A 72,089-nucleotide genomic window follows, 5' to 3' on the forward strand; every position below is an offset into this window, starting at 1 on the left:
TAGATTCTTAGTTTGTCCTTATATAAAAAAGAGTGGATGTTCTTTTTCCTCGTATCGCTCGCTCTCAAACAGTACACCCCGCTGTATCTCGGAGCGCCAACCTGATCCGACCCCTACCCGCTGGGTCCCGCAGACTGATATGATGATCTAAACCCAACAGATAGTTGAATGGGTGCATGCAAGCGAACCGCACGGCTCTCTTTATTTTCTCTCTTTCTCTTTCTTTCTATCTTTCTCTCATGCACACTCCCTTTCTCTCTTGGTTTGTGTACATGTATGCTCAAGTGCGCAATAACAGAAGGATCGGGAAAGATGATGAGCTTTGTGTAATGATCTACCCCCCTTCCCCCATGCTATAATTACACACGACAAGGAAAACCAGCATTCCATTATCTTTTCATTATACAGAAAATACTCCCTTGCAACAATTAATATAAAGCTGTAAATTAAAATATTTTTCGGGATAAGATTTACGAAAATGAAACGATTCATTGCTAATACGAAGATATAATACCAATTTTCCTGGCAAATTTAAAGAGTGTCGTCACACCTTGGTAAGAGGATAGATAATACTCTGGCTAATGTCACAGAAATAAAAGGAAGTATGTTAAGGGATAGGGTATCGGCTAAATACCTAACGGGAAGCAAAAAAAAACCAAAAACAAACAACAAAACAATGAGATGATTATTTATTTATGCTGTTTGCCATGTTAACCAAAAGTAGGATATAAGTCGATGAAATTATACATAGAAAAAAAACCTCTGTATGTGATCTTTTCTTTTGATATTTTGTTTTCGGATGTTCCAGTGCAAGGGTGGAGGATTTTGACCTTTCACTTCGTTATGCACAAGATGGGCGGTGTGAAAACCATCGAGTCAATGACGTCACAACTTACCTTTGTGCTTAACACTTACCGCTATTCCGTGAAATATTACATTTGTAAAATAAATATGCGTTTGTGATTTTTTTTCATCCACCGCGAGAAATTAAAACGATGGTTAAGATAGTTTGGGGCAACACCAAAACATCAACAACGAAGTTTTTTTTCTTCATATTTTGAAATTCAATATAATATAGTGTATACATTACAGTCATTACCCTACTTTTGTCTGAACCACTCTAACCAATGTGAACCTCCGGTCTGTTTATGTTTATTTTGTCTTTGTTCAATGAAGATGAATGCACATGTACATATATCTGTGACGACTCGCTCCATACCTACACACGCTTTTGGTTTTACTTCCCTGCTATATTCTTCGACAAAAAAGGACCAACAAAGGTTCATAACCACAAAAAATGGGTTAAATGAACAATAGGACAAAATGATTGCCAAGACCTTTGTCCTAAAGATCAAACATTCATTGTAAAGCATGGCCGAACCCCACCCTCTAGAAAAGCATGTGGATGCTTGCATTTCTATATCTTTCCAGGGGCATGTTGCAGAGAGCGTTGTAATTGATCGCAACTCGACGAATCGAATATAACTTGATTTTCAACGAATCAAAACAGCACATTAGGACTTGCGTTTGAATTTTCCGTATCGTTTTAAGTGCATTTCTTTTCTGCAAATCACCTTCACCCCTGATTAAGGAAGAATCTCAATATCCATGTCGACGCCACGAATAATGTGTGAAACTGTTTTATTTGCGTATTGTGTATTATATGATTTGTATATATATATATATATATATATATATATATTGGTTCGTTATAAGGAGATACATATATTTAAAGATACTTGGCATTGATAATCATCATCATTAACGAAACGTTCAGCTGTTGCATGCTTTATGATAAAAATGATGACGATGATGATGATCCAAAACATTCGCAGCGCGCAATATTTCTGTTTAAAAAAACTTTCATAGTCGCAAATAAATCAAATAGTTGCCTTCCCTAGCATCTTCTTATTTGACCAAATTATGTATGTAAAGACTTCTTATGCTAATTAGAATCCACTGTGATAATGATAAGCCATTTATGTTAATTGGAAATGAATGTTTTATTCTGATTGAAATGTTATATAATCATATTTCTTTTTTATGCTTTTTATGCCTATATGTCATCATGGACATGCTAATAAACGTGAACGGGAGGAAAATCTGCTCCTTGTCATTTTATGTTATGAAAAACAATAAACTTTTTTTTTTCAATTCAATTTTATTCATACTCCATTTCATTCCATCTGGAAATATACTTTCCCTTGTATTTATTTGCGTTCATAAACAACATTATTCATGGAGGAAATGCAAGAATTAACTTGTCGACAATGTTTTTTTTTACAAACGTCTATAACTTTTATCATGAAGATACACCAATGATTGACACTCGCCATGAAAAAAGTAAGAATCTCCAGAGGTAAAAAAATAATAACTAACGTCACAATAATAGTAATTCTTGTTATATTGTTGAGACGTATATCGATCATAATAACTTATCTAGTGCATCTCGCAAAATACAGGGTATTTACCAACGTCCCAGTACATGTAGTAGTTATTAGTGCTACATTGCTTAACCTTGCCCTCAAGATCGAAACGGGAGCAAGGAGGGCCAACAGCTTACTAACCCCAATCGACCTCCAAATCCCCCAACATCCACCCCTACTTCAACTTGGCCCCTATTCAGACCTCCAAATCAGACGATTGTTTTCTTCGTTTGTCAACGATCATGACAAACATTTACCCGGCGAGTTTAAACAAAACCACCTCTCTCATCACCCTAATCGTGAGGGATTTGCTTCCTGAGGTCATCGGCGATCGATGGGGATTTTTTTTTTCAACTTTCAATAACTGTTCTTTTTCTCGTTTTTTAAGGAGAGGGGGGAAGGCAGACCGGAAAATATGCAAAATAGGAGACGGAAAAATTGAGATATACATCAGCCCACATATCTTCAAAATATCACAATGGCTCATCTACTTGATGATTGTTGATGACACAGTGCAGGGTCTGTTCATTGACCTCTACCGAGAGGAGAGAGAGAGAAGAAGGGGGGAAAGAAAAGAAAAGAGAGAAGGGACAAAACAGATCGAAAGATCGAAAATAGAAGGTAATGAATGACGGGAAGAAAGAAAGAAAAGGAAAAGGCGACAGAAAGACAATATATTTTTAAAGAATAGAGGACATGAAAGAGGAAAAGACTGAAGACTTATGTAGAGACGGAAATAGAGGGGATAGAGGGGGTTGTCAGACTTTGACAAACTTTGATATAACTTCTAATTTACAACTTATCTTGTAGTTCAATCTATATTAACAACGATTACATAATGTTCTCATTCATACCAACAACCATGACAACAACATAAATATGTATTCCCGAGTCGAATTCTCTTAATATCAACATTATTGAAAAGAAATAAAAACGAATAGTGTGCCATTTTCCTTACAGAAAGGGATCACATTGCATTTCATACCAAGACGGGATATCATTTTCTCTGTCCCTAATCTCAAACTTATTCGAAATTAACATTGAGTGAAGGTTATGAGATAGCGGCCCTTTTAACAAAGTATAATTACGAATCTTTAAAATCCGTCAACATGAAGAAAACATTGCACACTACAAATTATTTTCCGTTTAACAACTTTCCATGCATTTCGACAGTGTCATTTACCACCATAGGTCCCATATTTTGACCCACAGCGGGTCGATCCAAGGCCTCACCTATTCCCAAATGGGCACTTCATAATCAGACCCAAAGTGATCAATTTGTTCTTGAACCCTTAACATCGTGGTAATGCCGAATACGTGATTTCATGTGACTATGATTTTGAAAACTTTTTAACGACATCGGCTTGTAATTGGACACTGATCACGATGATGATGTTCTTGATTGATGTTGCTGAATGCAAGATTCGTATGCATTTTCTTCTAGAAAGGTCTAAAGCGGTTACCTGATTCGATATCCATGGACGTACGCTGGAAGGTTTTTTTTTTTCATAGGGGCTGACAATATGATTTTTGGAAGAATATGCGTAAGCGAGGGAACGAAACGATCGGCCCGATCACAATAGCATTCGACATGTTTAAATTGAAATTGACATCGAAAGACCTCATCAACGCTGTATGAATAAGGTAAAGTGGTTACTCTGTCATGTTTGCTGTACCTCACCCAACAGTAACACCCACTGAATCCTTGATGTTGATAGGCTGTTGAATTTTGTCACCGTGGTGGTTATAAATACATGGCAAGTTATCATAATTCATAACTACAACATAATTTGTATTTCATACAACATGGTCCTGTGATTGGGGTCGGGTTTTGTCATGTTTGTGTAAATTTGCATTTAAAGAGGAACATGTAGGTTTGAAAACTTCGAGGAGGGGCAACTGTCCCCTCTGTCCCCTGTCCCATATATGAACAGGTGCAAAAAAACCTCTTATGTTTGCTGGGGTAGCAGATACAGGTGCGCACACACTCAAAGAAATCTAACCATGAGGTAAGAAGGTTCAAAGGCATCGACTTTCTACACGTCCCTTTCTTTGCTGGATATACCTATATATCATGTAAATTATATCTTATGACACATTATGGCATCGAAGGAAATGGATAAATGGGGCTTCGTATTTCAGGGATTAACAGCTTTGCCTTGCGCTAAATATCATTCATGAAGAAGTCACCCGTCTTTTATTATAACCCCAAGAAACGTCCCTCAAATAGATTCTGTCTACTCAACAGAAGCCCAACAAGTGGTCAAAGAAGATTCCTGGCTATCGTGTCTTTTCATTCTTCCGAACTTTCTCCCTCCAGTATTCATCCTTTTTACGACTGTCTGCTTATCCTAATATATCGATTGGTTTTTACTTTGATACGGTACATAGAGGTCAGTACGGGTTAGAAGCCTCCTGAAAACACGCCAAGTCGATGGACTTCTTATACATTGGTGAAATCCTTAAGTCTTTTATCCTCCTAACTTTCTTTTGTTGCGGTATTGGAGAGCCCGGTAGTGTGAGTAAATAATTCTCTTTAGCAAAGCGAGAGGGGAGCTATTACCCCGGCTATTCATACCCTATTCAGGAAAGTTTAAGAAGACTTAATTCTCCTTAGACTGTATTACGAAGTCAACTCTGGTGAGAGCTACACAATCAAACAAAGAAAGAGGAATTTAAGGTTGGAAGACTTTCAATTGGCTGTTAAACCCGGTACAATAAGGCGTATTGATTTGGCAGTGATCATGGCGGTAATGATTTCGCTGATCCTGCCTGTTGCCTCCATCACGTATGTGATTGTGTCGTCGTTAATTACAGGTTTTCTTCAGATGCGATGGTCATTTTGGTATACGAAAAATACTGAACGAAACAGAGGGCAATAATATATGCACTCAAATGCATGATGTACATTACATCTTATATCCCTGTGATTAATCCATAACATATATAAGTTTTGAATTCATGATTTGGACCAAAACGGATTCCTTTTATTAGAAAGTCGTATTTTTTAAACTATTAATGGTCTGATAATCACTGTCCCCTTCAGTTTGATCCACCTTTCATGATTTATCTTTCAAAATTTGGAGGATGAAGACACACTGAATTTCATTTTATTTAAATGAATGTTTAGTTAATAAAGAATGTGATAATCGCACGCAGATGATATTCAAGATGCATATTTCAAGGAATGTGTTAACATAGGTCAAAGACAGACATATCAGTTTCGCCCAGATTCCCATATACATTTAGAAATGCCAAACTTTATATAAAGTGTATGAAATGATACAAAATGTATATCTTAAGGGGACGTGACATTGAGACATGTCGTGCATTGTAAGGGAGGAATAGTCCTTACCCTAAATTAAATTGACATCACCTTTGCGGTCAATATGAACCCATAGGTCGGTGATTTTGAACAACCATTTCATTACAGGTCGGTTTTTATTTAATTTTTATATTCCCCCTTTACCTTTAAAGCACACTTCCATTCGGGCCGTAGTCCCTTTGAAAGGGGTTATCAACAATAACACTACCAAAGAAAGGCAAAATCGAAAATCATTGGCATCATTCCATGTTAGGGGTCAATTATTCATGGGTAAATGCTTTTCTTGGTAACTTAACCATGGTTACAAATTAGTTGGTTCTTTGAAAAGGAGTTGGCATCTTTTTGGCAGTTTCTACCGTTGGTTATTCCTACAGCCATTTATGGTTTAACAAAAGTTATCATTCTGTTTCAGATACATGTCATGTTCAGTCCCAAAGGCATATCAGACGTAAGTTAGTTTTCTGTTGAGTCCCAAGCATATATGACAGTGATGTGGCGCCTTCCATTTTCTGCCCACGACGTCAATAGGCCTTCCCATGTTCTTTGTTGGGATAATCTTTTCCTGTACCTTTCACCAACAAAGAGTGAAAAGCCAAGTACACGTTCAAAGACAGCTGCAGATAATGGTCACTGTTAGTATCACCTTTTTGTAATTGAATGATTGTTCTCCCTGATTTATAAAGGAACTTTGTTCAAACTGAAACCTGCGTCGTCAACACAGCCGGATTGTAAGAGAACAATTAGCGAGTTACAGAATAGGCTTGATACTAAATTCAAAGGTGCATGAAAGGTTTTATTAATAAGGGATTAGCTGGAGTGTTGATAGTTAACACCTATGTCTCCAGTAAATAAAGGGTATCTAGTGCCTCGGTGGACGTTAATTAGGTGATCGGAACATCGATCGTTGTGATAAGTCCTGTGAGCGCATTGTCAAAGGAAACCATAGACTACAGATTCGGCCTTATCCCATGGTCATCTGCTAGGATTAAAGTAGAAACCAGTTGAATTTCAAATCTGTTAAGTATATCCTGGAACGAATTAGAGTAAGATATTGCCAAGCTATCGTGGTATGGATGATTTGAAAAAAAAAGTATTTTAGTGAACATAATAGATTCTGATCGGGCACCATGCGAACAAAAAAAATAGGTACATTCCAAAGTGCAAAAAATAAATCAAGTGTTCTTGATTTTGTTTGATTTTATGAGGCTTTCATGATATTGATTCTATTATCATTGAAATAATTTTCACCTAACAGTATGAGCGTAAAAAATAGATATCCTTAAAGGAGAATGAAACCCTTGAAACCAGCTAAATCCATATCAAAGAGAAAAATCAAAGAAACATATTGTTGAAAGTTTGAGGAAGATTGAATGAATAATAAGAAAGTTATGAGCATTTGAATATTGAGATCACTAATGCCATGTAGATCCTCCCATTGGCAATGCGACCAAGATCTGTGATGTCACACACGTACAACTCCCTCATTACTTTAGTACTTATTTCACTTATATTCTCACTTTTTTAGAGTCTATCACAAGGTGATGTGTTCTCTTTATGAGAGGACAAGTACAGAGGTTTCACAACATTATATCATTGATGAATCGTTTGTCATATGATTAGAATGAGCAAAAAGAGATGTTTTGGGGTATATTTTCAGCGTCCAAAAGGGGAGAGTTGTTCATCTGTGACATCATAGATCTTGGTCGCATTGCCAATGGGAGGATCTCCATAGCATTAGTGATCTCGACATTCAAATGCACATAACTCTTCTATTGCTAGTCCTATTTTACTCAAACTTTTGTTGATCTTATTCTTTGATTTTTCTGCTTTCACAAAAGCTAACTTGCTCCAAGAGTTTCATTCTCCTTTAAACAGAAGTAAACAGTGAGCTTTATTGCCAGAGCTTGGATAGTAAATAGCGCCATCATTGTTCATCTCTTACATGCTTAATCTCATTCTCCAGAATCTACTTCATACTCTTCCATTCCTTTAGATTTTTTTAATTTCTGTCTTTTTTCCTTGCTTGCTTCCTTTCTTTCCCTCTTAATTCTTTCTTTCTACCTTTCTTTCTTCTTTCGTATTTCTTTCTTTCTTTCTTTCGTTTTTACTTTCATTATTTCTTTATTTCTTTCCTTTTTCCTGTTTTTCTTACCTCTTTTTTTCCCTACTTTTTTTTCTTCTTAATTTCCGTCTTAATTTCTTGTTTTTATTTTTATTTTTTATCTTTCTGGGTTTTTTTTCTTCATTTTATCCCACGGTGAAGTAAGAACTTAAAAACGAATGATGTTTATATTCATTGAACCTCAATACAAGCTTCAATTCACCTGCAATAAAGGGACTCCTCACTCCCTCCCCTGACCCTACCCGAATAATTCATCAAGGTATACATAGATCAGAAGATACCGATTCTCGGTTAGGATGACACTCAATATCATCTTCTGTGTCATCACGGATTAGAACTTGTTTGTCACATCACCTGCCGGGCTTACTAATCCCTGGTCCGGGTCAAGACCTGTAAGATAGCCCTTCCAGACTTTTCTTTGGTCCCAGCTCATGGGAGGGGAAGAAGGAGGGGGGGGGGGGGGCATGTTCTTCCTGAAGGGTAATGATTTTGTATAAAAATTGCAATAATGATTAACGTGGTGGTGATCATCATTTTAATGTCGGATAATCATGGTGATGGTTTTAGGTCAAGACATGTCCTACTATGATTCGAGATGGCAAAAGGATTGAGTGAGGGATTCTTCATGAAAGATATAATAAAACTACCTAAATTAAACAGGAATGACGGTTACTGAGGGAATATGGTATTGACTGTAATGGCCTTTTGTCTACCCCCCCCCCCAGCATGTCATTTATTCAAAAGAAATACAAGATTCATTTATGGTATGGCAAAATACATAATACATCTGGAAAAAGTGTACATTCTATGAAAATATTTATTACGCCACAGAACACATTTTTCAAAATCATGAATAGGGTCTTTTTTCTTACAATGAAGTAAACGCACTCTTGGTGTAAAAAAATAAAAAAAAAGTATAAGATTTCACTTCCCTGATTTAATATTTACCTTAATTAAAATTATGACGATTGCCACATTGGTCTAACAGGCATGCAGACTGATCTCAAATTCCCACATTTTTAGCGATTTATGTTTATTTCATTGCATTTAAAGATATTCCATAACCATAAAATACACAGGATTCTCAAGCACTTCTGTAGATGTAGTTACTGTCTAAGCCTCACTTTAGAAGCTAACCTTTGTCACTTTTTAAAAAAATTCGAAGGGGAATGCAAGAAAAAAAGCCAGAGCATGTATGGGGTCAATGATAATTTTGCACCAAAGTGTTCCCCTGCCATTCAATCGGTGTGTCAAGGATAGTCACACTGGGGTTCAACTATTAAGGGATCAACTTGGATCTTCATTAAGTTTGGTCTACAATTTAAAGAGAGGGGTTCTTGAATGCCCCCTTTCGGTGATCACATTAAGATAACTGAATGGTAGTTTTGTATAGTGGCGTAATATTTGAGGGGCACAACATGGCGCCTGTGTAAAAAAAATATATAGGTCTCTTTGGATCTAAAGTCTAGTTTTGAGTTATATATTTCATATTATATTATAATTATGTCATATTTTACATCCTTTCCTTTACTATTCTTTCGTTTCCTCTTTCCTCTTGATTGATAGGCTCACCTATGCCCCGCCCCCAATAAACACACACACACATTCAATTGAGATGTTTTGGGGCGTTTAGCACTAATCATTGTTTAATGATGAGCTAAATACACTTACACACAAAGTACATTTGCAAGGAATACATGTACATTCATTATTATTATCGAAATCCTTTCCATTTTGTACTTTTAGGCTTATCGGGGTTCGATTAGATAAGATGTCTATCCTTATCTGAGCAATAAAAGAAACGTGCAGTTTCTTATGAAAAATCACACCTCTTATCAAACTGATCTGTCCCTTTAGGAAGGGGCCTGTTTTTAATAAAATATAGGCATACCAAAATAGATCTGCATGTATTGACTAAAACGTCTTCTTTAATCAATTGTATTTTCGATAAGAAACAGAGAGTAATAAAAATGAAGAAAGTATTGCATCAAGCCTCCAGTCTGGTAAGAAATCCATACTGGTGGTCCACCAAGGCTGTCCTCATTATAACGTCACTCGATGCTCGTTATCGGATTAGCTGATGGTAAGTCAAATGAAACAAATTTCAAATCTCTCCCTTTTTCATGTTTTTGGACGTGGGGGTAATGGTTTCTTTATGCCCCTCCTCAATCCAGGCCCATTATAGGTCATTACATGCCACTTATTTCGGGAGAGTGCGATGTTTATCTCGCTCGTTACCGTATTAGTGGCGAAGTGGGGGTTCTTTGCAAGTTCAGAAAGAATAGCCCCCCTTGCGGATGGTGAGAGAAAATAAATTGTTGTTACACCTTGCTTTTGATAAAGTGTCGGGAACCCTTACTCATTCGCATCTCTTTACAATGTCATTTTGGAAATAGCTTTGGGTCCGGGAGCCAGTTTATTCTATCGTTGGATTGAACGGCTTTTCGTTTTTTTGTTGCTGTTGGGGGGGGGGGGTGAGTGGACTGGGGTAATTTTCATGCCAAGTGGCTCTTGTGCAAATAATTTTCATGAAATTACAAGCATCGCGTGGAGCGTTGTGGCCCAGTGGATTAGTCTTCTGACTTTGAAACAGAGGGTAGTGGGTTCGAATCCCAGCCATGGCGTAATTTCCTTCAGCAAGAAGCAAGAAATTCATCCACATTGTGCTGCACTCAACCCAGGTGAGGTGAATGGGTACCTGGAAGGAATTTATTCCTTGAAATGCCACCGCGCTGTAAAAGGCTGCGGGGCTAAAGCCAGGGTAATAATATCCAAGTCCTTTGGAAGCGCATATAGGGACGTTATGACATAATGTGATATGCGCTATACAAGAACTGCGTTATTATTATTATTATCGCAGCCTCTAACATTATTATGGTTGATATTCTTTAGTAATGCTAATGCGTAGTCCAATGCTGGGGCTTCTCCGGGATGTTCTGATAGGGGGGGGGGCGGTGTGCCAATTCGACTTCAACCCCCTCCCCTTCAAAAAAATGATAGAATAATGAATAGGCAAGTATATAAAGATGAATAGTAAACATACAAGTTCAATGGGTCACGGGTCGTGTGGTCCAATGGTTAGAGCATTGGACTCATAATCGCAAGGTTGTGAGTTCGAATCCCCACTTTGATAAAAAAAGACCCAAGAGTAATGACTGTCGTCTGTAACGTCAGCCACTATGACTGATTAACCTGGACGTAAATTATTTTTGTTCCTATAGGTAATTGGTTATATATACCAGCTTGGCGGTTTACCAGCAAAAGTTGTCCTATAGTTCCTATACGGGAGTTACCAGAAACAGAAACAGATTGATAACACTGTCTTATACAGATAGTAATAAATGACTGGGTTTATTTTTTCCTTTATACTTGAACTAAAATGAGTGAAGTTGGCATGCTAAGTTTACTTCACGATATTACACTCTGAGATGAACGTTAAGTAAAGCAGCGTCAATTATCGTATATATTGATATTAAAAGTCACGACTGAAGTTTGCCAATCAAAGATGTAAATACGAGGTATATAGGGGTTATTCAAAACAGGAGCACAAAGCAACCGCCGGTAACATCGAGAAATCTAACGATCCCATTACAAGGTTTAAACACCCTCGTTTTATAAAATGTAGGTATTACAATAACGAGCCCATTGAAAATGTAATTACGTTTGACTAATATCTCATAACGGATTAGTGTGGAGTGCAATAGACATCTTCCGACAGTATCAACATTTGAGGGTATTTTGCAATTCGCTTGAGATTTGAATGGTATGTAGGCTATTTAAACAAGCTGAGAAGATATACATCTTGATTGTAAACGATACTTGAACATTTCTCAAGAGGCCGTAGTAGAAATGCATACTGGGAAATGGAATGGTCTATGGGGATTGAGAGTGTAGGGAGCATTGAAGGGCAATGTTTTGAAGATGAAAAGGAGTGACTTGTACAATGGAAATGTGATTTGATATTTTAGCGGAAATGAAAAGGAGGTGAAAGATATGTTTTTCTTATTTAAAAAAAACTATGGAGATAACTCAGGGTCGTTTATTAATATTATTATTATTATTATTTTTTTTTTTTTTTGGGGGGGGGGGGCTTTTTCTGCGGGGGTGGGGGCATAATGAAAGACGTTAGCGTGAGGATGATCGAGTGAAGTATTGATGATGGATGAAACTAAAATAGGATAGCGTGATTTTAGTCGGATTAGAAGGGAAGAAAACAAAGAAAACAATTAAACTTAAAAAGGTTGAAGAAGAGAGAAGAAGGGGAGAAAGATTTATGTCAGAACGAACAGAGGAATAAACATGAAAAAGTGAAACAAAAAAAAAGAAAAGAAAAGGAAGAAAATTGTCAAGAACTTCCATAAAAATTGAGTTTCCTGTAAATTTCCTGAATGAATTCAAATTTAAACAAACCTCCATCGGTTAAAATTTATTAATAGCTCTACATTTTAGCGTCCTTGCATAACCTGACAATATCAAGAAGAGTTATCTTCTAAAAGGACAACAAACATTGCTTTGAAACTATTAAATACATAACTAAGTTATCGAGACGAATTTCCTGAATTGTAGGATTGGTATTAATCAAATCGGGCTCCGAATATTTTCCCGTCCTTAAGCAAGTTTAAGGCGGGGTAACGGAAATGCCAATGATGAATGTTTATTAATCCAATACCAAACTGTACGTAAATAAAGTAAGTAACGATGCGAAAATAAGCATTACGCCTTTTACGACTTTTCATAAATATCATTCCACTATTTTGATCTGAAGGGGAAGCATAACAAATATTGCTTTTTATCTTTATTTTCCCATAGAATGGATGAGAGCATTGAACTTTTAGATAGATGAGTCATCAAAATATAAACTTTCTGCCGTGTAGGGATAGCTGTTATGTGATAACGAAGACGATTTCACCCAAATTTCCATTTCATTAAGACAATGTCTTAAACTTTACAAAGTTTATGCACAGAATATTACGATTTCGAAAGAGTGCAATACACTTCACAATTTTATTAAGTTCCAAGTAATATTGATATTTCGCATCCAAGATGTTTAAACGTGTATCAAATGTTGTTATCCATTTCAGCTCACTTTATGCCCCATTTGTTATATTCAGTTGTTTAACGTCTTCGAAAATAATATTTGTCCAAATTAAATTCAATTGTGTACATCTTGATTTTGTTGCTGTTTTAAGTATTCTCAAGCAAAATTACCTTTTGAAAATGTAATCTTTAATTTCATTTACATAAAAGCCTAAATCCGTACGGGCAAGGCAATATTGATCACCACTGGCGTACAAATGGGGGGGGGGGGATTAGGACGCTTGCCCCCTTAACTTTTCATGACCAAGAAAAAAAAGAAAAGGAAATACAGAAGGGGGGAAATGATATCATTTTCTGAATATTATGTCAAAATCTATCACAAAATTGGATTTTTATTATAAAAAAATGTCGAAAATTTGCTCGCTCGCTTCACTTGCAACTTTTTTTTTTACCCGATATCTGGTCAACTAAAATTTTGGGGCTCATTATGCCACTGCTGTTCACAAATGAAAGATCTCGAGGATCTTCAACTGTAAGCATTTTTTTTTACTTTTCACTAGTCATTTGAAACATTGATTTTTCATCTGCATTTGATATTGAATTGAAAGACCTCGTATGAGGAATTAAAAATTCATTGTTGTCGGAGTTGACTGTAATAAATATCATTTGAAGTTGAAAGAACACCGAACAAGTTTTCACGGAAAGAAGCTAAACTCCAGCTGGCGCTATTGTCGGCTGTCTTCTGTGACATTGTTAAGCATTCCTAAAACAAATTAATGATATAAAGCCATGAATTTTTCACAATGGGATAACATTCTTTAGTAAAAAAAATTGTAAAAATAAAAACTGTCCATGACCTGATAAATAACAACCATAATAATAATAAAAATAGTAATGTTAGATTTAATAAGCGCACAATAATCAATACTTAATTCTCTACGCGCTTTACAATAAAATATAGTAAACTTAACCTATACCATCTATAGGAGCTACAACAATAACTAAAGAGTCTAAATGACAAAATAGCATATATATAATATTATGAATTTGGAAAGGTGGGCCTTTAAAGTGCTCTTAAACTGACAAAAGGGAAGTTATACTTCTTATTGCTAAGGGCAGAGAATTCCAAAGTGCTGGTGCTGAAGATACAAATGTTTGATTACCATAGGTGGGTAAAGTAAGTGGATGTACTGTAAGGAGATGTTGTGAAGAGGATCGAAGTGTACGTACTGGATTGTGCCTATGAATCAAGTTTGAGATGTAGAATGGAGCAAGATCATAGAATTTTAAATTCAACACGTGTAACAACAGGAAGCCAGTGAAGTTTCTACAGGATAGGACGGTGTGATCGGATCTCTTGATCGAGCACCAACTATCAACCTCGCAGCCGTATTCTGAATTCTCTGTACCCTAAGCAATTCCTTTTTTTTAAAGGCCATGCTGCATCCTGTCACGCGCAAGTATTTCATTTATGTCTATTAAAACATCACAAGTTCTGGTTTATAAGGTTATCACTTTCGGATACATAATTTTTTTTTTATTATCAATTTGGGGGATAACAAAATGGCATGTCCCTTGGTAAACGTAGAGGACGCCATTGTGTTTTAAACACACTGGCATGTCAGGAATTACAGTTTCATATGACAGGCCGGTCATGCCATAAGCCGTCATTCATTCACTCACTCGAGCATGCCGAGTGAGTGATTGATTTGTGCATATCTTCCCATCACTCACTTGGGAGAGTGAGTGAGTGAACAGTTATATCCAATTAGAGAGCTAAAATCGTTATCGAGACCGCCTCACTGAAATGGTTGTACATCCAATCGAATGGATGTACAACCACTCGAGTGAACGTACAACCACTCGAGTGAACGTACAACCACTCGAGTGAATGTACAACCACTCGAGTGAACGTACAACCACTCGAGTGAACGTACAACCACTCGAGTGAACGTACAACCACTCGAGTGAACGTACAACCACTCGAGTGAATGTACAACCACTCGAATGGATGTACAACCACTCGAATGGATGTACAACCACTCGAGTGAACGTACAACCACTCGAGTGAACGTACAACCACTCGAGTGAACGTACAACCACTCGAGTGAACGTACAACCACTCGAGTGAATGTACAACCACTCGAATGGATGTACAACCACTCGAGTGAACGTACAACCACTCGAGTGAACGTACAACCACTCGAGTGAATGTACAACCACTTCAGTGACGGGGGTCTCGATAACGATTCTAGCTCTCTGATTTGATAAAACTGTTCACTCACTCATTCTCCCGAGTGAGTGGTGGTAAAATACGTACAAATCATTCACTCACTCGAGTGAGTGAATGAATGACGGCTTATGGCATGAACGGCCCGTCATAGTTTCACCGGTACAGGTAGTCTGCAGGCACAGACCCTGATTGAAACTTTTATCAGCAAGTGTGTCTCCACGCAAAGACTATAGCACATACAAAACTTGCTGTTTCAATTCGAGGGCCTTCAGTACACAAGGCATGAGTAGGCTGTATATTCAGACCCTTAACTCGAGTGAAGGGTTTGCACAACAGACTAGGGTACAGGCGTCTTCGACCGTTTTATTTTAAAGTGATACTATATCCCATCAATTTTATTTCAAATAAATGAGTGCCATTTTATTCATTTTTTATTATTTCCCTTCTTAAACAATCATTTTTTTGTATGAGTTGCTCACGAATACTTTTTTTTAATCTGCAAAGTCCAAAAGCACATCATAGTAAGCAATTTGAACCTAAAAATTTATCATTTATTTCGAAGATGTCTTTTGGTAATTGTAAATGTATAATAGTGCAACGAACACGTGCGCTGTAAGTTGAATACTTTTTTTTTCTTATCAAACAATAATAATTCTCAGGTATATATTGAGGTATTGGAGCTTCCAAAAGGACCATGGTACATTTAAAAAAATGATCATAGGTCAAGTTCGCCCTAACGAAAAGTTTGTGGTAAAATATCAGAAAAAAAAAATCTAAATGATATTGGTTATGGTTTGAGAAAATCAGAGATAAAACAAATTATTACAACTTAATTTATTTTATTTGCAACGTCATAAACCGCAGCTGCCTCATATGGTATGCAATATGAAATGCATGAATTTCATTTTTTAATGGTTCGTGATGGTAATTCTTTTTTTCTGTTAAGATACTGAAGGGACAGTATTTTATTTATTATTATTTTTTTTAAGGAAATGACATTGGTACATAGAAAGGTTTTGCACATGACGTCACAAAAAATACACTTCTCATAACTTTTTGATATTTGAAAGATTTCCCTCAAACCTTTGACAATATTTATCATTATTATTTCTGCTACTTTTGCAATAAACTCTTTGTCAGGGTGAACTTGCCCTTACAAAGATTCAAGCGTGGTCACGCAATTCATTTTTGCTACATTTATTTAGATGCATATGACAAATCTCTGATATTTTCATCAAAAGCGTTTTTGTAATTCCGATTGCAAAATGATCCACCAAAGAGGGCGACTGTCATGATTCTTTCATTTTCTTACATGTATTTTACCATTTTGTGAGGAATTAAATCTACAATCAATATTGCTTACAAAAAAAAGAGTATAAGTATAACTGAACAGCCGAGAATTGCAAATTTTACTGTCAACTCATCACCACACGGTATAGATCTTAGAGCGAGACATGGCAAGCAACTCCTGGATGAGGAATGATAAATCATAACAGAACTGATTGATCACCAACAGATGAGGTACTGTTACCATATTTCCTTTGTTTTTTTATTTTGTTATTATTTTTGATAAAAATTGACAGCTGGGAAAGATGAATATTTTGAAAGATGCAAGAAATACTTTAAAATTGATCGTGGTATTACAAGAGATTGATTGGGGTAAAGTCATAACACACCTTGACTAAATCATCGATGGACAGTGATGAATAGAAACAAGATTTCATAGTAACTACATGGTACTTATGCTTTGTTTTTAGGGAAACAAAAATGAGCTAGATTTAAGATTATATTATATTTGTTTTAGAAATGCAAGTTGCTGTGAATCTTTTTTTTTCTAGAGTTAGTAATGATCTGTTTGAAGATCAGTTTTGTCATTGTGGGGGAAAATGCTCTATGGAATACATGCAAGGGGGTTATATTAAGTTGGTTGGGGAAAAAGTTAATTCTTCATATATTGCTGTTTAAATTGTAGTTGAAATGATATTGTTGAATATTTCATTATGCTGTTCTTCTTCGTTGGTTTCTAAACTACGAAGGAAGATCGAGTTGATAGGATATCAAAACTTCTGAAAGAACAAAACTACCCCTCTTTCATGATTACTTGGTAGTGACAATACTTAAAAGCAAATTTTTTAAACGGAATGTTATAAGAGAAAGAATGTATTTCAACGAATTAGTAAAGACAGACAAGAGTGCAGGTATAATATATTGTAATTTTCAGAATGGTTACCCTGATTTTATTACGTAACTGAATAATTACTTCATTTTGTAAAAGGGCTTCTTTTCTGACCCACGGTATGATCAGGGATTGGAAACTTCCAACCCAATTCAGAATACGTCAGGGGCAGTGTTTTATTTTAAGCATGTTAGGTTAGTTTATTTCTGGGGACAACATTCTTTCACAACATATCTGGGGCTTTGGCATTCCTACAGTGATGTTATTGCATGGTGAATAATAAAAGAACTGGCATGTCTTCGGAATGAATGAGGACAAAAAATCATTAAGATAAGAAAAGGAATATCTTTGTCAAATACTTTTGAAGTAGACGCTGGAATGACAAAATAAAAACTACCTTCCGAAAAAACACAAAAGATTTGCGAGTTTTGGTTGACAAGTTGTGTTAAGTAAATCATGTTGCCTCGTTTGGAATTGTTCTTGATTTTCATAAAACCAGTGCTTCCACTTTTCAAAATGGAACTTTTTTGGAATTTACTCTGAAAGTTCCAGGAATTTTACAGAATATCCTGGAATTTTCCGAATTTTCTCCAGTCTTTCATAAGTTATAATTTTCTACTTTACACACAAAAAATGAAAAATAGGGCCCAGTGTCGTAATTTAGACAAAATTTTGAGGGGCGAAACATGACATAACGGGCAAAGTTTATAAAGAGTTGCGAGCGAGCGAAGCTCGCGAGTAAAAATTTTGACATTTTAATAAAAAAGATCAAATTTTGTGATAGATTTTAACATACTATTCAGAACATAATATCATTCCCGAAAATGATAACTTCCTGGAAAACTTCTTGGAATTAAGTTCTTACTTCTTGGAATTTCCTGGATTCCAGGAAAAATGGAAGCACTGCATAAAACGGAAGTGAGGTATTTAGTTATTTAAAAATAGGAGAAGGAAACAAAGTCGAATTCGTAAAATGTAGAACCCTGGTTTAGGCGAGGTAATGTGCTATACAGTGCGTATCAATAAAAACGGGACAGTTTTGAAAAGTCTATCAAAATTTTGTTTCAAATTATGATGTCTATATTTTGATGTTAGTAGATGCTTTGATGTCTTATCTTTCAAGTGCCATCTTAAAAGATGAATTTTTTTCATGCTTGAGCGAACACGAAACGTTTTTGTGAGGGGTTAAAAAAAGTTGCGCCAAATGGCATAAACTATTGATCATCAGACTTCTTGCGAATTGCTGATTCTTTATGTTCTGTTGGAAAAAAATCTGAATCTAATCAGCAAACTTTCACATATTTTTTTCATTATATTTGTCATAATTTTCGAATTATGCTCTAAAAATCCATTTACAAATGCATTCATTTACTTGATTTGTTCTGGTTTTTTTAAATATGGTATCTTTTAGCAGTGAATGTTTTTTTTTTCATTAGTAAAATGTAAAAAATTGTCAACCCAAGTAAGGGGATTCGCATTATAAATAGGAGGGATTGTTACTTAATAAAATCTTTTTATTATGTGCTGCAAAGGCTATGATGCCTTTGAAAGACATTCTGTTGGAATTAACATTGTCCTGTCAAGCACACAATTTAACATGCTCTAGGAATCAATGTCCCCTTGACCATGTTGACAATTTGATTCATATCTTTCAAAGGCACCATAAACTTTGTTGCACATAATAAAAGGATATGACTAAATTACAAGCTTTCCCATTAATAACAGAAATCTCCTTGCTTAGGTTGACAAAAAGTTCTTTTTTCTTACTTATCAAAGAATATTCAATCCTAATAGATGACATATTTAAATGAAACAAGGTGGTTTGCGAACCATGAGTCTCGACTGATTTCGCGATGATTAAAATAGGCAATATAATCTTTTGACTCCGAGATGACCTTTGACCCCAACATCCTCATGGATACACATAGTATTACCCAAGTGTCATATGTGCCAAATATGAAAATAATTGATGCAGAAATAAAGAAACGAGAGCAAGTTTAACAAAAACTTCAAAAAAGGATGGAAATGACCACATATCATTTGGTCTTTTGACCCTTCGATCTCATCATTCTCATGAACACATGATATTACCCAAGGATCATATTTACCAAGTATGAACATAATTGATGCAGAAATAAAGAAATGAGAGCAAGTTGAAAAACAAGTGGAATGCCTCTGGCCGTCTCACCTGCATCACGCGATTCAATATAGCAGCAGTGCTGATTTTGAAAACTACTATAACTCGCACAAGATGTTCAGTGATACTTGGTTACTCTTATTTCCACGTTTTATGAACTAGACCAATACACTTATAGAGATATGATGGCAATTCAACAAATACCCCCAACGTGGCCAAAGTTCTTTGACCTTACATGACCTTTGACCTTGATCATGTGACCTGAAACTCGCACAGGATGTTCAGTGATACTTGATTACTCTTATGTTAAAGTTTTATGAACTAGACCAACACACTTTCAAATTTATGGCTGTAATTCAACAAATACCCCAATTTGGCCAAAGTTCATTGACCCTAAATGACCTTTGACCTTGATCATGTGACCTGAAACTTGCACAGAATGTTCAGTAATACTTGATTACTATTATGTCCACGTTTCATGAATCAGATCCATAAACTTTCAAAGTTATGATGGTAATTCAACAGATACCCCCAATTCGGCCAAAGTTCATTGACCCTAAATGACCTTTGACCTTGGTCATGTGACATGAAACTCAGGCAGGATGTTCAGTAATACTTGATTAACCTTATGGCCAAGTTTCATGAACTAGGTCCATATACTTTCTAAGTTATGCTGTCATTTCAAAAACTTAACCTCAGGTTAAGATTTGGTGTTGACGCCACCGCCGCCGCCGCCGTCGCCGCCGCCGTCGGAAAAGCGGCGCCTATAGTCTCACTCTGCTATGCAGGTGAGACAAAAACTAGCAAGAAGTCTAATGATCAATATTTTTTAATTTTATGCCATTTGGCGCAAGCCTTTTTTTAACCCCTGACAAAAACGTTTCGTGTTCACTAAAGCATGAACAAAACTAATTTTTTAGAAATGGTATTTGAAAGATAAGACTTCAGAGCATGTGTTAACTTCAAAATATAGACATCATAATTTGAAACAAAATTTTGATAGACTTTTTAAAACTGTCCAGTCTTTTTATATGCACTGTTGTATAGCTATGACGTGACTGTTTTCATCAACTTTGATCGGTCCGCGGAGGTTGGTGGCGAGAGTTCAAGTTTTTTATTATGATTTATTTATTTATTTTAATTGACCTCATCTCTGGGTTCTCGGGACAATCGGAGCAGACTTGGCGTGGTTTACAGTGGTCAACTGAATGATTTGGATAATATACCCGTAATTATTTCATTATTTATGATATCATCAATGACGCGCGTACGTCTTCTCGGCTCTGATTAGCCCGGGAAAGCAGGAATACGAGAGTATATCGTTTGAGACCTATACCGTGTTTACACTTGATCGGCTTTTGGTTCAGAACCAAAAGCTGATGCAGGATCGGCTTTTGGTTTGCGTTTACACGTTGTTGCAGCTCGCGGTTCAGAACCGCGAGCCGATGCAAAAACCTGAAATGATACGCACACCAACAATATACGTCATAATAAAGACAACGCTGGATCAGTGCGCTTACAATTACGTCACAATGGTAAAGTAAATGAAATGCGCACAAATTGCCGGTGCAGAATCGGCTTTCTGTTTACACGTAGTAAAAAAGCCGATTCTGCATCGGCTCGCGGTTCTGAACCTACTACTTTGGTGGTGCAAATTGCCGGTTCTGAACCGCGAGCCGCTGCAAGTTACTCGCGTTTACACGCTATGAAAAAGCCAATGCTGCATCGGCTCGCGGTTCAGAACCGCGAGCCGATTCAAAAGCCGATTAAGTGTGAACACGGTACTAGTCACTAGCTTCTTGCGGTCAGAGGATGTACATGGCTGGTCAACTTGGGGTGGATGAATGGTCAGACGGCTCGGGAACGAGCTGTACTTTTTAAACAGGGCTCGTCACTAGCTGGTCTTAAGTTATTTTTATGAGCATTAAGAGGTTTCCAGCAGACAGAAATTACATGTAAATCTTGTAACTGATGTTTTTCCACTCTTTTCGCATCAATGGGGAATAAGGAAATTGACTTCTTCTTAAATTGATAGTAAAGTATGTTGAATAGTTAGATTGCATACAAAATTTTGAGACTTAAAGAATGATATGGAGAGGAAGAAAGCCACAATTATAAAGATTTTTGTGCTTGATTTTACAAATTATGGAAAATGGCCATGGAATATTAAAAAAAAATTGTGCTCTCTGTCCTATTGAATGCGAAATTTTTAGAGGGCTGGCATATTTATCAAATAAATGTTAACGCCAATTGTTAGGATATAAAAAGGAAAATAGCTAGTTATTCAAATAGAAGAAGTAAATCAGTTTTGTCGAACACGCAAAAATATACATAGAGAGAGACTTATTGGTGGGTTTTCTAGATGTAATTAATGTGTGGCAAAAGCGGCATCCTTTACAAAAAAAGAATTTACTTAAAAAAAAAAATAATCCCTTTGTTCAGAGCAGATTAGATTATATTTTTATCTCAAAATTAGAAAAGTACGTGAAAAGTTCAGACCTTTTACCCTCTATCACTCCTGACCTAGCCTTTAAACAAGGCCCTGTATCTGTAATGATATTTATATCACATACCTACCGACTGGGAAAACAAATATTCGCAAAAACCGAGTGGGTGCCACTGATATGATTTCGAGCTCAATTTGCTTTGGATTTCTTATTTTAACCACTGTTTCCGAATCGGAATCGCTACCTGAGAGGTAGTGGCCAACCAGCGAGCAGCCACAGAAGCGAACAAACCCAGTCCCATGACGTCATAGACACCGTCGCGACGCACAGTGGGCCAGGAGAGAGCAAAAGTGCGCCAAAACTGGTTTTTGGTCATGAAACAAATTTTGTTTTTTTCATGTTCTAAGCAAAGATAAGAACCTGTAGAATGCCTCCGTACAATATTTCTCCATTAAATTGAATATTAGTTGCCCATTTTTATTCAATGTTACCGGAAAATGACTCTTTACGGCTACCGCATGTGTAAATGACACGTTTTAGATATTTCACTGTTTTAACAAAACGGATTGCTTAATTTATTTCTAATTCACGGTGCTCTTTGATGAATAATTGTTTGAAGTGATCAAAGATTTTAAAGATAAAATGATAATCCCTTCAGAGGCAATTTTGGACGAAACCATTTGACAATGGGGGTGTTTTAGCATTTTTTTTTTTCATGAGCATTTCTTTTACAAATTGCTGCCGATTGCTGCGCTGTAGATACCATGGCGGTCTTTGTTATAGTTCATGCTTTACACTGATACCAAATTTAGCTGCATATACGTGCATTTTCTGGAGATATAACAAATTTTCCAACCACATGTTCGCCGTATTTATCACAAAAATCGGTCCAAGTTACTGTCCCATTATGCGCGTGCATGCCGAACGTTGCGGGTGACATTAAACATCAAACTCCCCGTCGCGTTCTGGGAGAGAGAGAGAGAGAGAGGGGGGGGGGGGGTGTCTGGCTCAAGTGTGTGGCTCTTGTGACTGGTGTCTGCCTTTAAAATATTTTCGTTAAACATATGTAAAGGCAAGCTTTCATTTCCAATTCCACTAACTATATAATAATACATGTAACGCAACTTCATTTTGATGCCAAACTGTTCCATCCCGTGTTCCATATCTGAAATGCTGTCACACTGAGAAGATTAATTCTTAAGGTAAGGTTCCCGGGTAAGATTATATATTTGGTTTGTTGTTCATAAAACCAAGTAGAGGCTACTGTATATCGCTATAACACACATGACTAGGGATGTGATAGGTCTCTCGCAGTTTTCTGACAAAATATGAAAATGTGTATAGGACACAGATGGGATATACGTGGGCTATATTACATGTATAAATTGCGTTATCATTATTAGTATTTATCCCACAAAAGGGTTTGTAACTTCACATACACGTATGAATTCGTTTATCTCTTGGCTCATTCTAAATTTGCCATAATTGTTGGTATCGATCAAGAAGGAAGTGTATATTATCATTTCAATGATTGTTTGGTTTATGATTCTCATTGACTTTATATGTATTCCACAGGCTAATGGTAACAGGTGACATTGTGATTAGTAGCAAGTTTTTAAGAGTACAACAATCACAGTCTCTTCCCCCTGATGTTCAAAGTATGCTAAAAAGATCCTCTCACCAAAGACATAATAGTTGTTGAGATAGTAGAGAGAGACTCTGATTCGGAATAACTTTGTATACGCCGTTCTTGGTAGGCCTTGTAGGGCCTTGTACTGATTAACCTGCATAGGACCCGGCCTCTATTCACTGGAATCATTATTTTAAAGATTTCACTGTCCACTTCTGGTATCAATCCATTTTAATTTGTGTAGGTGTGGTTAATCATTGTACACAGGGAATAAAAAACTCCTTTTCATTTTTTTTTACAATTTCACTTTGAATTTTACAATTCCGGATTCATGGTAGGACGCCCTCTTTAAGCGATACTCAAGTCACCAATTGAATTATTTGTACCCCGAGCCCAGACTTTTCTGGTTTGGTTGCCTGTTTGTGTGTTTGCTGTTTGCTGATATGCTTAATTATTGCTGAAATTTATCTAAAACTAGTTTCTGAAAATTTGAAACTTATTGTAGAATTAGAAACATGTAATTTCTGCTCAAATGTTAACAGCCAATCAGAAAGCAGTGTTTTACCGACGTCATCAATATTTGAAAATACTTTTATTGAATTCTACGGGTGAAATTACCCCTATCTACCAAATTTAATCATACAAATGTGTGAAAAATGGGTTTTGGCGCACTTTGGGTTCATTCTGGCCCACTGTGCGACGGTGAGAGTTGGCGCATCGGCCTCATCTGCATGCTCATTAATAATTCATATTTACGTCTTAAGTTTGCGAAACCTTTGTATTTAGCTATACCCTGTTTATGTTTTTTTACGTGATATGGAAAGTATTAATGCTTGTTGTCGTGTGGAATTTGTTTTGACAGAAATATTGCACTTCTGGGAAAAATATAAACCCATCTGAAACCGTATGGCTTAATTAAATCTGTGTTCGGTCCATGGTTTAAATTAAAAGTTCCCCTTATAAAACGCTTTATTTGATTTAGACGCGAGGCAAAAGAAAGGGTAAACAGGTAAATGTAATTATCTAATAATTCTTCCGACGAAATTCAATATATCATAAAATAAAAGTTGCTTTATTTTATTTCCATCGTTAAAAACTACCCTCTGCCCCCCCCCCCCCCCATAGAAATGCATGCGCAGTTACTGGTCTTTCTTTATGGGAACCCTGAGTAAGCACGGAAGGAAGAGGGAAAATTGGGAAATGCAGAAGAGAAATGAGGAAAAAGGGTGAAGGGAAGGGAGAGAAAGAACTGGGAGTTATGGTACAGAGGGTGAGGGAGCGAGGGGCCAAGGAGAAATAGTGATAGGAGGCAGGATAGATAAGAGAGAGAGGGTGGAAGGTTACGGTTATAGTTGAAGAACAGGGAGTGCCGGAAGGAGAGAGGGGGTTAGACAGAGTTGAGGGGGGTCAGTGAGGTAGAGGATGAGTGTGGGGGAAGAAATGGAGACATACAGGGGAAATAGAGTGATAGAGGGGAAAATAAAGGGAATGGTGAGACAGACATGACAGAGAGAGAGGTATAAAGAAAGCAGGGGCTTACAGATTGGGTGTGGGGCTTGGGGGTCTCCCCCCCCCCCAGGAAAGAAATACATTTGCAGGGCTACCGCGCGATCTATGTGTAGCCTATTGACGAAACTCGTAAGAACTTATATGCCTACGATATATCACATGATATATGAGTAAAGGCAAATGGGACCATGGCACATGCAATGAAACAGTAAAGTGAACAGCTTATTACAGTACACCATACACTTTCATACGAATTTTCAGTAGATCTGTTTTGGGGCTATTATCAACCTTTATATTATGTCATACATGCCGCCGTACTTTCTGAATTTTATGCACAATGTGTAGGAATCCATTCTTGCACGTACGAACAATCAACAATAATGGGATTTTTTTTCATTTCTATATTAATGAGGTAAAACTAAGCAAAATAAAAATAATCAAAAGAAAAGCGTAACAATTTCTCTCTCTCTTTTGTGTGTGTGTGTGTGGGGGGGGGGGGGTGTATATTGCCATAAAACGAACCTAACTTTCAAAAATAACGTTGTAGATAATCATTATATAGATTCCTAGAGTAAATTTCTCCTTGCCAATTTTGCTGTATCTTTAGCATCATCAGAGGTTAAAAGCTTTATAAAGGACTGTTTGCTGAGTCGAAAGAACGTGTTCTCCCTGTTATATTCAAACACGTGCATTATCATACAAACAATTTGCCTTTAATCATCGTTGTTTATATCATACGTGTTGTTTTCAGCTTCTCGGCTGTTGTAATTAAACATGCCCCATATCTGACCATGCGAGAGTCTAATATTTAAACGCTAACCATTTTACTTTAAACTTTATTCCCACATAGGCGATACGTGCCCAGAAATTGCCCCCATTCCGTTCCTTAACAAGGGAAGAAGTGAAAAATGCTCAGTTATTTTGTTAAGACAGAAATTCAATAAAATAAGTTATTAAATAATATCTCACCTAAAATTTGGTCGATGCACTTACCATGTTGACGAAAAATGGTATATTGTAATTCAATTTTACAGTAGGTTTTAATGGAATGGCAAGCAGAGATACGATGGTTATAAACTGGAACATTTTTAGACATACCCCTTTCTCTATTCGAGAGCTGGAGTGATTTAAAACACATATACGGGCTGTCTATATACAATACCCGTATCAGTGTTTAATTGTTCGTAACGGCGTCATCTCACGAGGAAATTATCTTTATTATTAATCACGTGGAGCCTTCTCTGTATGCTGGTTTAGTCAGTAATGTACGCAATTCATCCTTATGGTGGTAAGCTTATTTTACTCTTTGTAATTCAAACAATGTGACCTTATCGTTTATTGTCTGTAAGCTTAAGTCCATGCGTCTTCCGCTCTTTTTCATCCTACTTCTGCTCCTACTCTTCTTCTTCTTCTTCTTCTTTTTCTTCTTCGTCGTCGTCTTCTTCTGCTTCTTCTTCTTCGTCTCCTCCTCCTTCTTCTTCTTCTTCTGGAAATAAGTTTGAACGGCATCTTTTAGGAATTACTATTTCTGTCTTTCATTATTTTATGAAATATTTATTTTCACTTTTAGTCATTTTTCTTTGCTCGTTCATGGTCTATTCCCTCATCTTTCAAATTGCCAGTTTTTCTTTTTGGTCTCTAATTTCCAAAACATTAAGTGAAATTTATAACATTAAAGAACTCCAAATCCAATCGATGTCAGGTTATTTTGAATTTGATCGCTCTTGCAGTCGGTTGCGATGGTGTGACTGCCAGAAAATTACACTAATTCATTTCAGATCATTTCAATGTCGTTCATGCATTATTCCTCAGTTGATGTGCAATTCATCGCAGGGTTATAGTTGTTAAAAAGTAATAGATTCAGCATATCTACCTCACAATTTGTTTTTTTTTAACTGATCTCGGATAACCTGTTCCGGGCCTCGTTAGTAATGATTTTTGTATGTTCACGCGATATTGGTAATTCAATAATTAGATTTATAGCTAAATTGACGTTAGCTGGGTGTTAGGTCTTCCAGGAGGCATTTCGTTGAAGGGAGGGGCAGATGACAACACCGTGTCAAAAATTGTGCAATGTTCTTCAGTTTCTTGGACGTGCCTGTGCCATCCGGAGTACTCATGATTTGACACTCAGATATAAGGAAGTGGTTATTGCATTTTTCCTTATTTTAGGAACAACACGTTTTTCTCTCTCATAAATTCTTAATTGTTTGTTCGACTTTCCGTGTACCCTATTTGTTGAAATCCGCCAACCGCCTCGCTCCAAATTGGTATTTGAGGTGATATGATACCTGCATCATCACCAATGTTCTCTAGTCAAGTATAATGTTGTTATTATTCATGATTTTCACACGATACCCAGTTCTTTACCACTATCGATGTGAAGTGATCACATCGGAAGGAGAGGAAATAAAAACAATACAACATAATTATAATGATTATGTTTATGCTTGTTCTTTCAGATCTCATAGTTGCTGTGCATAAAAGCATTGCAGTTTCTCTCCTGATCAGGAATTTAGAGATTAACAACTTCAGACTTTATATCATTTGAAACTTAAAGAAATATTCTGTTAGCATGGAGAGAATGAACTTTGTTTAGCAGTAACAAAATATGACTGCTGGATTACTACACGTAAATGATATATTTCTCGCATTAATCTCAAAAGGATAAGGATACATTCATCAACAAATATCTGTGTGAAACTACACAAAATGGATGTCACTTCGACCATGACAATGATACACTTGAGCACCATCGTGGATTGGAACCAAACAGCTATCGTTAGAATTGAATGGTCATGGAAGCAGATCAACTGGTCCTATTCTGAAATACTTCACCTATGCTCTGCTGTCCTTGGGATAGTTGGTAACCTGATGGTTATACTGGCACTCCGCGAGCGGCGCGCGGCTGGACGTTCGACAGATACCTTGATGAGCGCTCTAGCCTTTGCGGACTTCATGACGTCCCTTTTCACCATCCCTGTGCCATCCGCGTCAACAGTTCCGGACTCTCCTCTGGGGCAGTTGTACTGCAAGATGACCCTACCCGGGTTCTTTCTCTTCGTCGCTGCAACAGCATCAAGCTACATCCTCATGGCGATATCTGTAGAAAGGTTCCTTGCTGTTGTGTACCCTCTGCAGTTCAACCAACTCATGGCCCGGAAGCAGATGCTTGCCATCGTGATATCAGCCATCTGGATCATTTCGTTTCTGGTCTACGGCATCTTCATCGCTACTGCGGTGATCGCCAACCCCATGACACACACCTGCACCTTGTACTTCCCTACTGTTGCTGCTAAGGTGACGTTCGGATACTTCATGTTCATCTACCGCTTCGTCCTACCTGTCCTGGTGATGTTAGTTACGCAGGTGTTCATTGCCTACAAGCTCCATCGCCACTCCGTTCAGTTCCGAGGACAAGAAGCTGTGTCCTTCCACATCAAGGCCAGAAATCGCGTCCTGAAGCTTATGTCAATCGTTATCATTGTTTTCGTCATTACTTGGGGTCCGGGACAGGTCAGTTTCTTTCTCTTCACCATCGGCATACTGCCACCATCTTATATCGGTGGTCCTTTGCACAAGTTCATCATCGTTTTCACCACTTACAATTCGTGCATGAATCCAGTCATTTACATAGTGTGGTTCCCGGAATTTCGACTAGCCCTGAGAAAGATGTTCACGTGCCAGCCTTCGACAGACGGCCAATCCGAGGAAGCAAAAATAGAAACCAAAACTGATTCTGTGGATGTCTCCAGGCGTGCCTCAAACATATCAAATAATATTTAGATTAATCTTTGCGATAGTCATAATAGTGGGAAAAGTGGCACTTCGGCTAGATCATCGAGAATGAAAATGATTACATGAAATAATATTAAATCGGAAATTACAAACGCTGGAAATATTGTTTTAACAAAATTGACTCACTGTCAAAAACTGTTTTTGATAATTTAAAGAGTTTCATAATTATTCATTTTTCATTTCGAATATGAAAGACAGAATTACAATACGTGTCGAGTTGTAACGATTCTCCTCCATATTCAGCACTTAATCTCTTTATTTCTATGCATTCATTTTCTCAAAAAGGTTCCATTGTAAATTGTTTTAAATTGTTGCAACATATATATTAACGATTTTGTTGAACTTTGGTTCATAACACAAAAAACAGAAAATAACGAAGAGTTACCTCGAAATTTTCGGCTGCTAACTGCAACCTTCGTCAGCGATGTGACCCGATTTGACCTTAGTGACGTAATGGTCGATGATCGGGTCGTAGACATTCGGAAGCTAGTATCGCCCCCCCCCCGTCTCTGTTGAGAGAAGGTCTGAACGCCCGGATGTAGATGGCCTCTTTCACACCTCTCGAGAAGTACCGCGGCTCCCTGTCCGGCACTTGTACCTTGTTGATGTCAACACGATGACCAGGGGATTCGATGTGGATGTGCTGAGATACCTCGGAGGAAGTGGAGCTAGGGCGTCGATGTTCAAGGAATCTTGTCCTAAGGGAACGTTCTGTTTCTCCTATATAAGATTCCTGACATAAACCCTTAGTCGTCTGTCCTTGACAAGGAATCAAATAAATAGGACCGGTGATATCCTTCTTCTCTGTCTTATCTTTCGGCGCAACCAAGTACTGTCTAAGAGTCCTTGTTGGTTTGTAGCACACCCTAATGCCAAATTGACTGAAATTCCTACGAAGGGCTTCCGATAATCCTTTAACGTACGGAAGTACAATCTGTCCTTTGGGTGGCTTGGGGTTGTCCTTTCTAGGCGGAGACTTTCCTTTAGCTGAGTTATCGATCTTGTTGAAGACCCAACTAGGATAACCGCACTTGGAGAGAGCCCGTTTAACGTGCGCTTTTTCCTTAGAAACGGTGACTGGATCTGTGATAACCGCTTCCGCTCGATGGAAAAGAGTCTTGATCACACCAAGCTTATGTTCAAGTGGGTGATTAGAGGAAAAGTTCAGGTATTGGTCGGTGTGCGTAGGTTTACGGTAAACTTTGATATCCAAGTTGCCGTCTGGTTGAATAACCGTCAAAGTGTCAAGAAATGCCAGCGACCGTCCTTCCTCACCTTCAGTGGTGAATTGCATGTCCGGATCAATCAAGTTCAGATGATCAGTAAATTCCTGTGAGAATTCTTTCTTGAGTTTAGTGTGTGTATCATCAACATATCGAAACCACCATATTGGAGGATGAGGTGCTGACTCAAGAGCTAATTGTTCAAAATGTTCCATGTACAGATTACAAACAATGGGGGAAATTGGCGATCCCATCGCTGCTCCATGGATCTGCTGATAATATATGCCATTGTGAACAAAATAAGTACATCGCAGGCAAACCTCCAACAGTTTACAATGTGGTCCACTGATAAGCGAGTCCTATCTTTCCAAGTGTTCACGCTCTGAAGTTTGGATTGGATAATCTTCAGGGCCTTGTCAATAGGAACTGAAGTGAAAGGAGCTGTCACGTCATATGATCTCAGTTCCTCGTCTTCCTCAACACGCGCATTCTTAATACATTCAGCAAAAGATTGAGAATCAGTTACATGGTGACAAGTTTGACCAACTAAAGGTGACAGAATGTAGGCAAGATGCTTGGCACAGATATATGTAATTGATCCAATACTACTTACAATCGGTCGAAGTGGAATGTTCGGTTTATGGATTTTAGGGAGACCATAAAACTAAGGAGGGGTATCTGTAGTTGGGTATAACCTGCTCTCAACAGAGACGGGGGGGGGGGGGCGATACAAGCTTCCGAATGTCTACGACCCGATCATCGACCATTACGTCACTAAGGTTAAATCGGGTCACATCGCTGACGAAGGTTGCAGTTAGCAGCCGAAAATTTCGAGGTAACTCTTCGTTATTTTCTGTTTTTTGTGTTGTGAACCAAAGTTCAACAAAATCGTTATCTTTTACCAACACAGATGAACTTTCATGATCGTAACATATATATTAGTTTATTACATCATGGTAGGGTCCATGATTACATACACACGTTATTGCATGGTGGAATGGGACACTGCATAGATATACAACATGATGCACAAATATTTTGTTAGTTAAAAGTAAGAAAGAAGGCTAGAAAATATATCACTCAATTTCAGAACACTGTGATTTGAAAGTTCATTGAATACTAACATGGACGGAGACGTTAATTAGTGTATAGTGAATGAGAGGTAAGAGAGTAAAATCGTGAAAAGAGGAATATCAAAGAGAGAGGGGCGCAGCTCCTTGGTACTAACATGGACCAACTAGTATATAGGTCCATGGTACTTACATGACTAATGAGCTGTGTTTCACATGGTTTCACAAGTCTGATCGTCACTTATTCAGATTTTTTAAATGTAATGATAATATAAACATGATTCGTAACTGACATCAAGAATGTTTACTTAGAAAAATACAAACAATAAGAAATATTAAAAGGGTGGAAAAGGAAGGAGAATGGGTCTGGGTCATCATGGGCATATGGGGATTACTTTGAATTGCCTTTGTGCGTGGTTTTTATTCTAGCAAGCATATCCAAATATTGGAATACCGTTGAATCGTAAATCTCAGACTGAATGTCGATTTTACACCTTCACTCCTTAAGAACATTTGAAGCAGAAGAGAGAGAGGTTCTTAAAGCATTAACATTACTTCACGTTACTGGTTACACCACTTGTCGTTACCCTAAGGTGAAGCTTTCGGTAGCCTTTCCAATTCTCCCGTCAGACTGTTATAATGATAATACTGTATTCCTTGATCCCTCGTACATTCTAAAATAGGTGGTTGGGCAATAAGCAAAACAAATTAAGCAAGCTAAGTGCCAAGAAGTGGTAGCTATAGAATATGGGATTTAAATGTTGATCACTTTGTATTAAAATGAACTTTGATAGTGCGGGGTCGTTTCTTAAGGATGCTGGTTAAGTTAAGAGTAACTTTAAGAACAACTGGTGATTTTCTTATGGTAAATTATATTCACCATTAAGTGTTCATTGATGATTATTTTGCGCGAAAGAAAAGCGCACCAGTCGTTCTTAAAAGTCGCTCTTAACTTACGAACAGATTTATGAAACAACCGCCAGGCGACCCGAAACATTCAAGTGAAGTAATACACGTACGAATTGCTTGAATAGTATGTTGCATGTGAGTGCGAGCGGAGGGAGGGGGGGGGGGTGTTGAGACATTGCATTATCGGCTCTAAAAACTGAAAAGGTAAACCAGCAATTGATAGGTTTGAGAAGTGACAACCTTTTCTAAATGTTGCATTTACCACTTTAAATGGTTCGACCCATCATTTAAATTGTTTGATTCAGAATTCCATGCTATGACTATAAACAAAATGACAGATATCGGGACTAGACTTTGAACTGGACCTACTATATCACTGCTCGTCAGTCACTCGAAAGCAACTAAGCACTTTGACAAGTGCCTCAACCGAGGAACTCGAACGTCGACATAAGTATCTTGCACGGGATCTTGCACTTCGATTGATTGATAGTTTTCTTTTCATTAAAAAGCTCACTAGACAGCTAGAAAGATGGCAGAACTAGACGAAACTACAGACTAAGGTAATAACAAATGTTATTTTCGACGATGACAAAAATGAACATCGAAAAACAATCACAAATAGTAACTTGAAATTAAAAAAAAAAAATTAACGTTGCATTAGTTAATAGAAAATAAAAAGGTCCCTGTCTTATAGGTAAAACTATTGTGGTAATATAAGTACATTAAAATGAATGAGCCACTTAGTCATTACCATCAATATTTCCGTAAAAGTCTGTGATTCACATTACTTGAGCCTGTCATAGTTTTACGGTCAAAGATTTATAATGTGAATCAATACGAAAACACTTTAGAATGACATGTTGACATCTTTGTCTCCATATTTTGCTAACTTTCAAACTTTAACTGAGGGTAAGGAGGTAATTCACCCCCAACGACCACCCTGTAATGAACCTTACGTAATATTTTCAAACAAAAGAAAATATATTTTTTTTATCAGGGAAGAAAGTAATGACACCCATTTGTTTATTTCTTTTTAGCTGGTATATCAGATATCGACGAAAGTAAATTATCACGATTGAAGTTCAATTTCGGCTAGCATAGGGCTTCTTATCGACTTTTGCGCATATTGAAGAGTTCATGATGACACCTGTGTAAGATACTCATTTGTAGGTTAATAGGATGATATACATGATTGAAAAGAAATACAAAGAAGTTGGATCCTTTCTTCACTACTTTTGAAAAGGCGAAGGGAATATTACGTATAACGTTCCATTAAAAGAAATAAATCCAATAGACAATATATATATATATATATAATAACAAAAGGCATTTATATATATATATATATATATATATATATATATATATATATATATATATATATATATATATATATATGTATATACATTCCTTGAATAAAATAAAACTTCCTCCTCTGCTTTACCTATATAGGTTCGAAAGTATAGCTGATTTATCCCGCCCCCGCAAAGTCAAAGTGTAGATACATCGATGAATTGAAGTATGAATACAAGACCGAATACCCGATCTTTCCAGATAAGTCATTCTCTATTCATTGAGCACGTCCATCTTATATGATCAGCATCAACTTCGTTTTCAGTTTCGTAATTGAATATGAGATAACGTTATCAATAAGACATCTAACTATACTCTTCGGATTAATAGAACGTATGCCACTTTCCAGAAGTGTATTAATGATCTGACTCTTCGTATAGTCATGATTACCGGAGGAACTGGATGACAATAATTATCTGGGTCTCGTAATTACCATGATTGCTCAAGGATGTGCCTCAAAACGCAAACTGATGAGCCGCTATAGTTTCTAACATGAAACGATGATGTTCTTCAAGATGGTTGATAATTCGTTCAAACCCAGAAGAAGCAGTTGATCACGCTGATTTATTTTAGCATTCTCTACCGACAATAAAGACCCATGAGTAAAGGACAACATTTATAATTATTACACATGTTATTGTTATTAGAACTCTGAAGCTGTCTAAAAAGACAAGACATATTTTGATTTTCTTTAGTGTCTTAAATTTTCAAAGGTTATTTGACAGTTTTATAATCATCAGGCATTTCTATGATTGAATCGGGTCGGAAGATAAACGAAATTTGCTAAGAACCAGACCGGGGGTGATTTTCAGTTCATAATAATAATATTATTATAATAACGTCATATTTTACCCAGGGTAGCCCCTTCAGTTCTGAAAACTGTTCTCCCAGCAGGCTCTTCTTACCATAATAGTGTTATCATTACCCCGGCTTTAGCACTGCTACCTTGATCGGGCGCTCGAGCATTCAAGGAATCTCTTTCTACCGGGTACCCATTCACCTCACCTGGGTCGAGTGCAGCACAATGTGAGTAAATTTCTTGCTGAAGGAAAACACGCCATGGCCTGGATTTGAACCCACGAAAGACGAGAGTCGTAATCACTTGACCACCATTGGACGTCTTCATTCCTAGGCTGTGCGATCAATGGGTGTAATTATGTTTCATTGTTCTAAATTTTCATAATCATTATCTGATTTTCAATATAACATTGGCGGTTGAAAGTGAACTAAAACTTCACCAAGTGTGCGATTGCTATCAAAGTTATATAGAAACTTTTTCTAAAGAATTAACAAAGCTCAGCGATTTCTCTCTTAACACATTACTGGACAAATGACTTCACACCACCTCTACGGAGCAGTTGTTAGTTCCACAAGTATATCAAGGAGTTACTCCTTGAGTATATAAAGTACGCGTCAGTGAAAATATATCAGAATAAAATATATTATTTGGTGTGTTGTACCTGAGAATTGCCTCTAATTCCTAAGTTGACATCATGGCTGAACGTGACACGATGCCTGATCCGACTTCTACACCCGTTGTTGAATGGACATGGCGTTCGTTTTCCTGGTCTTACTTTGAGGTCCTTCATCTTGTTTCTGCTGTTGTAGGTATCATCGGAAACTTCTTGGTGATCCAGGTCCTCAATCGTCGACGAGCAGCTGAGAGCCGTTCGACGGATACCCTGATAGGTGCCCTTGCAGTTGCCGACTTCTTGACGTCTATTTTTATCATCCCTTTACCCTCAGCAGCAATAGTCCCAACAACACACCTTGGAAAGCTCTACTGCAAGATGACACTTCCAGGGTTCTTTCTCTTCGTATCCTTTACGTCGTCCATCTACATCCTGACCACAATATCAGTAGAACGGTTCCTGGCCATCGCCTACCCCCTGCGCTTCAATCAGCTTATGGCTCGGAAACGCATCCTTGGTATCGTCATCTCTATGATCTGGATCACCTCGATTGTTGTCTATGTCATCTTTATTGCTACAACGGTCAGTGTCGATCCTGTCAAACACACATGCATCTTGAGTTTCTCGTCACCCGCCTGGAAAGCCGTGTATGGCTACTTCATGTTCAGTTTCCGCCTCTTGTTCCCCTGCATTATTATGCTGGTCACCCAAGTGGCCATTGTCCGAGCTTTGCAACGTAGTTCTGTACGCTTTAAAGGTCAGATGGCAGTGTCATTCCACGTCAAAGCCCGCAATCGCGTCCTCAAGCTCATGCTCGTCGTCATCATCATCTACGTTCTCACCTGGGGACCCGGTCAGGTGAGTTTCTTTCTCTTTACCATTGGTGTCTTGCCACCATCTTACATCGGGAGTACACTCCACACGTCCATCATTCTCCTGACGACGTTGAACTCGTGCATGAATCCTGTGATCTACATCGCCTGGTTCAGAGAGTTCCGCGTTGCCTTGAAGCAGATGTTCTCCTGCCAAAAGCGCGGAGATTCATCTCCAGTCTTTGATAATGTTCCCGAATCAACCACAGCCACATCAACCACGCAAAGATCTGACAGTAATATTTAAATGGTATTTATTGCATATGTAATGGAAACTAAATAACGACAGCACTACAGGGTGTTGCTCGTCATAGATATCTTATCTTCAATTTGCTACAAAATATTTGTTTTATAATGACATTACTTTTTACTGTTGGTCCCCTTAAACACCTGTTCAAGCTTTAGAAAAAAAAAATCAGCTTTATTAGCTGCATCAAACAAACATCAATACTCTCCGAACTAATGCGAGTTTTTAATATATTTTTACATGAGCGTGTAGGTAATTTTATAAGCTACACTCTGAGTAAATGTTATGGACATATTTTACGTCATGCTTCAGTGAGCACCGTCAGAAGGCAAAAATGTCACTTTTCAAAAGTCACAAGCCAAATATCATGACTTTGATTCCATTTTATTGGAACCAATTCCACATTCTCATCATGAAAAATAGTCAGAAGGCTTGTAAAAGGTACTTTCTAAAAGACGATACAACTTTTTTGGCTAAATTTCACGGTTGAATAAACACAAGTCCAAATTTGTTATAATTGGATTTTTTACACATTTCTATCAATTAAGATGATCGAATATGATGACAGTTATTTTTGGGAAGAGTATCTTCAACAATATTCATCGTTTCACGGTTCAATGAACATTTATTGAAAACAAAAAATACGATTTACAAATATCATAGGCAAGTATTGTTTCATTTTGGTAACTGAAAATGATCTTTTCTCAACTTTTTCGTTCATGACCAATTAACATGTTTCAATGATTCAAAGGCGTTTAATTAAACATTCATGCTTGAATGATTATGTGGAATGTGATTAGCTCTTTATTACGTTATTGGAAAAAATGCAATTTGTAACTATGGATATCTGCCACAAACCTCCTTGCATAGTTCATTTGATTTGATTTTTTATGAAAATTCCGATGTTTCATGCGTCGGTGAGCACACAATATTCGAAAATTATGCAAATGAGAAGAAAGTTCAAGGCCTTGGCCCCACTCTGTGCCGTATCGAATTGTTATTTTGGTGTGCGCGCCTATTGGATAGTGTTACTCTGAAGCCATGTGCGAAGTTTCATGAAATAACTGTTGGCAGAAGTAACAAAAACCGTCCATGAAACAAACCCTCATTTCACATTTGTTATAATTTTGACTTCCTCTCTCATAGACAATGTGTACATTATGGGTGCATTTGTTTAAGAAAAGGTAACCCCTTGTTCAATATGGTGGAACTTTTTTTCAAGGCTGTCTTTAGCAATGTCATTTGGCAGTAATGTTTATCAACCTATGGGCAGAATTCTGTGCAAAAATTAAATCGATTTGTTTATTTATGGATGAGTGAGCATGCATCAAAGTGGGAAAAGGGGTATTTTCAATGCCGCAGACTCACTTTAAAGGGTAATAAAGTGAATATTGGGGGCAAATTCGGTTTCAATGTGACTTTAATTGCAGTTGTTTTTTATCATCCATCATTTCTATCACCACACACTTTCCGAACTTTTAAAATTTTCATGGTTGAGCGAGCACATTCAAAAACTTGGGGAATGAATACTCTTTATACTGCATAAATGTATTCTTTTCATAACAATTTTTCAGGATCAGTTTAATTTATGGTCAAATCAGTGGTGGATCCAGAATTTTGAAATGGGAGAGGGGCCTATAATCGGGGGAGCCATCAACATTTTCAAATTTTAACATGATCTAACAAGTTGTATATGATACTACCATAAACCCTTATGATGATACGTCACAATGCAGGGGCCGCAGAACGGTTTTCAAAGTGGGGGTGCTGAGCCAAAAGTAGGGGGGCCGACCATGCAAAAAATCACAATCGTATGGTCATTTTTACATTTTGTACATGCTTTTGGAGAAAGTGAAGGGGGGCTTCAGCCGCCCCCCGCTTCCGCGGCCCCTGCAATACATTGTGCTCACTCAACCATAAACATACGATATCAAACTTGTGGAGTGGCTAAGTGATGGATATTGAAACGGCATTAACACCATAAAATTCACCTAAAAACAACTTTTGCCCAACTCTGTATTCATGTCCAGGTATTTGCACAATCTGAAAAACGACTCTTGTGACTTTAAAAATGGTCATTTTTAATTCAATCTTTAATTACTCATGCATGACTCAACCGATCAATTTCATTTTTCCCCAGAAGTTGCTTAATAAGTGTAAAAAACCACCTACGAAATATCATATTTCAAAATAATTCCGTTCAAAAGTTACAAATTTTAGGGGGACTTACTTTTTTGTTGTGTATAGAATAAATCAGATGGTGTGATATATACACACGAGTTATGATTGTATTTCTCTCTTCATTGATTCGTTTATGCACTTATTTTAGTAATTGATTTACTAATATATGTTTTTGTTGATTTATTGATCGGCTCGAGTATTAATCATTTTTCATATTTTTTGTAATTTATTTCAGATAACGAGCATTTAGATAGTACTGCCATCACTGGCGTACCTAGGATTTGCCAGAATGGGGGCAATTTTTTTGGAGGATATTTCGTCCGCGAAAAAATTTGACAAGCAAAAAAAAAAAGGGAAAAAAAGGTCTTCATCAACAAATAAAGGATTTGTTACTACCAAAAAAATTGACAAAGTCTTAATCCACAAATAATGGATTTCTTACCACAAAAAAAATTGACAAGCAAACAAAACGGTCTTCATCCACAAATAAAGGATTTCTTACCACAAAAAAATTTGACAAGTAAACAAAAAAAAAGTCTTCAAGTTCAAAAGAGGTGGTACACGTCATTTTTTATTGCATTTTTACATTACAAATTATTAATTTGGCTTCTCAAAGGGGGGGGGGGGCACGTCCCCTGTATCAGTTGTGACTCGTCAGGGGGGCAGGGATACGTCCCCTGCATGAATTGTGACTCGTCAGGGGGGCAGTCTGCCCCCCCTTAGGTACGCTAGTGACTGCCATTCGTAAATCACTGTATACTGTACAGCAAATGAAATATTGGCATGTCAATATATGTAAATATAAAATAAGAACATAAATGTCAAAAATATGACCATTAGAGTGTAAATATGGGCTCATACGTAATACATATAGGTAAGTGAATGTATGTTGAGAACATCAAGTAGTACAATTCTATTACAAATATTATATTGATACAACAGATGTTGTTGTTGTTGTTTTTTATCATGGTAGACGGGAGCATTTTTGTAGTACTAGCCAACTGAGTAGAACTATTCGCTCTTATGTTCAAATTGATTAAAGCAAATCAGAATTAAGCATGATACATTAATATCAAAGTCATTCTCAACAGCACATGTAAAACATGTTGCCAGACCAGATGTGCTGATACTAGCAATTTTGGGTCAGTTGCAATTAATCTGCAATCATAATCCTTTAAAGAGTTTGAAATAATAGTTATATAACCAAAAACCCGAATCCCTCTAGGGTAAGTGCTTCATACTTCACATTATAAAATTGATTATAAGACGATTTGCTAATGTACTCAGAATGGGGCACATGTCTGTAATTTTGTGTCCAATTAAGAGTACAATATTTTTTTTATTTGCGGTATATTTATCTGATTCTCTCGCCTGATTATGATATATGTTAGAGTAATGCCAACTTAGAACAATAGTAATACCTATAAGTGCATTTTCTAATATCAATGCAAAACTTCATTCTCACAGGTCATCTGTAATCACGTAGTCAATACCAGATCATGAATCATTTTGAAAATGCATATTTTTTTCGCTTGTTTAAATCCATGTCTTGTTGTCTTTTCAGTTTTGTCTGCTCATGAGTTATAATTCTGGCACAAGCTTATTTTGAAGTGACCCTGAACGAGAATGATAAATTATGACTATCATAACACACATACAATGGCATTCAGTGAAATATACAATAATATTACACATTTGTGTCTACCAATTACCATATAATAATGCTTGCCTTTCGACAAATATGATTACAATTTACGATATACCATCGAGGAAGGTCTAAAATCCATGCTTTTGATTGGTCGAAATTGATTTCAGGTTAAAGGTTACAATAATGTAGTGCAGCAAACGATTTTTCATAAGAATCCTTGAATCCTTGAAAATAAAGGTTTTGAGTCCTACGAAACATTTATTGATATTTTCATGAGTCATGTTAATGAAAATATTCCTTTTGCAAAGCCCAATTCCAAAAATTATATAAGATCACCCAGACTACCTTCGATAACGAATTCAATTCTTCGTTCAATAAATAGAAAAAAATCGATTATACTATAAATGTATATCAAGATTAACTGAGAATACTCGGAGCCAATATTCTAATTATAAGAATATACTAACAGGGGTCATCCGTACTGCTAAAAAGGCATATTACCATGATCAATTTAATTAATGCAAGAATGATCTAAAACACATGGAAATTGCTCAATTCTACCATCAATAATGGACCAAAGTTTTCAAAGATAACTAAGCTTATGCATAATGATTCTATTATTGAATATAAAGTTAAGATGGCAAATATTTTCAAAAATTAATTTCCCAGGTTGGATTTAACCTCGCTAGAAGTATACCAACAAACTCCCATTTATTCAAATTTCTATGTTTTTCTCTCATATGAACGCACAGGAGATAATCAAAATTATATCTAGCCTAAAATCAAATAAAAGTGCAGGATTTGATAACATTGATAACATCCTTTTACAGAAAACTATGAATTATATGATTGACCCTCTTATTTATATATTCAATTTGTCATTATCATCGGGAAATATTCTAAAATCAATGAAAAGATAATATCAGTCTTAAAAAAGGGGTGATAGTTCTTTAGCAAGTAACTACAGACCCATTTCATTGCTTACAAACTTATCTAAAATTCGTTAAAAAGTGGTTCACATACGAACGAGTTGTTTTTTTAAGCACAACATCCTTTCCGATACTCAATTTGGTTTCCGGGAAAGAGTAGGACTTCCCAAACAATAATTTCTTTAGTTCAAACAGTTGCCAAAGCTTATGACAAGTCTTCGAATACTATTGGTTTGTTTTTAGATTTTTCAAAAGCATTCGATACAGTTGATCATAACATTTTCCTTTATAAACTTTCTCATTATGGAATTAGAGGGGAACCGCTAAAGTGGTTCAAGAATTATCTAACCGGGCGTTCATAGTTCGTTTCACCTGATTGAAATAAAACCTGTCCTTTCTGGAGTTCCACAGGGCAGCATTCTTGGCCCACTTTTGTTCATTACTTATATAAATGAGTTTGATATGTCATCTAGATTGCTTCAATTTATACTTTTCGCTGATGACTCTAATATATTTCTGTCGCACCCCGACCCAGAGCAATCGACGCAAATGTTCAATGACGAACTAGAAAATGTTTTTAATTGGATAACAGCTAACAAACTCTCTCTTTACCTAGAAAAAACTAGCTACATGCTATTTAGCAACAAGATTACGAATGTACCAAAATATGTCATTTTAAATGATACTGTCATTGAAATAGTGCGATCTACTAATTTTTTGGGACTGATCATTGATGAAAAACGTTATTGAAACATATTGAAAATATTTGTAAAATCATTGCTCGCAACATTGGCGTCATTAGAAAATTAAGTCACTTCTTACCACATTATATTTTGTTATCATTATATTCAACGTTAATTTTACCTTACTTGAATTATGGACTTGTTGCATGGGGTAACGCAGCGAATTCTCAAATTAATAGACTTTTTATATTACATAAAAGAGTGATTCGTATTATTAGTAATCCAGAAATCAGGGCACATATAAATATTCTGTTTTTGAGAAATAAAGTCTTGAAGGTTAAAGATTTATATTCTTTTCCACTCCAACAGTTAATGTGCAAGTTTATTAATATACAATTACCATTACCTTTTAATGATATATTTGTAAAAAATAATACAATTCATAAGCACTTCACTCGCCAGGCGAGTTCCTTTTATTTACGTCTGAATAGAACATCGTTTGCACAGAAGACATTTGTTTTTTCTGGTCCAAAATGGTCCAAAGTGGAATTCTTTTTCAAAGGATATTATACAATGAATTCAATACAAAATTTCAAAGGAAAATCTAAAAAATATATTCTGAATTCATATTAGATTATCGCTTTTCCCAAAGTAATGTAATTCAGAACATAATATGTAAACGAGTTTATTAGTTTCTCTTTGTATATATGTTTAATCGTTTTATGATTTCTGTATACAAGTGTATAATGAATCATTTATCTTTTATTAATTAATTTATTTTTATCGTTATTTGTTTATTTTTTATTCATTATATATGTTTTGGTTTGTTTATTTCTTTATTTCATCTTACTTTTAATTCATAAAATTTACTTATAAAAGGGGCCTTCACCCTACAAGCTCTGCTTTTCAGTTGGTCTCCTTCCCTTTCAATTTCATGGTATTATTGTATTATAAAAATTGATTTAAATGTTATATTTTGTAAATATGTATATTGAACTATCAATTGTAAATGTAAAAAGATTGAAAGAGGAAATAAATGAATTGAATCATAGATCTAGATCTTGTACTTTGGTGTAAACTTATATTGCGAAATCGTGAAATCTTGGCTGAAACCCGATCATTCTGATGATCTTTATCACAGAAAAGCATATTCCATGAGGAATCCAGTCTAATTCTTTACTATAGGAAGAATAATTAAAAGAAAAATGATTTCTTATGTATGAAAAAATGGAGGGTGTGAGACGTCATCGGATCCCTTATTTGCGTAACACCGGTGACATGCACATCACTGTGAACTAGCGAAACTTTAAAATGTCATAACTTTCCCTTTTTAATCCGATTTCGATGTTACCTGAGTGCCATGCTTGTTTAGTCTTTATATATGTATATATAGATTACTTCTGTGTTAAAGTTATAAAAGTTCGATATCAAATCTATTTATTTATTTTTATTTATTTTATTTCCATGCAAAAGAAAACAAGAATATGTACAATAGGAATAAATTACCACCGACTAGTGCCTGAGGATGACTAAAAGATGTGCATTTGCGATGCTTAGTCCAATTCGAACACAATATTCGGTATTCAATTTTTAAAAGTAAGAAGAAATTGTGAAAATAAGAAGAAATTTTTCAGCTATAGCTTATTATTCAACCCAAGTGAAAATCCCATTATAATTCATTGAAAATATAAATACAAAATATTATACGCTTTGAACTAGTTCGAAAAGCAAGGGAAACCATAAAATAAATTACTCATATCAGCATAAAATCTTTTCATGCTGTTTGGAGGTTCTGTAGATAAAAGCAATGGTATAAAGCATTTAAAACTCTATTTGAATTAACTGAAGAGCAGTAAATTATTTGTACCCTACCTTTTAGCTTGTTTAGAAAATGAAATGAAAAAGAAATTGCTGACCTTTGAGTTTATCAAATAAATACAGCATTAAACGATAGGAAGCAAAAGAAATGAAACTAATGGATATGCACAAGGGTAATCGGCTTAGCATTACATAGTCATCACTCCAAAATATCAGACAAGTTAACGTTTGATATCCGATTATACACGAGGATGAACTATGTTACGCCAGTAGGTTGTCAAAATGGATCAGATGCTAACATCTTAATATATGACGGTCTCTTAATTCATAAATCTAAAAAGCAAAAAAGTGGTTTCACTACAAAATGAAGGTCATTTTGGTTATATTTTTCCATTTCTACACACCTTCCAGAATACCTGGGATTGCTGTCTATAATCATAGGTCCATGCTATAATACACGCAGCACCTCCAAATAAAATCTTGGGGCGCTTCAGCATCCCCATCACCCCCTCCCCCTTTCAGAACCATGCGAAGCTGAATGATCAATTATTAATCGAAGTAAATAAATTAGGTATAAAAAATTTGAATGATAAGTGAATAAATTAGTTTGATATGCTTTTTCACTTTGGTGTGATATAAATCGTACAGTCTACATTGCAGGGATTTAAAATAAATCCAGATGGAATGTAGTTAGGGACCAATCGAACTCTGGATTTATTTTCGATCATAAAGATTCATTTTTAAATCTCAAGGGATTTGAATTTGAATCCTTTGAGGTTTAACAACGAAACTTTATAAATCCTGAGTTTGATTTATCCCTAACTACACTCCACCTGGATTTATTTCAAATCAATTCAATATAGAGTGTGTATTCCATTCAAACAGTTGTATTCGATCTACAATTTAATGAGCGGCGATAGGATGATTATTCTCTCCCTTTTCACTGTAATGAAGGATAACGAAAAACAAGTAAAACACATAGTACCCCCTTTTCCGCATTTTGTTTTTATTTTTTGTATGTGTGTGTAAATTATGTAGCGAAACTAAGTTTAGGGGCTTACCTTTCATACAAGCTTTGCTCTTTTGGCAAGCCCCTCCGTTTTACTTTAAATTACGAAAATCATCTAAACAAGCTTAATGTATTTAACTGTGTTCATCAAATCTACAATTATGTTATACATTATATTTTTTTTGTAATATCACTTTGTTTTCTTAGGTTCATTATATTATGTACAACATTGTGAAATGGAAACCAATAAATTGAAATAAAACGAAATGAAATTTTGGACTGAGTACTCTGTTGCGTTCGATACAAACTAAATGTCCTCGCGTAATGTGTTTTATCTGAGGGCAATACTGTATAATCACAACATCGTGCTTACTGAATTGATAACGATCGATTGAAATGTTTTCTTTGAAACAAAAACACTGACAACAAAAGGCCAATTACTTACTATTGAAATGTATTCTTCTATGGCGACAAAGGGCAAATTTATTATGAAACGTATTTTTTCGATATCAACAAATGTCAATTACTTATGAAATGTATACATCGATAACGATAAAGGGCCGATTACATAAGCTCCTATGATTTTATTATAATATATAAAAAGTTATGTTGCACTCTAAATTGAAATACTTATTCGTGCTTATATCACTGACCTCATATCTGTCTATGGGTGAATTAAGCACGAACTTTACGTATATTTATAAAAAAAATTTCAGCTAAACATTTTGCCAGGGCATTGAAAACTCTAAATTATTCAATTATATGATCATGAAATACAAATTTATCAAATCATGTTATTCATTACTTTCACACAAGTTAAGTAACGTTTACAATGCATGAAAAATATTGAAATGTCAGGAAGTTTGAAGTTATGTCAAATTGTTAGTGTTCATGTTTTGTCACGTTTCATTCGAGGTTACCTTTTTTACATGAATGTCTGCTTCGAACAAAGTATGGAATATGGAATACTAGAAGTTGGTAAGGGATAAAAGAAGAAAGAAATAAAAAGTAGTGATATTGACATTGCATGGGTACTAGGCGGAATGGTAATGTAGACATGGGCGACACCGGGTATTTCGCTATAGGGATGGCAACACGTGAACACGACCTATAAGTCTTTGATTTAATGACTGTGTTAAAGGTCTGATACCTATCTTACTAAGCTTTCCTTTCTCCTTTATTCCGTCTATTCCCATTTTTATTCCTTTTTATCATCAATTTTGTGGTTATTTTTGCAGTACTTGACAAATCATATGATAAGGGTACTCGCCCCCCCCCCCCAACCATCCCTGCAGAGCCGCCCGTGGTTTAGGCAAATTGAGAGTCATTGACTAAACAGTGCACTATAAAAGGTTGGAGATTAGAGGAGTGATTACTGTTGCATGTACGACTTTAAATGTTACGACCCATTACTTAAATTTTGGGATTTAGGGATATAGCATTATGCAAGGTTGGATATAGAAAGATATTTGACATCAACTGCTTTCCATGGTTGAAAAAGATGTGATCATTTACAACTTGTGTAATATCAAGGGTTAAAATAGATTAACCAAATATCAATTATTAAAAGCCATTGGTGTCTCCGTTTTTCATTCAGAGAGGAGTACCACTCCATCCCTAAAAAATCCCAGTCATTTATTTCTTGACTTACATGCATCTATTTATTCAATTTGTTTAAATCTATGTCCTTATTTATTATTTATTAATGAACATTCTTGTTCGTTTCTTTATTTTGTATCTATGTGTTTATTCATTTACTAATCTATCGATCAGTTTCATCTTTCTAATAAATTTCCTTCCCAGACGTGATTTTGTTTTGTTTTGCTTGTTTGTTTTCATTTATTGATTTTTTTTAATTTTCTTATGATATTTTTTTTCTCAAAATATTAGTTCCCACGAATGCGAATTTAATTTTCATGGTTATTCTTCTTTATAACAGGATTTGCAGATATAAACTATCCGTAGTACCGGCCCACTCTCCAATTTCCATTACTGTGAATTCGATACTCTTCTAATATCTGAGTACGTTTTGCAAATAAACCAATTATCTTTTATCCGTCCATGATCGATGTCCTATTGCTCACATGAATCAATAATAATAATTTAATTACGATGCGTGGGCAACCAAATTCGATAGTTCGCTGGAAATTCGATGATGAAATTTGTCCTCTGGTCCTTTCATCCTAACACTCCATGGGTGAAAATAAAGCGAGGACATCATACATAATAAATTAGATGGTACATAAACGTTTCCCGTCGCCAAGCAGAGTAGGAACGAAATATATGAGTTAGAACATAGTGTGAGATAACTGACACAGAGTGCTGAAGACATTTTCCCACGAGTTTTGCTGAACATTAACGGACGCAAAGATCCCCAGTGCAGAGAAGGGTATGTATCACACATTTCATCAATTTCGTAAGCTCAGGGAGTTTCCGTGTTTATTGACGATATTTTGGTTGAAAATTACAACTTACTTAACGTGTCCATGCAATTGTCTACAATGCCATTTGCGGAACTCTAAAAGGGGTAAGGGCTTACAATTTGGGGATGGGGAAATTTGTAAAAACTTCACAAATAACACGAATTTCACAAATTACACGATCATAGAGTTGCGGCAACCATTTTCTGTAGGGAACCCTTGAAATTGTACAATAATCGTATAAAGTCGGATAATTTCTCCCTGTATGGAACTGATACGAGCGCGAAACGCAAGCTGAATATTTTCTTTAAAATTTCAGATACTCAAACAGGAAAACAGAATATTTCTATATAGGGTTTTTAATATCATGGGCAAGATGTGAATCTAACTAAAACAGTTAATTCCAGCACGAAGTGCGAACTCATTTTTTTTTATTCAGACCTTGTTTTTATAAAGCATAGTTTTGTAATAATGAACATGATCCGTATCTTACATAACAAATAAGGCGAGCGTGAAGCGAGATCTGATTTCCTTAATTAATAGTCCAGGATAGGCCCCATATGAAACTGACCAAACCTTGTTTTTTTCATATATACAATATTTTATTAGGTTTCTTGTCAATTCGAGGGTGCTGATTACGAATCTGAATGATGCCACTCGTGTAACCTTGAGCATTTTCTGCAAATTGGCAAAATCCAATATGGCCGCCAAAATATGCAAAATACCCATTAAAATCATAAAATTGCCCGCACATTGGTTATAAAATGTATTTGTGTTGCAGGGGTGAAATACTCTCTGAATAAAAACGATTTTTGACCAACAAAAATATTTTCTAGATATTCAAAATGGCCGCCATAAACCCCTGTATACTATATTATGTACAATATGAATGGGGAAAACTTAATTTCACAAAAAATTAGCACTAAATGCAAGTAATTGTGATTTTTAGTGAAATAATGGATGAAAACATGATTGCTAACGAAATGTATCATTAAGTTATGTCATGTATGTAATAAATGAAGCATTTCAATATTCATTTTCAAAAAGCCACCAAATGCCCTGACAGTATTGTGTACAATGTAAATGGGGACAAAAGAAAATCACAAGGGTGAGTACTAAAATGCATATTACTAGTATTAAGATAAGCGAGAGGAATACTGGCTAAAAACATAATTTTTAACGAAATACAAATGCAATTTATGTGATAAATGCTGTATTTTTACATTCAAAATGGCTGCCATAGGCCCATTATACATTATGTACAATGCGATTGGAGAAATTAATTTTCACAAGAGTAAGAGCTGTGAAATGCATGTAATTGTGATCACCGAGTAAAATAATGTCTGAAAACATGTTTTCTAGCGAAACATATAATTTATTTTGTTATGCATGAGATAAATGCTGTATTGTGAAATTCAAAATGGCCCCTATTTGCCCTAAGAGTATTATCTACAATGTAAATGGGGACATGTAATTTTGTAAGAATTTGGATTTACTTGACTATGAAATCCATAAAGTCCTGTTGTATGATAAAAAATTATTTGAAAACATCATTTTTATGAAATATAGCATTTCTTCTGCCATGTAAGTGATAAATACTGTATTTTGACATTCAAGCTGATAGCTGATACAAGCCCTAACTAAATGATGTTACATGCGTACAGGGAATTTACTTTTTACAAGAGTGAGTGAGAATCCTAAAAAGCATGTAGGACTCTTGTCAGTTTTCATGTTTTTTTTCTGCTTACAACCAATATTAAATTTCAATTCACTTTTCTTGTATCTTCTATTAATTTACCTCAAAAACCGGAATAAAAAATAAAGTTATATTCAAAAGGATATAAAATAAACGGGGCACACCCCACACCATTAGTTGGGGGAGGTTAAATCTTAATTATTTCTTATAATAATAAAATAGAGTTTTCTATAAAACCACACTGACACAACAAAAAATATTTTGTTTGTTTTCTTGAAACTGTAGTGAAATGAAATTCACTGTCGAACCATATGATTAAAAATAAGTAACCTTTTTTTTACTCTGTTTTGTCAATCTGAGACACTATACCCCCCAAAAAAAATTAAATGTACTGCCTATCAACATATTAACTGATTTAGCAGTATATTCTGCCAAACCAGCCTCCCCCTTCTCTCTATCTCTCTTCCAATGCCTCTGTCTTGCCTGTTGTGTTCAAGTTTACCAAATCTTTTCAGAATATCATTAAGACTCAAAACATTCTTGTTGGTCAAAGATAATACAAGGAAAATCCTAATGGAATAGAAATCAACCTTGTTATCATTCTTTAGAGTTACATGAAGCTATTCTTAAAGTATGAAAATTGTTGTCAAAATTGCAGTCAGATCTGTCAGAATTATTCCTGTCATAAAATCACTATAATCTTCATCATTATCATTATTATTAATTTTGCCATTATCATCATTTTTAAACAACATATTACCAATGTTATTTTTCATCATTTTGTTGTCTTTGTTACTTAATTATGTGATGATAATTCTTGATAATTAAAATTGATTGCACTGCTAAGTACACTTACTACTGCTGCTGCTACTGCTACTGCTGACTGGTAGTATTGACCATTAGTTCCATTAGATATACAGAACAATTTAAACATTTTTAACTACTCATATAAAAACAAATGAAAGTACAAAATATAAAATGCCTTGAAAAAGCCTTGAAAATGCCTTGAAATTTCAAGGCTCAAAATCCTCCAGGCCAAGGCCCGCTCAAGGCCAAGACTTGAATGTTCAAGGCCATGGCTTTGACAAAGTAGGCCTTAAGGCCAAGGCCGAGCATCAAGGCACTACAACACTGGAGTAAACATATTGTCTTAAACGTGATTTCTAAATAAATACATCACATATTGGTCATGGAGGTAATAAATGCTGAACTTTGAAATTCAAAATGGCTGCCATAGGTCCTAAAAGTGTTATGTACATTGTAATTTGGGACATATAATTTTGACAGAATTTGGCTTTGCTTGACTATAGGCATTGCATATAACTTTGATGCAAGAGTGAAATGTTGTCTAAAACCATGTATCCTAACGAGGTATATCATATCTGGTACATTTAAGGTGATAAATTCTGCATTATGAAATGGAAAATGGCCGACATGGACCTTTATTGTATTATTTACAATTTGAATGTTTGGCCTGTAACGGCCATTTTGACTTTCAAAATACAGTATTAATCACATACCTGGCATAAGAACTGATATATCCTGTTAGAAATTATGCTTTCAGACAATATTTTACCCATAGATCACAAATATACGTGCATTTATGGTGCTCACTCGTGTGAAAATTTATTTCCTAGTTCGCATTGTACATAATTCACTCAATGTCTATGGCGGCCATTTTGAAAGTCAAAATACAGTATTAAACATAAAATTTTAACCTGAATGATATATTTTGTTAAAAATTCTGTTTTTTAGACAGTATCCCATTTATTCATCACAAATAAATGCATTTCAGTGCTCACTCTTATGATTTCTTTGGTTCTCTTTCTCATTGTACATAATACTGTTAGGGCCTTTGGCGGCCATTTTGAATATTAAATACAACAATTTTCCCATAAATGACATAATAAATGATATATCAAGTTAGCACTGATGATTTTCATATATTACTTCGTCTATATATTACAATTACTTGCAGTTTAGCGATCCTTTTTGTGAAAAACTAATTTTCCCTATTCATATTGTACATGTACATAATAGGGTATACAGAGGTTTGTGGCGGCCATTTTGAATATCAAGAAATAAATATTTTGTCAAAAAATGTTTTTTTTTCAGAGAGTATTTCACTCCTGCAATACAATTACATATATTTTATAGGCAATTTTATGATTTTCATGGGTAATATGTATATTTTGGCGGCCATATTGGCTTTTGCCAATTTTCGGAAAATGCTCAATGTTACACGAGTGGCATCATCAGGATTTGTAATCAGCAACCATAAAAAAATATTGTATATATGAAAAAACATTTTGTCAAAAAATGTTTTTTTTCAGAGAGTATTTCACTCCTGCAATACAATTACATATATTTTATAGGCAATTTTATGATTTTCATGGGTAATATGCATATTTTGGCGGCCTTATTGGATTTTGCCAATTTTCGGAAAATGCTCAATGTTACACGAGTGGCATCATCAGAATTTGTAATCAGCAACCATCAAAAAATATTGTATATATGAAAAAACAAGGTTATGCCTCTTCTATCCTGGACTATAATAATTAGCCAAAAAGTGAATGTTTTAAGTATTTTTTATTATGTAGGAAATAATGAACAATAATGCGAGCGAGAAGCGTGATGTGAACTATTTTATATTTATTGAAAGAATATAGCAATGATTGTATGAAGGAACTCATGTTGATGATACATAACTCATTAATCAATAATACGAGCATGAGGGGCTTATTATATTCACTCGCGTTCGTAATCACTCGGGTCGGGTTGGTAATCACACGCGTTTTTGATTTTTGGCGATTTTTTTTTTTTCGGTGCGATTTTTTTTCTAACGGTGTCTTCAATGGGACAAACGTACTGGAAAAATAAAATGAAATTGAAATTCGAGTTTCGTTTTATTTTAAGCTGGTAAGTGCCTTAAATAAAACATTCTCGACCACTGTTTTAAGATAACAAGCAAATTTTGACTACTGTTTTAACATAATCACATTCCACATCTTAAATCTTAGAGCCATAGGCGGCGGAAGCGGGGGGGCTCCCCCTAAGAAAAGAGAGAGGGGGGATAAAGGAAGGGAAAGAGGGAGAAAAGAGAAAGAAAAAAAAAGACAGACAGAAAGAAAGAAGCAAGGAAAAAAGGAGAAAGAGAGGAGAAAAGGAATAAAGAAGAAAAAGGAGGAAAGGCTACTCTCGATTTAGCTTTGCCTTTGGAGGATTTTCCTAAAGTCTGTGGTATTCTTTATAAAGCATAGTGAGGTGCTACAATTTCATAATATCACTATTTATTTGCTTCTCCCTTTCTTTGTGAATTATTCTACACGAACGTAAAAATCAGGGAGGAAAAAAGTGCTGAAGAAGAAGCAAGAAGGAAGGAGGAGGAGAAGTAGAAGAAGAAAAAAGAAGATGGAGGACATAAGGGGGTAAAAATGAAACTAAAAAGAGAAAATTGAGGGGAGGATGTAGAAGAAGAGAAAGAGAAGATAAAATAAGGGGAAGACTGAGAAGAGAAAAGGAAGAAGTGAGAAGGGAGATGAACAATAAGGAGAAAGGGAAGAAATTGAGAAGTAGAAGAACAGGGAGAAGAATAAGATGACATAATAGTGGGAATAAAAAGAAGACTGAGAAAAAAGAGAAGTAGGAGGGGGAGAAAAGTGCACTCTGGTTATAAAGAAGTAAATAACAAATACCGGTAATATTAGGAATTCTTTATTACCTGTGACTCCCTGAAGCCATGTCTTCTGTTTTCCAATCCATTATTTCTGACTCAATCTGAGTTACCTCGTGCTTGGAGTTGTTTAAGGGGCCTGGATAAATTACGTAGCCGACAACTTCTGTTTTCATGAAGGCACCGGGACGGTACGGTACCTTGGCTTTGATCGTCGCGCGAATTTTTACCGTGAGAGCGCGCACAGCCACAGGGGCGGATCTTGACCAAAAGCTTCGGTCTTTGTGTCTATTAATTATTATGTTGGTTGTTCCGCTGAACTCCGTTGGCTCCGCTCACCAAATACAGAGAAATTAAAAAAAAAAATTAAAAATGTTTGAAAAAAAACCTCCTCGAAACAGACTGCTGCCAGCTGTCTGGGGCGGATCAAGCTTGTTTTCTATTCTTTAATTGCCGACTTAAAACGAAACTCAAATTTCCCTGCATGTCTGTCCCATTGAAGACACCGTTAAAAAAAAATCGCACCGAAATAAAAAAAAATCGCCAAAAATTCAAAACGCGAGTGATTACGAACCAGAACGCGACGCGAGTGATTATAAACTGCCGCATGAGGCGCTATCTCATTTCAAAATTTTGTTTCAAATCTGAAACTGACCTTTTTCGTTACCTTTTGTAATCATAAACGTGATACGAATCTCACTTCTATAAAATGATTAGACTGCATCTCGCGTGTGAGCAGAAATTTATACCTATTTGTAAATTGACTCGAAAATGGGATGTTTTAAGGACCACAGTTAAAATGAAGTCCATGTCATTTTCACCAAATTTTGCAGAGAGTTACATTGGTATCTATGCATTATGAAAATGCAAAAAAATAATATAGGTTCATGTGCTTATTTTTTTTCTACGGGACTTCGAAGTCGCCGCATTTGAGTGATATGAAATGTTGAGCAATCAAGAGAATTATGCCTCTCTTAGACCTCACGGATTCACCAAAAGAGTTCAAACCATCTTTACTCTGTCGATATCGCATTAAACTTCCTCAAACTTTCAGGATATGTAACTAAGTGGATACCAAAGTAAGAGAATATCTTTTCATTAACAAAATTGTATCTATTTGGAGTCAGCAGCGCCCTCATTTGACAAAAATGGTGCATAAACTTCCAAAAAACAAATCTTCAAAAGACGTGAATCTACTCGAAAATTAAAAAAAGTATAGTTTAAGCTGCACTTTATTCAAAATCCATGTCATTTTCATCAAATTCGGCATAATTGTAGAGAAATGCATTGTGAATGTGTAGGGAAATTAAAAATATGGGGTCCATGTGCTCGTTTTCAAATTATCAGTGTCCAAAGTATTGTGAGTTGGCTTGAAATGCGCCGAAAACAAGCAAAAGTCTGGTAATACCGTCTAAAATGGGAATAGTTCCGTAGTCTTGCTCCCAAACATTGAAAATCCATGCCATTTTCATCATACTTTGCACATATGTACATTAGCACCTGAATATTCCAAATATGCAAAAATAACATGCATCCACGTACTTGGTTTTCTGCTATAGAGCTTCAAAGTTCACCCAAATTGATGTTTTTAAGAATTGCGTATTCAAAAGAATTTTGCAATTTTAGACCTCACGAGATCACAACAATGAGTTTAAAGCTCTATTTCTCAGTCAAAATCCAAGAAGATTTCATCATATTTCTCAATATAATCAATAATTGTATCCTTAAGATGGATAATCTATTTATATTGCTATTAATTGTTTGTTCCTCTCAAGTCTAACAGCACTCTCAGTTCTTAGAAATTGCGCGAAAGATAACAAACACTCCCCAAAATTCCAAATCCTCTACCATTTTATTCAAACTCGGGGTCATATATTCGTCATACATTGCAGCACTACAGAGTAAAGTATTTTGAAATTGTAGAGGAATAAAAAAAAGGGTTCCTGTTTCTTTTTGTGTGTGTGAATAATTCCAGTTTATTAGCTCCATAAAATAACACACCGGATCTGCAGTTAGTGCAGAAAAGGGGAAAAAAATCAACTCATACCTACAGCTGATTAATGACCTGTTCATCTATTGTGACGTCAGCGCGCAGAGTGTAAAATATGCGCAGATCATTTTTCTTTATTTTTAGGGCCAACAGTTTGGGGTCCCAGTCACTTCGCCCACCTTTGGATCGGCCTATGTAGATTATATTATTTTGTTACATCTATCAACCAAGACTTGCTAACCATCATCGGAGCTTATTAGCTATACGCAAAGAATAGTCCTATGAAAATAAGTGGTAACGTGGCAACGTGGCAACGTCGTATCTGTAGGAGTATGTAATTTTGTAATATCGATAGATTCACTGTCAGGTAATGAAATTTGACCCACAATGAAACAAAGAGTCCATTCATCGCATTATTGGTTCAGTTTATGAAAGATTCATTACCCCAAACTGCAACAGTGCATTATAGTTAAATCCATACTTTTATCGGCTTTTCTCGCTTTAGTGAAAACTCGTCCTTGCCATTGCTACGAGATTGAACAAATAAAATCATATGGATTACTGTTTTCTGAAGTGAAATTAGGGGGTGTATAGATTCTAATATCATGCTGACAGACGATTGTCACCGAAGAGGAGAAGGATCATTTGAATATCAATAAAACTATAAGAAAGTGATAAATCACTAGATTCAATAACTGTTGATAAATCAGCTTTCGAAATAGGGATTTCAAATAAATAATAGTATTTGCATGAGCATTTTATTCTATGGGCGTGTGAGCATATGAGCCTATGCCAACATTGATTTGACTTTAAATAGCTAAGCAGCAAGGTCCAACTTTTCGCATATTTATGTGATATCTTGAATGAAGCCCAGAAAAAATCGCGTCCGAAAATTTATTTAGTGCTTAAAAAAGTGAAATATAGACATGATAAAGTGACAGGAAACACCATTTTACTGTCTTTACATACACTAATGCACTTTATGTGTTCTAGTACCGGCTCGAAGATGCAAAATTACAAAAATCGTGGTTCGCGTTGTACTTATAGCTTTTAAATCTGAGAAATTGTTGTTTTTAGGGTTTGGTTTTAGTCCTTATACATTATGCATGTTTCATCCTGGTTTTTTTTTCGCAAAGCACTGCTAGCCTATGACTTAAATGGGGAAAAATCAGAATAGTGATTTGAAATACTAAAATGGAAATTCCAGTCCATTTTGAGCCTCTCTGAATAAAAGCACATCCAATTCGAATTCGTAATGACGACATCATCGGATGCGACTTGAAGTCGATTTGGACTGTACTCAGACCACAGCAGCAAAGCAAACTTCTGTTTTTAGTATTCCTCGCATTATGACAAAATTCAACGTAGAAGGGTCGCGTAATATGCAACGGGCTTGGAACGTTAAATCTTATACAATTTGGGTTCAAACTCCAAATAAAATAAAATGACTATTTCAGTGGAGGAATAAAATCATTTTCAGCTAGCTCGATTCACTCGCTCCCATAACATAAACAAATCTAACAAAATTGATTTGGCTATTTCCGATATTCCCCCCCCCCCTCCCAACCACAACATTAAACCGCCGCCACTTGTTGATATACATCACAAAAAATAAATCCAACCCAGCTTGATTATGTTGCTGTCAAATGAATATGAGGAGTTAAAATTGCAGGGAACAAAAGAGCCCCTTTTTCATCGAATTGTTCATTAATATTAATCAGTGCAACTGACAAGCGATGAATATTAAATCGTTTCTCTTCGCGCGTGTTCTCAAGCTGAATTAATATCCTGCTCTTGCACAATGGATTGATTTGAGCAATGGTGTTGGATCAATATTGTGATATTCTTGCACGCTATATTAAAATAGGGTTTCCAACACACTATTCGATACTACTTTCAAGATGAAATACGTGGTCACGTATTTGTCAAGTATTATGCGATTGTAGGAGGATTAAACTCGTTGTTACATACGAATTACAAGTAAGTACCAATTCATAATTATTCATGCAATTTTATATTCCATTTTTAAGTTGTTCATTCCTTTGTGCTTTTTTTTGCAAAATCTAATATCTACTTTGGATTTGGATAGAGATTTTGATCAAATTTAGTAATGTTGGATGGGTCAAAAATGGGCCAGAATGTTTTTGTTTAATTTTGTTATACCCAAACTTCGCATTACAACAATATGTGTTGTAAAGGAACATCATCTGTAGCATCGTGTTCACTTTTTAAAATGTTGGGCAACATACTGTCCACACAACAATAATTGGTTAAAACTTTATCCAATTCTGGGTAGTTTTAAACCAATAAAGTGTGCTTTGGGTGAAAACTACACAGTATTGGCTGAAAATTACCCATAGTTTGATAAAGTTTTTTAACCAATTTTTGTGTGGACAGTATGTTGCCCAACAATTTAAGAGTGTAATTATTTTGCTCGATTCGGCAGTATGCTAGGCCGCATCAGGCAGATATAAACTCACAATGCACAGCTGATACTTTTTAGATGCATCAAAGCCGGGATCAAAGCATACCTAATATTATTTGTGTCTTTGATACCATTTTCTCTCCCACAATAGAACACTTATTTCGATATAAAATTATGTTTCGATAACGCTCATTTGTTATTCATTTTTATTTATAGCAGATTTATGAATGATGAGAAAAAGTGTGATTACAATTAGAAAACAGAGAAACATATCGGACGTCTTATAGATACAGTGGACTTGATGAAATAGGATGGTAACTTTCCTGATGTTGCAGTCACATCAATCGAACCGACTCCAGCCAAATTTTCTGTTTCTGTTTATGGTAACTCCCGTAGGAACTCGGCAGGACAGCATTTTGCTGGTAAACGCCAAGCTGGTATATAACCAATTACCTATGAAACAATTTACGTCTAGGTTAATCAGTCATAGTGGCTGACGTTATAGACGACAGATATCACTCTCGGAGTCTCGGGCCTTTTTATCAAAGTGGAGACAATTGCAGAGTTGGGATTCGAACTCACAACCTTGCGATTGTGAGTCCAATGCTCTAACCACTGGACCTCACAACCCGTAATTAAAAGCTTTTACGTATTATGGATCGGTATTTAGTCGGTTTCGTTATTGTGACTGGCAGGGCACCGGATCTGAGAACAGTGATAACGAATTCAGCCCATACTCGCAATACATAACATGTGCAGAATTTACAGTGCACGCGGCACGCACACATGCTATTTTGTCAGAATAATGTATTTTAAAGACGACTCGGCGATATAAAATGATTTATTAGACGGCGGACAAAGCCAGGTCATAAATACCGTGTTTACACTTGATCGGCTTTTGGTTTAGAACCAAAAGCAGATGCAGAATCGGCTTTTGGTTTGCGTTTACACGTTGTTACAGCTCGCGGTTCAGAACCGCGAGCCGATGCAAAAACCTGAAATGATACGCACACCAACAATATACGTCATAATAAAGACAACGCTGGATCAGTGCGTTTACAATTACGTCACAATGATAAAGTAAATGAAATGCGCACAAATTGCCGATGCAGAATCGGCTTTCTGTTTACACGTAGTAAAAAAGCCGATTCTGCATCGGCTCGCGGTTCAGAACCTATACTACTTTGGTGGTGCAAATTGCCGGTTCTGAACCGCGAGCCGATGCAAGTTACTCGCGTTTACACGCTATGAAAAAGCCGATGCTGCGTCGGCTCGCGGTTCAGAACCGCGAGCCGATTCAAATGCCGAAAGTAGTTTATAATTTGGGTTGGCGCGGTTGACGAGGTGACGCGTCAGAGCGCGCCAGTCTATATTGTTTATGCGCAGAATGACAAGAATCGATACTGGGCGCAAGGAGCGCGCAGGTTGTGCGCGCGCTTTGGTGAAGGCGCGAGAAATAGTATTGGCTTTCATCGGAGATGATCGTGCGAAAGATTCCTGATCTCAAAGGCGGGGAGGCTGGTATTCGGTATACACTCATATTTTTCGTGAAATTTAGGCCTCACCCAAATTCTCATGCCGAAAGGCTGGTATATAATTATGTATATGTGTATTATGTATATATGTATATGATATGATATATAATAAGTATGCCATCTGTAATCCACCGATTTGCCGATAGCTCATAATATAGTTAATAGCAGTGCTGGTATTCATGTCCGGCTAGCAGAGTACCAGTGGGAAGCAGCCGCGAAATTTAACGTTAATTTTCTGGGAGGGGGGCCATCTAGCCGGGGGTTTAAACCCCCCCCCTTCGGAGAGCTAAAACAAGGCTATCGGTTGGTTCCAGACATGCATGTATGTAAGTCTCAGAGGTATTGTTCATATTCATGTTTTATAGTTATGTCATCGTGACACCAGAATCCGAAAATCATTCATCTCTGCATAATAACGACACGACATAATCGCACATTATTTTGTTATTCCATTTTGTTCGCCGAGAACAATGTCATGATGAAAACAAAGAAACCAAACCAAACCAATGAAGTTTTTTTTAACGCTCTTAAATTCTGCATAGGCATGTGACACTGCGAAAATTGGTTCGTATTTCACAATGGAACTGTATTCTTTGAATCATTCCCATTTTTCGTAAATAAAGACCAATTAACTATCATTATATCTTTTCATTGAATTCACAATATAATCAGGCTATTCGCAATGGATTTATGGAAACATGAAAAAGGTGTAACTCAAACGGGCATCTGACATGTCTGTCAAAAGATTCAACGTATGATCGAGACCCTTGGAGGATTATTCCACTTTTGATATCTTTTCAGTATAAAAGTCAAACAAAAAGCTAATATGCTGATTTGGTTTTCATAAACAGAAGTCATCAACCTATGCACCTTTGAACCGGAAGTAAATACTGATTGGATACCAATGTCTTCGGATTAGAGGTTGAATTAAGTTCCTGCCTTCGATTAAAAATGGAATACAGACAGCATGAAAACACATACCTCGGCAGTCTAACGATAATTTACGTGAGTATAATCACATTGATCAGCGAATCGTATTCGGCGCCAGTCATGTCATATTTCGTGACTCCTACAATATATTTCAGTTCATTTTCTGCCATTGGTATGTTTTTGTCGCAGTCATTTATTTGTTCGCCGATGCCAAATGGATTTTAACACCAAGGAAACTTGAAAATAAACGCTGCAAATGGGTGTGAAGAAATGCTATCCAAAACACTTGATTGTAAATTTTTTCATTCTATTCTTCAATCGTTTGACCCCCTCTTTTCTCCATTTAGTTTCCTCTTTTCTCTTTCATATCTCTATCGATATGCGCATGTCAGCCTTAGTAATCATTTGATCTGATGCTATAACCCACAAATTCAAATGCTGTGAAGTGTAAACGAACAATCATTACTTTCTTTGTCATCGTCGCCGTCGTTTATACCGGACTTTTTTCATTACTACGGAGAACACTCTCTACAACGCAACAATTCCTTTACAAATGTAAGTCAAATCACAATGGAGAGCTGAGAGGCTCTTGTCGAAAGTTGGTGGACCGGGACGCGAATTTTTAAACCGTAGGATGGCCACTGAAGAATCATGAATTATTCATGAGCGATTCGCTTCGCAATCCGCCTCGCTCAACACACTAGTCTGTAATAGAGGCCGTGTTTTTTGTGAGCGTTTTAATGCTGCTTATGTTATGACAGTTATTTCGTCTTGAATTATATTCTTTCCTCATCTTGATAAAAAAAGAATATTGTATTTATTTATCCAAGATTAAATCTGGATCTACTACGAAATATCTCGCCGCACAAAATATGAATTAATATTTTTAAGGACTAGAAAGCAAAGACTATATGGATAAATCGATGTTACACAGCTGAACTCGCGCCTGATTTGTGGGAAGTTTTGATGCCATTGAAGTTTTTATTGTTCAAGGTTTAACCAGTTGACTACTAACTTATATGATATCATGACGTTTTATAAAGGGGATGGGTTAATATAAATCGAACCCCACATGGTACATACAATGGGTTAATGTTGGAAGCTAGAATTGGTGGGGGCTGCCGTATGTAAAGTTAGATCTAGATCCCAGCTGTACACAAGGCTCAGGGGTGCATACAGTAGATCGCTCTACAGAACATTTATATAAAATTTTAATAGTCAATCAACAATAATTTGAATTGGATGCCTTTCTTATATTGTTTGAATCTCCGCAGTGTAATTCACTTATTTGGGTTTGTCTTTCTGACAAAGAGGTTCTTTCAATCTTGAAATTGTAATTCATATCAGTGATATGATACTACTAAAAAAAAACCAGACAAAATATTTGACAAGAATTAAATACATTTAACAAAGATTAGAATTAAAGTAACGGTATGCCTAGTGGTAATCCTGTTAGAAGAAAATGTATGTGTTTGCTGTTTTAATTGATAATACTATTTTAGAATAATACTTAAGACCTACATGTAGTTATGATGTCACTGGCGCCGTTTCAAAGCGTATTTATATGTTATGTTATGTTATGTTATATCGAGGTTTTTTTTTTATCTGACTGCTAAGAAAGCACGAATGCCTGTGAGCAAGCAACCCGGGGACCGACGGCTTAAGGTCCTCTCCTATATTGCTTGAAACTATAACTGCACTATCTTTTTATAATTTCAACTTTGTGGGACAGAGAAAGTTTATGTCATTATGTATGTTTCATTTAATTGCATCACATTAATCTGGTTGATGAAGAAATTGTTTTAAATTGATATACCGTTCTTTGTATTTTATACCAGTTAAGTTAATCAATTTCTTTTCACAACCACAGCAATAGCAGTTGGTATACAGTACAATCATGTTTTCGACCAACCCTATAACCTAGTATCGATGTGTTCACAAAGCTAAATAAATGCAATAAAATGAAGAAAAAAAACAGTGAGTGGGGGATGTAATTGGTCCCTCATTTGTATACCGACTAGGATGTGCTTATAACTGTTTTGTTAAATTAAGCTGAACTTTAGCATGTCATAAATATCACATTTAAGTCAAATTTTGATGATTTTTTTAGTGTTATTCTTCTTTGATTTGTCTCTTTTTAATCAAATAATTTTTTTTTTGAGGGGTGGACTTGCCCTTTAACAGTGATGGATAAATGTTAACAGCTGCTGAACATATCCCTGATTTCCTGTATTCATATAAATCATTTTTTGTAGAGGAGAGAGAACAGAAATAAAGACACGTATGCTTTCATGATCGGCCAGTAAACATAATGCTTTCTATTATTATGTTCCATTTTGTCAGTTGTGTGAAGGGATGTATACAGTATAAAGTTACAATTTAATAAACCGCAATATTAACTGTAATGTTATATATAATTATGATCAATGTGAAAGAAAGTCTGATGGAGTAAGAGATAGAGGGGGGGGGTGAAGGGCGATGGAGCGAAGGGTCGGGTGTGATGTCATACATGATTGTGTTCAGTGATACATGACAGATGATAGATACATAAACAGGATATCAATATTTAAACCGTAATATAACATGTAATTATGGTTAATGTGAAAGAAATTTTGAAGAAGTAAACGTGTACTTTGAGAGAGGAATAAGAGACACAGAGACTCGAAGAGAGGGGGGAGAGGGGGAGGAGGGGTGGATAAGTGATGTTATACATGTGGTCAGTGATGCATGGCAGATGATAAATACATGAATGGATAGTGTTAATTTCAAAATCATAAACATAATATCAATATTCATTTGATTAAATTGCAGTTAGATCTGAAGATAAACAACAATGCACGTGTTGTGCTAATTATATTACCCAAGAAGAATTACACACAATTAAAACAATTTGAATGTCATTCCGTTTAGGCAGTGTCCTACATTAGAGAATGGAAATTATCTGGACACAGAACAATTTAAGAAAATAAACTTTTCCCCTCAAAATGTACGTTTTCAGTAAAGGAATAAAATGCAGATGAAAACGAAATTATATGAACAAAGCATGAAAAGATGAGAGAGACTCACTGAAAGAGAGAGAGTGGAGAGAAAACTTGCAAAGCACAACCACCCTGTCTGTGGTGAGTCTATACAACATATACACACTCAATAAATCTTTAAAATATAACTTTTGTCTAAAAAAAACACTAATAAAGTTGCATTCATTCAAATTTTGTTTTCATTCTAGACTCCCGGTCTAGACATACTTGGGATCATTTTTTATTCACCAGAACGCTCAAAAACTTTTGCTAAAAAATTATTTGTCATTATGATAAATACTGTAATAAAGACTAATAAAAACTGACAGTGTAAAAAAAAAAAACCCAAGCATTTATCCCGACGAATAAGAAAAAATAAGCCAAGCATTGTCATGTCAACCTCATTTCACCACACATGGGTAAATGGGAATGAGGGGGAGAGAGAGAGAGCGACCGGAGAGATTTGAGCAACACCATTGTCGTCACGTTGTACATTTAGTCTATAAATAGAGACATATTTCTAACCTGAAGCTTCTAGATACGAGTATTCCTCCGTCAACAAACACTAATTTACTTTAAAAACAAAACAAATAACTAATCTTTATAATCAACAGGGGTGATTTAGAATAATAAGCAATTGCTTTAATTTTTTTAAGAAGAGAATTTTATAAGGGTCTCCTATACCCTTGAATCAAAGACTAATTGATCGCAAGAAGCGAACTACTCATGAATAATTCATTTTTCTTCAGTGGCCATCCTACGGTTTAAAAATTCGCGACCGGGACAGCATCGGAATATCTTGCCTCTGGACACGACATATTTGCAATTGTTCGTCCGGTGCAAATCTTCGGATGTTCTGTTGTCCCAGTCCACCAACTTTCGACAAAAGCCTCTCAGCTCTCCATTTGTGATTTTAATCTTATTTTCAAAGGAATCGATGCGTTGTAGAAAGTGTCTCCGTACATGCGAAAACTCTCTCGTATCACCATTTACACTCCATGGAATCACCTTCTTTATTTCCCCTTTTAATAGATTATTGCTGTGGTACTTCAAGTTCTAAGTTTGGGATCAGTGTGCTCTGGTACGTATTCTTTGGGAGATGATATTTCAGATTTTTTTTAATCAAATTAATCAGGTAAAAGTGAAAGAAGATGAATAAACTCTAATCCGCACTATAAAGATTAATAAAGCAAAATGACATTTCACTCCAAAATCATTCATTATATTTTCTTTGAATTTGATTGAATTTATTTGACAGCATTAAAACTCAACGTCAAAATCATTAAAATCCCATATGATAACATACACAATAATGAGCCAGGACCTCTTAAAACAATTTACACTTGTAGGATACGCCCTTAAATTAAATATTTTTTTTAAATTACTGTTTAAATAGTGAACAACTTCATTTAAACTTTTGAAGAGCGGAAAGCTTTTCGCTTTGATAGCAAAATAAGAATTTCACGAGAATGAGGGCAAAAGGGACGAATGCAGAAGAAAGACAGTGCTATTGTAAAGTGGAATAATCAGGAATACAGAAGTCTTAGACGATGTCAAATAGTTTTGATAGTTAATCAATGTATGGAAAAAGGAGACCGATAGTGCTATTTACCTTCCATTACGCGTCATGACGGGCCGGAATCATTGCGCAAAATAATTCACTCTTACCCCTCCACCCCCCCCCCCAAAAAAAAAAACATTGCTTCGACGATTACGACCAAAATATCACTGGCAACCGTTCAATATGTTCGGCAATAGGCATGATTATCATTATTATTATCATAAGTTTGGAACAAATTCAATTTTTAGTTCGAGACAAGAATAATGTAATGAGGGAGTCACTATTGTCATCTCTGTCAATCGTAATTCATAATTCATGTAATTGTTATAATATCATGAGGTACTGGAATCGATTCGTTTAGTTTACATCACCAAATGAGTCGACTAGGAAGATGAGATGCCACATTACTGTATAATTATTTTACTGGGTACATGAGCTGCGTTAAGAAAAGGACTGTTTTGAATTCTCTTATAAACTGAACAACCTTGAAAGAGGTGTGGGGCATCAAAAATTAGCATTTAATACTTAATTTCTGGAAGCGAGAGTGTTTCAAAATTGGTGAATGGTCAATACTGGTGAATTAATTTAACATTTTAAAAACACAAATAAATATCACTTTAAAATGTAAGAGCACCTATTTGTGGTCCTTAAATATTTATTGGAACCCCAAAGTTCTTAGCTTGTCAGAGATAACCACATCCATCAATAATTCAATATATTGATTAAAAAGATTATTAATAAAATGAAGCCCAAAGGTCGTTCAAAAATTTAAGTGTCTACTTTAACACAATAAATATTATTTTTATTTGACCAGGAATCACATGTCAGTACTGCGATAATGTTCCATCGCTAGAAGAATGTGATTCAACACGGGAATGTGCGTCAAATGAGGTAAATTGGTATTAAAGAAAGTAAATTTAAGTGGATGATCCGGGCTGAAAATATTAATATGTAAATAAATAGAGTAACATTCACAAAGCAAAATGCTGAAAATTTCATCAAAATCGGATAACAAATAACGAAGTTATTGAATTTAGAATTTATCAATATTTTGTGAAAACAGTTATATGCATCGTGATGAATATTCATTAGGTGGGCTGACGATATCATATCCTCAGTTTCCTTTTTCTTATGTTATTACATGAAATCATAATTGTTTTATTTTTTCATACATATGTAAATGATGTGTCTCCCTTATGATGAGATAAGTTGCGGCAATAAATAATTAATGCACTTGATCAGTTGTCAATCCAATTGTTTTAGTTCTTGGTATGTTAGAAAATGTTTGAATAAACCTAATTTCATATAATACAATACAAAAGAACAAGTGGGGATATAACATCATCAGCCCACCTAATTAATATTCATGAAGACATGCCTAGAACTGTTTCACCGGAATAATGCAAATCTTTAAAATTCAATAACTTCGTTATTTGTTATCCGATTTTGATCAAATTTTGAGCATTTTGCTTTGTGAATTTTACTCTACTTATTGAGATATAATTACCTCCAGCCTGGACCATCCCTTTAATGATTACTTAACTAGACAAAAATGAGATATGTATATATTAACGAAAGGGAAAAGAACGGTAACAGACTTATTGGAGCTACATGTAAATCTAAAAAAAGAAATATGAGTTAGCCCTTTTATGTGTTTTTTATGTATATTTCAAGAAAGAAAATAAAGATTTCAGTCCAGACTTCGGAAGCATGTGAGTTTAAAATTTTGCAAAAAAAACAAACAAAACAACAATTGGAAAAAACTTCATTGAGATTTATACTGGATACCTAAATCTTTCTCCTCTCTTTTCATTTAAAAGTCATTCTGGGACAGCGATCAAAATAATCCGTTCTTGGTTAATGTGTAATAAATCCATACTCCACAAAAATATGATTCACTTTAATCTGGAGATTAAAGAATGTTACCCATGTGTTTTCCGAACAATAGCGATCCTATAATTTCAACCTATAAATGAAACAAGAAAAAAACAATTGTATTGTCGTATTCGTTATAGCTGTTATTCTTTTAATTAGCATTGTTGCCAATCGTGTACAATCAGGGAATCACAGTCGAAGGGTAATGTAAAACGGCTTATTATAATCACTCGGGTCGCGTTCGCGTTCGAAATCACTCGGGTCGCGTTCGAAATCACTCGGGTTTTTTATTTTTGGCGATTTTTTTTTATTTCGATGCGATTTTTTTTCTAACGGTGTCTTCAATGGGACAAACACGCTGGGCAAATAAAATGAAATTGAAATTCTAGTTTCGTTTTAAGCCAGCAAATGCCTTAAATAAAATGCATCATCTTAAAGGCGCAAGTGCAATTAAAATGTAATAGAAGTCGCAAGCACGCGCGATGATTCGGAACATGTTATTAAAATGCTTTGGGGAGCTAACGTTTTCAAATCAATTTATTACTATCTTCAGAAATTAACTTTTGATAACCAAGAACAATATATAAAAGAAGCGGGGTCCGCTATCACCACGAGGTTGAAGAGAAGTGTCTATCATCATAAAGGAGGTAAGAGAGTAGTGCAGTGATGTCCGTCGGTAATACGACCTTTAAAAGTTCACGGCGGCGTCCGCTATCACCACGAGGTTGAAGAGAAGATATCTATCCTCGTAAACATCGTCAGAGATAATACTGCGTCTTTCTCCCTGATTAATGCGACCTCTAAATAGCTAGCACCTCAAAAAAATCTTGAAATATGTTCTGAACGATCACGCACTGTAACTAGATCTACGCCGATATTTTATATCCGATTTTTCCTTCAAGGGGCATGATCGAAGATTGGCAGGTGATCGCGCCGATTGTGGTAAAATCGGGAGCCGATTTTAAAATCGGTTAATTAGAACAGGTACAATTACGATTTTAAAATTAATTTAAAATCGATTTCCAAAATCAATTTTAAAATCGATCTAAGATCAATTGTAGATCAGTTTTAGTATTAGTTTTTAAAAGCCCATTCACATTTTTACTGATGCTGACGAAAAGTTAGTTTGGTTGTCAGAGCATTATTTGTCCTGCGTCTAAATAACTATGTCCGATCGAATTAAGGACCGTTTTAATTTCGGAAAGGTAGGAGAGATAGAGAGAGAGACTGATCCCCGTTCAGCTCAACGTATACGTTTGGCACGCGAGCACAAAGAAGATCAATTAAGCACATCACCTAATGCAATGTTTCGAGAATTTAGGTAGGGAATTTTTTAGGTCTCCAGTTACTTAAAACATGAAATGGCGATTTTATCTATAAAATAAGACAAATTTTATGAGAAATGGACAATAGTTAAGAGCATAATTTTAAAACGCCTATCGGAAAGATCGTCCTCAAAGCTCATTACGTATTAGACAGCTGGCAGCCGTCTGTTTCGAGTTTTTTAACATTTTTATTTCTCCTCGTACACAGACGGCTCGCTATGGTGCAACCATCATTACGGGGTTAACAATGCAAAATCCCCCAGACAGCGCTCATCGATTTTTGTCTTTATTTCATAAAAATATATGGAAAGAACTGTATCAAATATATTATTATTCCGTTTTGTCCTAAAATGCACCAAAAAAAGAGAAAATAAACTTAAAAGGGGAAAACAGTAACTAATTGCTTCGGCTGTCGCGCAACTTCACTTCCCCGTTTTATTGGAACTTAATGCATAAACATATGGCCATTGAGTCCCTGTACAGATCGAGCTAGAACTTCGGTCTCTGTATTGGTGAGTGGAGCTAATGGAGTTCAGCGGAACAACGAACATTACAGACTGGAGACCGAAGCTTTTGGTCTAATTGCGTATATATGCATTAAACCACGGATGGCTGGCTATGCATACCGCTGAATAAAATACTTTCGGACGAGCTGCAGACTGACTGGCACTGTAACGTGGGATCTAACTCGGCTGGACTCACGTTACCTTGCTCCATGCTACCGATGCATGCCGTGTCCGACCGTGGCCGGGTCCCGCCTTGGGGCCATTGCATGCAGGCATACATGTCCGTACATGGGAATGACGATGTAATATCGATGTGGCAGATATGGCAAGTTCCGACTCGGAGTCCTCGTATAAAAACAGTAGAAGTCTGGATGTATTCTAGGATAGTTGAGCCACATGGCTGATTTGCTTGTTTGTTATGTTAAGCAGTAGGCGAGTGCCTTTTTTTTAAGGCACTTGCCGGCTTAAAACGAAACTAGAATTTGAATTTCATTTTATTTTCCCAGCGTGTTTGTCCCATTGAAGACACCATTAGAAAAAAAAATCGCATCGAAATAAAAAAAATCGCCAAAAATCCAAAACCCGAGTGATTTCGAACGCGAACGCGACCCGAGTGATTATAACAAGCCTGTAAAACTGTCAAGAAACAAACAAATATTGCAAGCATTTGTTCCCTTTGTCTTTATGCTTATATAGAATCATCAATTTTTGGAATGATTTTTATTCCCATAGTTCTCAATGCCACATGAAGATAACTGTTATAACCTTTCGAAATATTCAAAAGAAAAATAATAAATTTGTAAATTTGGAAGACAAGAAAAATATTTGTCTGCACATAAGCAGACCCCACCTTTCCCACGAGCATGACGAGACCACGAGCATAACTTTCAACTTGGGATCGGTAAAACAAAACTTAGCAAATATTGTAAAATGACTTTACGATGCATGGGTTGTACATTATTTTCAAATGCGATCGGTCTCAAAAATATTAAAGCAATATGAAAAATAAGTCAACTTTGTGTTACCGAACCCGTATGTCACTGTTTATTTTTGACGGCTTTTCATGCTTTTGGGACCTTGCCCTACTTTTTAAACACACAGATTGATAAATATTTGAAATGTTTTTTATAATGCATGGGGGATTATAAGAATGCAACGTCACGAATGTAGTAACAACATAGCATTAATATAAAGGAATCTGATTATATTCAGTCATCTCCCTTTACATACGATCATGATGATAGACTATTATCAGAACGTAATCTTTGCTCATGAAATAATTCCCTTTCGGACCTTACCTCGAGGCAATTTCTAATTTGGGTGATGTAATATCTGTAGGTTTTGCTTTTTCGTCCTTCTGTATAAATGATTTGCAATGTGCATGAATCCTCTAACAATAACAAATTGTCAGCACGAACCTATGAAATTATTTCATTGATTTTTTTTTAGGAAGAACAATATGTGAAAATTATGTTCAACGAGAAAGAGCAAAATCTAATTATATTTTGATTAAACAGGCCGATATGAATAAATACTGCATGACGTCACAATCCATTGTACAGTTGATTGTCGTTAATATTGAATCAGAGTGATCAATTAAGTTGATATATTAGAGGTAGCATCACAAAATCGTTAATTTATGAAAATTAGGTTGCCTCTTCTAAAATATGGGGAAAATGGATTACCTCTACTGATTTTGCACTGATGATAATGAAATTAGATCAGCCCTAATAAATATGTAGAAACTATTCAACGATATAAATCTAAAAGAAAATAATGACAGTCTTTGTATTTCACTGATCTGAAATATATTGACTAAGATAATACATCTTGGCATGTTCCTTGTATGCTTTATCTCTAGCATTTGGGCGTTGCTACAGGATTTGTCCGCTAATAAATTTTCAAAGTAGTGAAAAGGGGAAAAATAGAGAAAAGAGGGAAAACGAAGGTAGGAAGGATGACGTCTATTAAAAAATATAGCTAATGATCATGTAACCCTATAATGTCCTGTAATAAAAAAATACGTTAAAAAAAATATGAGATCATCTTTACATGTACATCGTCTCCTCCCTCCTCCGTGCTATCAAAATATCGTGGTGTCGCTCCTGCTTATAATTCTTCATGGCTATTCTTTGAAAGGTTTTAATTTTTCGAATTTTCGAAATTAAAATCAAATTAATTTGGCCCCTAACGCTTAATGTTGCAGATCTGTAGAACCGAAATCCGGATTCATTCTTTAACCTCGACCACGTATCGAATGGACTGTCAGCAAGATCAAGCGTGCCTCAACGAACAGGGCATTTACGAATCTCAATGCACAGGCAATACCGGGTCTATTTGTGTGACCTGCTGTAATACGGACCTCTGCAACGCCCCATCTGCCAATGCCGGCACTAACCAGCCCACAACTGCAGATGCAACAACAACACAAGGAACCATCGCCGTCCCGGAACCAGCGACAACTGTAACAGACACAGCGACAACAGATGTTACAACGACACAACCTCCCACAACGTTAACAGGTAAGACCATGTTTGTGCAATGGTTAGAACGCTATCGCTCTTCATCCTCTGAGTGATCATCATTATTAAATCGGCGTCCGTTCTGAAAACAGGACGAGGTGGCGCCAATATCAAAAAGCTAAGCGTAAAATGTGTACAGGATGCGTAAGGGCATGAAGGGTGGTGGTTATGTTTTCGGGAGTGGTCTACTGTGGACAGCATGCTTGATGAGTTTCCATTTTTTCTTAGCTACCACCACAGAAATATTTTTTTTATTTCCGTGGCTACCACCCACAGACTAGTAACGTCGTCAATTACCAAGCTCTAAGCTGTCTGGCAGGCAGTAATTAAAGCGAAAGAACTGTACGTGAAGAACTTACAAGATTGATGTAGTTATGTTTTATGAGGTATTCAAGTATTTCCTTTCTCTTTTATGCACTTTTTCTATTATCTATCCATCTTTTTACTTATTTGTCTTTTACTTTTATTCATTTATCCATCACTGCATTTATTCAGCCATCACATTTATATTCATCTATATATTGATTTATCATCTATTTATTGCAATCATTCTTGTTTTTCATGTAAATTCCTGCAAGTAAATTTCATGTTACCGTGATATTTCAACTTTCAGCTCGTTCGAGTTCAACACACCTTAGCTCATCACTCTACAAACTCTACAGCTCAGCACGAAAGATCAAACCTCAGCACGTCTTAAGTACGAGTGAACCAGGCTCTGTCATCACATGCGCAATGACCTGCGCACATACGCCAAGTTGTCAGTCATTTGGATACAACAATGAAGATGGATTGTGCTATACAGTTGGATCCCCTTCAGATGAACTAACATTTAGTATCGCAGAAAAATGTAACCATTACATCCTAGAAATTTGAAAACATGTCGAAAAAGGGATAGTGATTTATATTTGAGAGACAATAAAATGGCATTTCCAATTGGAATTGGTGGTATGGGGAGGGGGCGGCGTATAAACGAGTTACGTCTATCTGTCAAGAACGAATGGTTGGAAACGAGTGTGGGACATTTTAAGAATGATTACAATTATTGACTGACCTTGCTTTGTATGACTAAGGAATACTAACATGTACAAGTTTTGTTTTGTCCTTGTTTTGGGTTTTTTTTTGCTTCTGAAATAATAATCTGGTCAGAAAAGTTACTGATTTCGATTTCTCATCATATATAACTAATGACGAACAGAAGTGTTGCAATAATAAGACACAGCTGCCTTACATCAATGCTATGACAAAAGTCAGTATGAAAAAAAAACATTGCTCGAGGTAATGGTCGTTTATAATAGTCACTAGCATATCCTGATTTCTCTGGGTTTAGTTTGAAATATTGATGTCTTCTAAGTGTCACCAATATCTCAAATGGTTATTACCATTTTCAGTTTTCATTATTCTGAATCATCTGACTGGTAGATGAATTTAATTTGTTACATATATATACCGTGTTGTCTGTGTTTATAATCTATTTTCATAAGCACTTGGTGGAAATGGGGTATAATACCCCATTCCCACCAACGCTACGAACATGTAGTTTTCGCTACGTCAACGAAAAATCGCCATGACGCAGTGGGAACTGCTACAGCTTAGCGAGAACTACAATTTACGTGGCATAATCCGCATGATCTCCCGAGACCCATTTTCCGCTACGCGGACTTCGAACATGTCCAAACTCCACGTAGCAGGAGCACCGTCTGGACAGTGCGTAGTAATGACGCAGCAAGGACCTCCTTCGGATCCACTAACAGTTCCAACGACGTAGCATCCACGTGGTTAAACGGAAAGGACGAGCAACAACTCCGTCCATGTCGCTGCCGCCACGCACATTCATTCGTCACTACGTCCTATATCAGGTGAAGTTCCCACTACGTTGTTGAAATTCCGAAGAAAAGCTAGCACCCAGCGTCAGCTTCATTTGAATTTCTCAAATAAATGTGAAATTGTCAAGTGCATGCTACGTCCGCGCCAGGTTTTTATGAAGTTCACAAAATAGGTTTATTTTGCGCGCAAAAGCAGTACATTCTGCGTCGGGTGTGGGTGTGCGTGATGGCCGCGTAGTGGTCGCGTGGTAGCAGTACAATAGACATGGACAGACTTGTTGCCACGTTTCTTCCCCTGTCCTCTACGTCTATGCTACGTCGGTGGAGTTGTTAGTAGGTACTTACTGCGTCATTACTACGCACTGTTCAGACGGCACTCCTGCTACGTGGACTTTGGACATGTTCAAAGTCCACGTGGCGGAAAATTGGCCTCCGGATATCATGCAGACTATGCCACGTCAACATGAGTTCTCGCTACGCTCTCAGTACGCTGTAGCAGTTCTCATTGCGTCATGGCCATTTTTCTTAGACGCGGCGAGAACCGCAGAATAAACTTAGTAGTCACACCACACACTCAGTAAAAATTTCACAATGACG

The 72,089-nt window shown here is 36.1% G+C and overlaps 4 protein-coding genes across 4 annotated transcripts; 3 read left to right on the top strand and 1 right to left on the bottom strand.

Annotated features, from left to right (window-relative positions):
- The first annotated feature begins 27,754 nt into the window (after positions 1 to 27,754).
- Positions 27,755 to 29,119, top strand: LOC135153734 (allatostatin-A receptor-like). Its single transcript, XM_064097871.1, has one exon. The coding sequence runs from the start codon at positions 27,755 to 27,757 to the stop codon at positions 28,826 to 28,828; it is 1,074 nt and encodes a 357-aa protein (XP_063953941.1). The 3' UTR covers positions 28,829 to 29,119.
- A 163-nt stretch (positions 29,120 to 29,282) lies between these two features.
- Positions 29,283 to 30,278, bottom strand: LOC135153767 (uncharacterized). Its single transcript, XM_064097915.1, has one exon. The coding sequence runs from the start codon at positions 30,276 to 30,278 to the stop codon at positions 29,283 to 29,285; it is 996 nt and encodes a 331-aa protein (XP_063953985.1).
- Positions 30,279 to 34,888: 4,610 nt separating this feature from the next.
- Positions 34,889 to 35,926, top strand: LOC129263842 (galanin receptor 2a-like). The gene has a single exon (XM_054901759.2). The coding sequence runs from the start codon at positions 34,889 to 34,891 to the stop codon at positions 35,924 to 35,926; it is 1,038 nt and encodes a 345-aa protein (XP_054757734.2).
- A 19,843-nt stretch (positions 35,927 to 55,769) lies between these two features.
- On the top strand, positions 55,770 to 71,111 carry LOC129263308 (CUB domain-containing protein-like). Its single transcript, XM_054901251.2, has 6 exons — positions 55,770 to 55,953; positions 58,785 to 58,938; positions 62,913 to 62,961; positions 64,256 to 64,332; positions 69,354 to 69,669; positions 70,283 to 71,111. The coding sequence occupies exons 2-6, from the start codon at positions 58,885 to 58,887 to the stop codon at positions 70,540 to 70,542; spliced, it is 756 nt and encodes a 251-aa protein (XP_054757226.2). The 5' UTR covers positions 55,770 to 55,953; positions 58,785 to 58,884; the 3' UTR covers positions 70,543 to 71,111.
- Positions 71,112 to 72,089: the final 978 nt, after the last annotated feature.

Source organism: Lytechinus pictus, chromosome 1 (assembly GCF_037042905.1).
Source record: "Lytechinus pictus isolate F3 Inbred chromosome 1, Lp3.0, whole genome shotgun sequence".
In the NCBI taxonomy this organism is placed as follows: domain Eukaryota; kingdom Metazoa; phylum Echinodermata; class Echinoidea; order Temnopleuroida; family Toxopneustidae; genus Lytechinus; species Lytechinus pictus.

Coding starts and splice junctions, on each gene's coding strand:
- LOC135153734 (XM_064097871.1), top strand. CDS start 27,755: ATGGATGTCACTTCGACCATGACAATGATACACTTGAGCACCATCGTG.
- LOC135153767 (XM_064097915.1), bottom strand. CDS start 30,278: ATGGAACATTTTGAACAATTAGCTCTTGAGTCAGCACCTCATCCTCCA.
- LOC129263842 (XM_054901759.2), top strand. CDS start 34,889: ATGGCTGAACGTGACACGATGCCTGATCCGACTTCTACACCCGTTGTT.
- LOC129263308 (XM_054901251.2), top strand. CDS start 58,885: ATGGAATACAGACAGCATGAAAACACATACCTCGGCAGTCTAACGATA. Junction 62,962..64,255: donor TTTGGGATCAGTGTGCTCTG/GTACGTATTCTT, acceptor TTATTTGACCAG/GAATCACATGTCAGTACTGC. Junction 64,333..69,353: donor GGGAATGTGCGTCAAATGAG/GTAAATTGGTAT, acceptor TTAATGTTGCAG/ATCTGTAGAACCGAAATCCG.